At 39.3% G+C, this 70,545-nt stretch overlaps 1 protein-coding gene across 1 annotated transcript; it reads left to right on the forward strand.

The window, feature by feature from the left end:
- The first annotated feature begins 7,479 nt into the window (after positions 1-7,479).
- nr2f5 (nuclear receptor subfamily 2, group F, member 5) lies at positions 7,480-29,525 on the forward strand. Its single transcript, XM_036558269.1, has 4 exons — positions 7,480-8,472; positions 24,065-24,345; positions 24,899-25,145; positions 28,034-29,525. The coding sequence occupies exons 1-4, from the start codon at positions 8,103-8,105 to the stop codon at positions 28,348-28,350; spliced, it is 1,215 nt and encodes a 404-aa protein (XP_036414162.1). The 5' UTR covers positions 7,480-8,102; the 3' UTR covers positions 28,351-29,525.
- The last annotated feature ends 41,020 nt before the right edge of the window (positions 29,526-70,545 follow it).

The raw sequence follows: 70,545 nt of genomic DNA on the forward strand, positions 1-70,545 counted from the left end.
GTGGCCGTAGTGGCCAGTTCCACCCTAACATGAAGCATGGCTACTCTTCTGTCCACCCCAATTATGGAAAGTAAAACAGTTACCCATTATCAGTGAGCAATCATCAGTCATGATTTATTGTTGAAAATCTCCCATCGAGGTAGTTATCAATAAGAATATGATGATACTGCATTTAATAATTAGCCTGTCTTACTGTGATAGGCTCATTTTCTTGGCAAACAGGTGAGTGAATGTTGAATGCTGGGTCCCTTTAGCAGTGCTGCTCTGTGAGCTACATTATAAAGTAGGCTATTCGATGCGAAGATGAGTAACTATCAAAAATTAGTCAGCTATAATCATTTATCATGCTAATGACCTTTTACAAATGAGTACAAGCAGGTGTTGTAGGTTACCTTATACCAAGTGTTGGCAACCCAAATGTTAAGAGGAGCCATTTTGTCCTTTCAACAAAATTCAAATCACCTTGGGAGCCACAACATTTTATATCCATTTTACCATCTTGGCTGTAAATATGACTCAGTATGTGCTGATGTTCTAGTAAAGGCTACAAATATAATACAAACGAAAACACAGACTTACTTTGCTCTGCTTTAAGCTTTAGCTCAGCTACAGCCGCTTTTCTCGCATCTCCAGCAGGAAACTTTTCTTCCAAAGTGGAATAGTTTCTTGTAAAATGTCTCTCCACGTTTGACTTTTTACGAAGCTGAAATCGCTTCTCATTCGCCAGCTTCTCGTTAGAATTTTTTAGTTCCACCTTAAATGGTGCCTGAGGCGCCAGAATGTAACAACTGCACCATTTAAGGTGGAACGGGAAAATTCGAACAAGAAACTGACTTCAGCTTTGCAACTTTTTAGTGTTCAACACTTTCCCGATGCAGATTAAACGTATCAGGAAACCAGCTGGAGTGATTAGAAATGCAAATAAGTCCATTCGTCTCCAAATTATCGCTGTTTGTCTTAAACCTTTTCTTTGCCTTTTTGTTACCTGCTAGCTAGGTGAGTTTGTTGTCATTGCTATGGTGACCAGCAGTCTGTGTGGCAATCTTCAGGGTTAAAGGGTGAATTAACAGTTGTACATTAACTCCAGCATTTGAGACCATTTTTTGTTAAAACCATGTTGAACGATCAGCAGAGCTTTGTTTTACTGTAAAGCAGGATTATTTTATTTTTTCCTATAAATCTAATTCTGCTGTGGAGCTGAAACAGGGCAGTAAAAGAGCCGCATGTTGCTGACCCCTGCCTTAGACAGTGTTGCCTGGCTAGCTTTCCGATCACTAGACTTGTGTACAAGCTGTAGCGAGGGCAGCCTAAATTAATAACTTCTATGGCCTGTCTATATAAAATGTATATGTTTTAATAAAGTTGGTATAATTAACTTTATTCAAATCATTTGGCAATAATTGTACTGATGTACTGTTTTATTCATGTGGAAATGAAGGACAGATTGAATTATGCACTGAGAAAAAACAACACGTTATGTCATTTTAATACAGTAAAGCTATTGTATTTGTTTTTTTCCAAGCAGTGTGCCAAATCTCTGGGTCATACTTAGATTCAGATCATTTTAGCTACACCCACCTTTGAGCGGGTCAAATGAAATATTTCAAATTCCACCCAAAGTTTAATGATTTGACTTATGTACTGCTGTTGTTGGGTAAAACAGCTCATAATCTGATCATATATTAACAATATATACAATTTTTGGGTTTTATCCTTTTTATCTCTAATACTCTATGTACTGCTTTTGGCTTTTAAAAAGTTCCACCCAGCCGGATTACTAAAAATACAAACGTGTTTGTGTGTGCTGCTACAAATGGCACGGGTGCACTGACCAGATGGTAAAAGAAGAATGAGCTGCTAAACAGCTCACCCACAAAACGATTAGCTTGCATTATCAACAACAATAGCAGAGTCAGCGAAGACCCATTTCTTTTTCTTCCTACGCATGTAGTCTTATGTAGTCACACAATGGCCCATTTTACTCAACAGCTAACTAAACTAAAACTTTTGAATGCTACAACAGTTTTGAACGCTAGAACTATTCAGAGGTCCTTGTTGATTTCATCTTATTAACTCTATAGATACCGTAGTTAAGAAAGCTTAGCTTAACCTCCCAGAGCTTGGACCTAAACCTGTCCAACAGGTCCAGAAGGCCATATTTAGCACCACATTCAGGTTACCTTAACCATTCTTTCTGGACTGTGAAGTCTTATGTGCCTGAAGACAGGAGTGACTCATGGGTCATGCAGTGTCAGAGCCTCCATAAATTATCTAGCAAACCAGTGGCCTTTGCTTTTCCTAGGCCATTCTGTGCGTCCGCATTTACTGCTTGACCCCATTCTTAGAGGCAGTGTGCCAGTTGCTGTGGTCGTCCATCACCCTTGCAGGTACTAACTGTTCTTTCCTTTTTTTATTTATCATCGCTCCATGTAATGTAAACTTCCGATCCACCATAAAGGTCTTACTTTATCAGAGAACGCTATTCTTTCTTATACACCTCCATTTCGGTCAAAACACCATTACTGTTATCATAAGTTACTCATTTTTCAGGAGATATTTTTTGAGCAGATTAGATATAAGATAATCCACAGGCATAAGGAAGGAGAAAGTCAAAGCTGGAAACATGTTTCCAAAACTGGAGTTCAAAAAAGACAGAGAAACTGACTCCTAACAACCACCCGCAAGACTTGCTAGACCACTAAAATTGTGCCCTTCAGAAAAAAAGCACTTCAAGCTTTGATCTTTGAGAGAGAGGAGAAAATCAAGCTCCACTCTTGCTTCAGATCTGAAAATATAAACAAGTGTTTCTGTCCATCCTTTCACTGTGAGGAGACAACTCATTACTATGGGCCTCATATACCAACCGTTCTTAAGAAGAAATTTCTTCTTAAAACCCACATACACAGTTTTACAAAGACTGACATTCACCAATGTTTCCTTATTTGGGATTTGTTCTTAGGTAAGAACAGAATCTGCACACACTCAAGAGCACAAAGGTGCGAATAATTCTACGGTTTAAGGACACGTCATGAATCTGATGTAGACTTTTTCTTAGGACCTTCCTCAAGACCACAATTAAGAAGAAACGTAGGAAAATATTGGTGAACGAGGCCCTGTGAGTCTGAAAGGATGTGTAGTGGTCAAGAAACTGTCACTGAAACTGTCAAGAACAATAGATCGGCAACCCCAAAGTCCAGACCTCAACTCCACTCAATGTATTTGATAATTACTTGAATCGTTAGAAGCAGAAGATGTGACCAGCGTCTTATGCTGAACTTTGGAAGTGTGGAAAAATATCCCTGTAAATTTCTTTGAAAAACTGAAAGCACGTCTCCTGAAAAGAATGAATGCTGTAAAAAAGGTGAAGAGTGGACACAGTAAATACTGAAAAATGTGATTATATTTAGTTGTTCAGGCTTCTGTGTAATTTTTCTGTTAAATGTAAGTTTTCTGCTTTTTTCCAGACGCTGAAAAAGTGAACATGTACTTAATGGCCGTTTTAACTGGAAATTAAATTAATGAAAGGTTTCTGACTTTTGCACAGAACTGTACATTATTAAACGCTGTCTTAACAGGTGTTGAGTGGGGAAATTTAACCTAATTTTACAGAGTTTGTGAACTGGCGGTCTGGCATGAGGTATTCATTGTTCAAGGATCAAGCTTGATAAAATGGAAGTGCTGATCTTCTTGGTAAAAAAACAGGCCTGGAGCTTAACTGTTAGAAAATAATCACACTTTTCCCAAAATCGTTCTATCCCAACACTGAGTACATCACGCGTCATGACAAAAGATCATCAGAATTCATTTAGACTTTCTTAAAAGCCTGCACTGTATAGAATTACACTTAATCACTGGCCCCTGCCAAAATAAAGCCCTTAGTCAGTCCAACCACAGCCTGCGGAATGATCTAATAGCAAGTCAAGGGGCTAATTGGACAACAGGTAGGGTTACATGTGACAACAATTAAGCCAAGCTAAAGGCCAACAGTATAGCCTCCGGCATTAGAAGCACTGCACTCAACCAGGGGCAGCAGTGGAGCTTTGTTTCTTTTGCCTGCTCTTTAAATGGGTACTATATGTTCCATGTGCGTAACTCAATCACTTATTTTCCTTCATTTCTAGTCATTTATGCTGCACATAATTTGTAAATTTCAATTTTGTGGTAATCATAATGGGGGAGTGCTGGTAATGTGATATTTTGGGGGATTTATTACATCACTGGTGACTTAAAAACCCAGAGAATGGGCAGCCATAAGTGTTTTACCTGGTTTACAGGTTTGGCTTCCTCTTTTGTCAGCCTTTGGCAGCAGATGAGGGTTTCTGGGAGAGAAATAACACAAAAGAATTAGTTTGGAAGACATAGCGAAGAAAGCTGAGGAGGGTACTTAAGTCAGAGATGGTTCTGTTCTGAAGTTTTGTGAATTAGTTTGCTGCCGAGTTGATTAGAAATTAGAAAACGTGTGTTTAGTAATGCCATAAAAACATACCATTTATATAGCTGTCGTTATCAATGCCGGCTAAAGCTTTTTCATTTAAATCCTTAAAGTATGTTTCTTAAGCTTGCCGTAGTTCTGCACATCCGTTTTTTTTTGTGATCAATATTTTATTAACAAGTAAAACACGAGATGTTCAAAAAGCCCAGGACATGCCCACAGAGCTTCCCACAACAAACATAGTACAGAGACAACAGTTCTGCACATTCTTTTAAAATTTCTGCATAATTCAGTTTCTGGGATATAAACAATGTCATTCTGATTGGTTTGATGTAAAATGGTGCATTGTAGAGAAACTTACCAATTCACACTTCTTTACAGTGGTGGTGATAGGAACCAGGGACCACGATGTCTATTTATTGTCTTATTTACTATGCAAAATGACCAATGAACCTATACGTGTCTTCTGAAATTTTTTGTAATGTTGATAATGGTTAAATAGCGGTAAATAAAAAAAAGGTGGGTACCCTGCACGTACCTCTCCACCATGAATGTATTTTTAGTTTTTTTTTTAAATACCTAAACATTTTAAAATATGCTTTAGGCTGAAACCGTATCTAAAAATGAGCAAAACACAATGACTCAGGCAGCATATTCGTTCTGAGAAAAGTTGCTTTTATAGGCATTAAACTCTTCAGACGTCTGGTTCCTATCAGCACCACTGTGAAATGCTCAGGACGTTTCTCTAAAATGGAGCATTTCAAACAAAAGCACTTTGAATAACACTGCTTACATCTTAACTATTTTACTATGTAGAAATTTTGAAAAATCTGTGGAATTCCCCTTTAACTGTTACCAATTTTACCAGCTCACCTTTTGCAACGTCACTGGTAGAGTTCTGTGGCATAACAATGTTTTCACTGTATCTGTAATAGCTGTTAGTACCACAAAGTCATATACATATACATACTACGCTTTACCACAATTATTGTGTTTTGTCTATCAGTGAACGCAAATTTTCACAGCCGTTTGGATTTAGCTAACTGTCCTAAGTAGTAGGGCTTAGTTTTAAAGAGGAATTCCACTATTTTTTTTTTTTTTTCAAAATTTGCAATAATTAAAGGGTTAAGATGTAAACAAAGTCATTCAGAGTGGTTTGATATGAAATGGTCCATTTGTAGAGAAACATACAGACTCTGATTTCTTTACAGTGGTGGTGATAGGAACCAGGTGTCCTGATGTCTACAACACAAACATAGCCATTTTATTTACTATCCAAAACCACCAGTGAACCTACCCATCTTCTGAGTTCTGATCTGATCTTCTGATGATGGTAAATCAGGAATAAATCTGAAAAAAAAAAAACACATTTTCTGTGGGAACTATTTTGCCTCACAAAACCCTGCATGCTTCCTTCCGCCATGAATGGATTCAAATAACTGGATTAAAATACATTTTAAACCACAACTTAATAATAAAAAAAAAACTATCATGAAACAAAGTGTCAGACACCAAGCAGCACATATCTAACACCTTCATGCAATAATGTTCTCTGAGGGAGTTTTAGAGGTGGACGTCTGGTTCCTATCGCCACCACTATGAACGATTCTGACTGGAAGTTTCTCTAGAAGGGAGCATTTCACACCAAACCACTCTGAATGAGTTTGTTTACATCTTAAGCATTTAATTATGTAAATTTTGTGAAATATCAGTGGAGTTCCCCTTTAAGGCACATCAATGCTAATATCAGGTAAAACATATTTAGACCCAGTGTAGACGAACTGTTCCCCTCAACCGACGTGCAAAAACACTAGACTTGACAGACTAGCTTAGCCTACAAAATAGGTTGGACTGGCCTCACTTCTCAGTTTATGGCTAATTTAAATAACGTTTTTACAACATACTCATCACTATTGAGTTCCATTCGACATATAACTCGTCAGATAAACATCTCTGGTCGCTCTGTTTTGTTTGTGAGGGCAGTATGGTGGTCCACTTTGCGTGAAACTAGTGTGCTTCTGAAGTCCATCATCATTAAGGGTGTTAGCAGCCTGCTAGCCTTTTGTTTGCTGGCGGAGAGAATCAGCAAACTGACAAAACCAACAGAACAGGCTTTAGAGCTCTGTTAGGGTCCATAATGTCCCCCATGGTGAAAACTTACTCACCTCCTTTTGGTCTGAATCACAGCCTGCATTACACAAACAAGCCAGTCAACAGGTGCAGGTCCGATTACAGTAGCACACAGTTAGCAGTGTAAATAAAGCGCTCTGGATCTGAAGAAGCACACTTAAGTGGAGCCTCGTCCTGTTATTAACCTGTTTCTACTGAATCTGCATCTCGCGATGGGAAATCTCGATTAAAATAAGGATAAAAAAGGTATATCAGAATAATGGTTACTGCTGTTAACAATAATTTGAAGCTATGAAAGAAAACAAAACGTGTACACTGACTGGGCAAGAGCACTCAGACCAATTTGAATTTTGATATATTTTACTGTATTTTCCTTTTGTTATTAGACATTATATAAAAAATATATAGTTTATGTATTTATGTAGGTTAAAGTTTATGTAAATACTTTGTTGAACTAATATTACATTTCATACATTTTACCTTTTATAGCTATTCTTTAATTATATTTTTACATTATAATAAATATAATATTTCTATACTTAATATTACTTAAATATATTCTCTGCCATTTTTCTGAGATCAGATATTAAAATTAAATTGAATTAACTTTCAAATTCATGTTTCTGTCAGTGAGATGTTTAATAATTCATATCACTATCACAACAACCGAAATGGGAAAAATCTTCTTTTTTTTTTAACGCCTCCTATTCGCAATGAAATCGTCGCTGCTGTCTGATTGGTCGACTGCTCGCTTAATCCACTCCCTCCGACCAATAGACATCTGAGGTTCGTCCTCGAACGCGGGCAATAAAGTCCTTATATGGCGCGCGTGTCCTTATATGGAGAGCGGAGGGCGGGGCTCCGGTGCCCCCGGCCGTTTAGTGTCACTTTCACCCGATTGTGAACTCGGACCGGGAGAGGCGGACTGACAGCCGGAGGGAGAGTCGCGCTGCGTGGGGAGAAGCTCGTTCCTGCTGTGTTTTCGCATTTCGGATAGTGCTTTTTCAAACTTCGCGAGCTTTTTACACGCTCTGACCTTCCTCTTAACGGAGTGCGCGTGCGAATCGTGTGTAAAGAAGCGCTTTTTGGGCTTTGTTTCGTGTTTAACGCCGACAGATATCGCAGCTGGGGCTTCGTTTGGACAGAAATCTGTGACATTTCCAGCGCTGAACACTTAAACAGGCTTTATTATGAGGCTCTCGTGAGGGGAGCGCGCTGCAAGTCCAATTGTGCGCGAGCGGCGCGCGTGTGTGTTTCGGGGGAATTTCCACGCGAGGCACGAAAACTTGAAAGCTCTTCAGTGGCTGACTGAGTGACCATGCCACCGTCTCGCGCGCACTGCAGACTTCTCAAGAAAGACCCTTAAGGTGAAACGTGTGTTTCTTTCTTTTCTTTCTTTCCTTCTTTCTTTCTCGGGGAGGTATAAAGGGGGGGAAGCCTCGCCTTGTTTTTCCCCAGGACGCCTGATCGGATTGCTAACATAAATCTCAGGACTCCCAGCTCTCACCTGCCTGTTCCACCCAATCTGCACGGGGGTAGCATGGCAATGGTAGTAAACCAGTGGCAGGAGAACATTTCGGCGGATCCTGGGTCGCAGCTCCAGCTGTGCAGCCAGGAGCCCGGCGGCGGGACACCGGGGACGCCGTCTGGCTCCACCCCGGGCAACGACGCGCTCTCCGCGGACAAGATCCCCAACGTGGACTGCATGGTGTGCGGGGACAAATCGAGCGGCAAGCACTACGGCCAGTTCACGTGCGAGGGCTGCAAGAGCTTCTTCAAGCGCTCAGTGCGGCGCAACCTCAGCTACACGTGCAGGGGCAACCGTGACTGTCCCATCGACCAGCACCACCGCAACCAGTGTCAGTACTGCCGCCTGAAGAAGTGCCTGAAGGTCGGCATGAGGCGAGAGGGTGAGTGCGCCTCTGCGCTTAACCTGTGCGTGCGGGCTACAGGCTGAACAGATGGTTCTTTAGTAAAGGCAGTGGTTGTGTTTAGAAGCAAGCATGGTGAAATCACATGGTTCTTCACATTGATGGAGAATGTGTTGGCTCTAGATAGAATCTTTTTTGAAAAAAAGCACCAAAAAGGGTTCTTCTGTTGTTACAAGCTTGACATTTTTGTGCATTTTCAGAAAGGTTCTATATAGAACCAACACCTTCACCATCAGTGAAGAACCATTTCACCATGCAAAGAACCATTTAAGCATGAACTGTTCTAAATAGAACCTTTCCCTTCTCTAAAGAACCCTTGAGGAACCACTTTTTAAAGTGTAGAGTAAGTTAGTCTAAACCTATGATCAAATATTTTTTCCCAAGTAGGCCTGAGCAATATGACAATATTTATCATTATCGTGATAAATTGCTCCACAATATGTCACAATATGCTTTTCTAAGCATATCATGGATATTGTCAGTATTTAAAAAACACTTCCCAACTGCATGTTTTGTTATTAGTCCTGTTAAATTAGACTTAGTGGAGTGTTAAATAAAAATAATTGCATTATAGTAATTATTGCACAACTGAATTTAGTTTTTGATAGTATTAAAAATGTGGCGCTACTTTTTTGTTCCAGCTTATTAGATGTAAGGGAAAAAAGTATCATATCGTGTTTCGTGAAGACTTTTTATAGTATCGCAATATTACATTTTGGCAATTGCGCCCACCTCCAGTACCAAATCAAGAATATTCTTCAGAACTGCAGTGGAACTTGGATCTATCAGCATCGGAGCTGAAGTTTGTTAGCCGCTATTATTCTCTTTCAGATCTACTCATGGTGAAAAAACTGCTAATGCTCCAAAGTGACAGCAAAGCAGTGTTCTGTCATGAACTGAAGTGGCAGAATTTCTGTATAATTCAGATGTTGAGATGTAAACAGAGTCATTCAGAGAGGTTTGATGTGAAGTGGGTTAAACGTACCAATGCAGATCTTCTTTACAGCGGTGGTGATTGTAGGAACCAGGGGTCCCGACGTCTCCAACACATAAAATATAGCCATTTTATTCACCATCCAAAACCACCAGTGAAACCACACCTCTTCTTTATATATGTAATGTTTATGAGGGTAAAATCTCAATATGAAAAAAAGTTTTCTTTGGTGACTATTATGCCTGAGAACATCCTTCATGTATCCCTTCACCAGGAATAGATTTAAATAAAATAACTTTCTGTGAGGGAGCTTTTAGAAGTGGACGTCTGGTTCCTATCACCACCAGTGTGAACAATTCTGAATTGGTAAGTTTCTCCAGAACTGAGCATTTCACTCCAAACCACTCTCAGTAACTTTGTTTACATCTTAACCATTTAATTTGAATGACCAAAAACAGCTAAAATGTGAAGTAAAAAGTAGATTCCTTTAATCACAAACATTCTTGAGTAGAAGCAAAAGTATTATCATTTAAAAATCCTCAGGAAAGCACAAATCCATCAAACATTATCTTGACATACTACCCACTCCTGACACTAACACAGTATAGCCCATACGAGAGCCTGAGAAAGGCTGCTAGGATGAACTGAAATGCAGCTGTAATGAAAGTGGATGGTCATGTCAGAATCTCTGCAAGCCATCAATGCAATAATGAGCGACATGCACAGAGGTGTTATGGCCATTTACAGCTCTGTAGTCTTTCTCAGTATAGTCAGCGAGTTTTTCTTGGAAGAGGAACCCTTTTGTTTTCTCGTTAATGATCGTGTTTGGCTCTTGAAACTTCACTCAGTGCCAGAAGTGTCTCAGTACTTTTACTGCGTTGATTTTTATATCAGTATCTAGGTGTTATGTTATGATTTTATCTCTAAAGTCTTAGAACCTAAACCAAAGTCTCATTTTCAAGTTTTCCTCAAACAAGAAACCCGTTTGTTTTCTCATCAGTGATGGGGTTTGGCTCCTAAACCTCAGAGTGACTTAGCACATTTCACTGTTTTATGAATTAGTGTAAAAAGGCTGGTTTGTGTGGAGGAGACACTATGATGATGAGTGGCTTTGCATCTTCCATCAGTTAAATTCATTGAGTTCAGTTTGTGAATTCAGTAACAGTATGAGTTAACAGGCCATACAACAAAAAGAGGGCCAACGTTAGTTTCAAACACATGACAAACCTGTTGTAGAGCTGGTCAGTATGGCAGTATTAATTGCTAGCATGATAAATCATCATAGTACGTCACAATGTGCTTTTCTGAAATATTGTGAATATCATCAGTACTTAAAAAAAACAGCTTTTTTCATTAATAGAGAGCGTAATTCATCCTGAGTAGTTGATTTTAGTGTCAATTTGGCAATTCTTTGTCTGTTCTAACTTATCAGGTGTAATAAAAATCCTCTTAAAGTATTGCAGTATTACATTTCTCCACCAGTTCTCACCCACGTCTACCCTGTTGTTTAGTTATATTTAAATGTTTCATTGAGGTCTAAGATATATGATGTTGGGCATATGATGAAAAGTGTGAAGCTGTTGCTGCTTTTATAGCGCCTTCGAGTTGGCTTTGTTTTCTTTTCCCGCTTGTGGTTCTGCATGTGGTTATTTTATTCTATTTTTTTTGTAGCCTGATGTCTAAACGTTGGCACAGTGCAGGTTTTTCTGTGGCCACAGGTTGTGGGATTTAAAGATAATGTACATTACAGGCATAGAAGTATAAAATCAAACTTACTCGGTTTAATACTGAAGGGAAACATCACCCTGTCAAGCCTTCAGCCTCAGATTGACCTGGGGAGAAATGATAGCATCTGAGAAGATAGAAAAGATAACCAAAATAAGTTCAGTTCTGAGCTGAGAGTCTCTTCTCAGACTTTGTTTCAGCATATCTGCTGTAAGGATTATTGTGGAAGTACATATAGGACAATCTAATAAATACAGAATTAATTATCCATAGTTTCTAATTGTCCATATTTTGATTCTTCTGCTGTTGTGATCTTTCTCAAATGCAGTTACACAAACATATAAATACATAAAGAATTGAAATTTTTCATGCCAGTTAAGTTCTTTATAGCCTAAAGTTGGGCAATATGGCAAAAATATTGCGGTACTTAAAGAAATTTTCATGATACACGATGTCAATATATATTTTTTCAGGCATCTGATCAGTTGGAATTGAGAAAAACAAATCAGCAGTGCTACATTTTAAAAATACTCTCAAAAAATGTAATTTTTGTTCAATATTTGGCATACTGTGTTGCACTAAATTCAGTGAATCAGGACTACCTTTTCTCTCTTTATAATGAAGCATGCAGTTGGTTCTCCAAGTACTGATGATATCCATGATATGCTCAGAGATGCATATTGTATTGTGGCAATATATCACACTCACAATATATATTGTCATGTTGCCCAGCCGTGCTATAGCTTTATAGAAGTTTTACTGTTTTACTTTAGCATCAGACTTTCCTACCAAAAGCGTATGAAAAATTTAATAACTGAAATCTATCACTATAAAAAGTTATTTTGTGTTTGTAATAACCTGTAATGTCTGTGAACTGAGTGTTCTACAGTCTTGCACATGAGTAGTTGTTCTCTCCCAGTGTCGTAATCTTGAATGTTCTGTGTTACAGTTAACGGAGAACACACACACACGTATACGCATATACCATATCCTTCTCGTTCCGTCTTAGAGTTCATACATAAGTTATGCTACCTCTGAATTATGCAACGTGCTTGCCTGACAAGATACACATAGAGAAGCGCCTTGTTGTGTGATGCGCTTTCGTGCACTTCTAGCTGTTTTGCTCTCTGGGTAATTGCACTGTGGTCACATTCTTGTAGACACTGCGGCTCGTGCCAACTAAACTAACCTTCGCTTAGACTAGTAAATCACAATCTGCCATCCTCAACCTAGTATCAGATGGTCTCTATGATACGGTACATACTATAGTATATTGCTTATTTCTGACATATTGGTGTGCATCGTGTAGGCAACACTGATTCTGGTTATTTATGGTCTAATGGTATGATTCTCATTGTGGCATTGGATATATTGATGTCCCTTTTGTTTGTAAATGCATCAGTTACACCAGAAATAGCTTTAACTAATTCATACCCGTAAGTAGATCATGTTGTCCAAGTCATTTCTGTTTGTCATTTATCATTAAATATGAATGCAATGCTAATGATAACTTTTAATATTGCAAAAAAGTAAAAAAAACAACAATAAAAACAAGTTTTGTTTTTTTAATAATAATAAAATAAAATATGGACATAGCGACAGTTTCTACCTAGATTAGCATAACGGTGAAAAAAAAACACTTCACTTTTCCCGAATACAGTTATTACATCATCAAATATTGTTTTAAAGTATCAGTCAAATCTCAACATCTGTCCATCACTGACAGTTTTATACAGGCAATCATCTGCCAATGCTGATATCATGCATCCCTAAATTGTGTAACAGTCTGTCAGTTACACCTCAAATATCCAGCTCTGAGAGACGAGGAGAACTGAGGCTAGTCTAGTTTTAATGCTAGTTACAAGAGGGTCTTAGTCCCACAGTATATTCATTCATCTCAGAACGACGAAGAAATGACCAAGCCAGAGTTTGACCATACGCTTTGCCGACAGTCATAGAAGCAAAGTAAAGCTCATATATGTTTTGTTTTATGTCCATTATGAAGGTGAACACGCCTGTAATCGACCCAAACATGCTGTAGTACTGCTGCTTTGGCCTGCGTAAAAGATGAAAGGCTTTCGTTGGTGTTGACACTGATTAACAGACAGTGATTTATAGGCATGAAAAAAGAGCTCTTGTTTCACGGAGGAGACAAACAGAGCGGCTGAATCGCTGCGTGGCTTATGACCGCTTCTGAAGAGCGTGAATTCACTGAGCTCTTTGTGATCTGAAGTGTTCTGAAATCCCACTCTCCACTCCTACTGACGCATCACATGTGTTTTGCCGATGAATGGGGCTGAATCATGATGCAGACTCCATTGTGCTTCGTACAGACCATCGGTTTCGAGCCAAAGTCCCAGAGCATTGCTGCTTATTCGCGCGTACTTTGACATTAGAGTTTTTTGGACAGCCGAACATGACCCGAGATGAGAGCGAGCGGGAAAATGGGTCAAAGGGCTGAGCTGTGGGAGCATTTTTTTCTTTCCCCTTCGGCACGCCACATAACCGCAACTGTCTCCTGCCTTCGTTTCTGCTCTCCCCTCCCGATTGCTCTACCTGTTTTCGCACCTCGGGCTCCTCTCGACATGACTGACATTCCAGCCTGACAAAGGATCTCCTGTGACGGAGAAAGAGAAAGAGAGCGAGTGTGACCGGCTGACATCAGCAGCAGCAGATCACTTGCTGGAATGTTCTGCGTGCACTGCCCTGACCTTTATTAAATCCTTAGAAGTGGCAGTGATCACCGGAGAACATGGAGTAATTCCATATTAATTATTTCCCGCTTGTAGATCACTGAGACGAGAAATTCCGTTGAAGATGCGAACTGTAAAAAGCTGCAATGCTCCAATCACAACTGCCGTGTCCATTATTAAGGGGCCCTTATCATAAAATGTATTTTTCTCACATTCTCAGATGTAGCATGTAAACATTGTTAACATTTCAAAATATACTGTTCAGTCCATTCCATATATGGAAACTAAGCTCTTTTGAACTCACTGTTTTTATGATGTCTCAAAACCAGTGCATTTACAGATATACAACTATTCAGCCTACAGCAATTTAGCTCCGCCCATCCATCGTTGAAGTTGTGTTTCAGCCTAGAGGGCTACTTGAATGAGGCAGGGCAGCCAATCAGAACTGAAGTCATTTCAATTACATATAGTCTCAGAGGCACGGTAATGAAAACAGCTTGTTTGATTCTAAGGGCTTAAAAGAGGTTAAAAAATTGGTCAAGCAGAAATTATTTGGACTTTTTTGGTGAATAAGCCACAGAAATAGATCTTTGGGAGAAATAAATCAAGAAAAATAGAGGATATGGGCCCTTCACATAACTAGAAGTTGTTGTTGTTGCTGACAGGCTAAAAAAGCAGGTGTAATTTCATTGCTTTTTGCCTGTAGCTCACCGAAATAAGCGAGAAATTCTGTGGAAAGTGCAGATTCTAAACATTCAATCCATACCACGTTTGTGTTTGTAAGTATTTTATTTTGATTTGAATGTGATGAAAAGTCATTATTGTGCATAAAGGTATTGGAATCATATCGGTATCAGCAGATATTTGTTTAAAAATGCATTGTTTTGATTTGATCGATATTTAGTGACATATTTATATACTCTGACGAGGCTACTGCAATAAATATTATTATAATATTATTAGCATATTATTCACTTTATTTTTAACCAGCTACAAATAAATGTTACCTTACTGAGTAATGGTCATACAGATGGATTTAGTCCCAACTTCTATGTTTTATAAATGTTTATGTATCAGCATCAGCCGACAGTTCATATATTGGCATTTCTCTAGTCATAAAGTCTTATTTTGTGGAAAGGTGGAAAGAAAAAAAACTTAAGTCAAATAAAAAAGGTAGCTTTGGAATTAACTGTATAATTCTATTTAAATTACATTCAGTAAAACAACAGCAATAACTTTAGACCAGGGGTGCCCAAACTTTTTGTCTTGGGAGGCTGAAGTGTAAAGTTTGTGGTAGGCCAAGGGCCCAAAAGACAAACCTGTATATCATCGCTGTCGGGACAACCATGGATCTCTAAAGTGGTCACTTTACAGAAAGAGGAAAAAACATTCCTAACTTATTATGTTAGGTATGGAAGGTAATGCAGAAACGATTTATTCAAAGTAAGTTTGGATCATTTCTATTGATCCACTTATCATGAAATTTTTTAAAATAATGTGAAAAGCTGCTGGTATTTTCAAATTATGTCAAAAACAGAGATTCAAAGATTTGTCTTGATAGCAATGATGTAAAAAAGAAACAGTAACGCTAATGTCTAAGGAGCATGCATAAGCTTGAGTGTGAAGTAGGGGTGGGCATTTTATTGTTATTGTGATAAATTATATTGTGGATATCGTCGGTACTTAAAGAACACTAACTACATTTTTTATTACAAAGTGATCATAACTAGGCCTGTTTAAACGTAATAAAAAATCATTGTAGCTGTGGGTTTATTATTATGTTTATTATTGGGATTATTAATATACTATTTTTATGTTGCCCTACAGGCTCTATTTTGTACATTACAACTTATTAAATCTCAGAAAAACTGAATGTCATAATTCATATTGTGTGTGTGAAAATGTCTTGAAGTATCTCAATATAATATTTTCCCATATCGCCCACTCCTAGAGTAAAGGCTAGCTAGCAACTTGTGAGCAATATTTTTTATTTTGTCACATTACACTGTATGGATTTTTACTTCGCAGATCCTTTGAGGCAGGCCAAGTCATAAGTCCTTGCAGGCCCGTCAAAGGTCAAAAGTCTAAGTTGTTCCCTGGGCTCCACACTGGGCAGCAATGCTCTTGACTTATAGAGATTAAGCTAAGAAGTCAACCAATATAGACAGCACAGGATTCGCACCCATATGCTTTGCCCGTAATCTGTTTTACACTCGCTCTTGCTCTCTCTCTCTCACACAGACAGTCCAAGAAGCTTGTGTCTGTACTCGACAGTAAACAGTGCAGTTCAGCTCTTACAGTAACGAGGGTGTGAAAATTTCTGATCCCTCTGGGACGTCATTCGAACAACACAGTCAGCGTAAGCGCTAAAGCAGGCTAACGGCGCATATACACACCGCCTGCTGCTTCTGGAATCCCAGCACACACACACACACACACACACACTGAGACATCATCCCTCCTGCGACCCGTAACACACACAGGGTGAAATATAGGTCAATGGAAAGTAAACATTAATAATAGACAGGTTTAAAGGCAAAGTCCAAATGTGACAGCTCTCCACAGGGTTTGGGTAAATATCACCTCACTACTCGTGCAGCTGGCTAACCCTTACCCTGCTAATCCGCCTGCATGGGTCCACAAACAAAGGTGGAATGCGTCTCTTTTTTGAGACTAACGTGCAATTTAGCGCAAACCTCACGGATTCTTCACACACATTTCCATTCCAGAAATATGACATAACCTCCAGGCCTGCAGAACTGTTGGAAGACAGTTAGCAAGCAAGGCTAAAGCTCACACTTTGAATGATAACCTATTCGCTAGTTCTCTCTTTGAATGATAACCTACTCTTTAGTTCTCTAATTTTAGTGGTTCTAGTTCTGACTTCTGGCTACGCTAACATCTGACATGCTAGTGGTTAGCAGTGAATTTAAAATTCAGCTGACTTTTTCCCTCAGTTTTCCCTCAGCGTTAGCAGTGTTAGCATTTTGAGGTGAACTAGCTCATTCCTTCAGCTCATTCCCTGCTGTGTTTGATTCTGAAATGGGGCCACAAAATGGGCCTGATACCAATTTTAGGGGTCTAAAATTTATTTAGCTGATAATATTGGTTGATATATTTTTATGGTTATATTTATTATTTTAATAGTTAAGCTAAACAGTGCTTTATTGACTTATTCGATTGTCGGTTCACACTTTTTAAACTGAACTAAACAGTAGAAACTCATAGTCATACATAATATAAATATTGTAGGACTGGGGCAGAGCTACCCATAATTCTTTGAGGTTTGGTTTCTTTTTATTACCTAATATTCCTTATATTTCTTAGTTCTCTTCATTAAAAGAGTTTTGGTCATGTAACGTTGTATTCAAGCTGAAGATTCAGTCTGTATTCACCAGTATTAGCCTGTACTGCAGAAGATTGTGTGTTCGAATCCCAGGAATACAATGACCAAAACAAATCACTAATAATTGGCATGTTATCGATGAAGCCGTGGATCGCCCATATCAGCTGATGTTATCAGCCAAATGATATGTCGCTCAGGCCTTATTCTGAAGTACCTTGACTCAGGGGCACCTTGTCTTCTGATATGTTTGCTTTATGAGCTTAACTCTCCTTATTTCGTCAGTGTTTGCCTGTGATGCCCCTCCCTTTCTCCCTGCCCGTGTGGAGAACCTTCGCAATGTTGATCTGCTAGTGTGGAGAGCAAGAAAAGAGAGAGCGAGAGCAAGACGGGGAAGTCCAGCTGCTGAGACACTTGACCTACAGCAAGACACTTCCTCTCACTCTCCACCGCACGTTTAGCATATTCTCTTATTAATTCATCAGCGCTTCATAAGAGCCCAGTGTCACTGTTGCTATTATGGGATGTGTGGAGAGTTCTGTGCCAAAGTATCCTCACGCAAACTCTCTTAGTGCAGCACAGAGGGAAAGGATAATGGATTTAGTCTCAAAGCCTCTACCGTTCCCCCTCATTTGACTTTTTTGGTTCTAGGTGCTGATCTTGGGGGCTCTATGCACTGCACATGTTGTGTCTCTCTTCAGTTCTCTTCAAAACGGATTGAGAACCTCAGTTTTGATAGCTGGTAGTGTTGCCACCAGGGCTGTTTCTGAACGTTTCTGAAATGACATAGCACCTCAAACACATCGTAGACAGCAAAAAAAAAAAGAATGAATACTTAAGTAGTTTCTGCCGTTTCCATATGAATAAAAAAATAGTAAGAAAGAAAATTAGTAAAGATCCAAAAATTACAGCATGTCTAAAAGGCATTTTGGTTGTCTATTTCTTGATTTTTAGAGGCAATAAAAGGAAAAATAAATTGACAAAACATAAAAGACAAAAAAATAAAAGACTAAAAGACTCTTTCTGACCCTAAGTGACTGTTTATCGCTGCTGTCGGAGGAAAGCCTTGTATCTCCATTTTTGTCATTTTTCAGTTTTTGACATAATTTGAAAGTTCCCTTTACCTTTTACATTGTGTGTGAATTTCATGATGACCAAAGAGAAACGGCCCAATAGACCAAAAGAAACAGCCCAAAATGACTTGGGAAAAAGTCTGGTTCCATTGACTTCCATTAAAAGTAAAATAGGTTTTTTCCGTCTCCTGTAAAGTTATCATTTTAGAGATACAGCCTTGGTTCCTACACATAGGACCACCTTCTCAGACCCAGATTAAGCCTAAGCCTGTCTTTGGCACTGCAGTTTATTCCTAGAGTACACACTTAAAAAATATGGTTTTTAGTAAAGAAATAGGTCTATGTAGAACCATGAACACTCAAAGAACACTGTGCATGATTAGAGTGTTCTTTGCATTGTGAAAAGGCTCTTCAGATTGATGGAAAATGTGCTGAATATGGTTCTATATAGAACCTTTTTTTCAAACAGGTTTTAGATAGCATCAGAAAGAGTTCTTCTATTGTTACAATCTTGTCATTGTAACAATAGAAGAACCCTTTTTGTTGCTGTATAGAACCCTTTTCATATACAGCACATTCTCCAGCAATCTGAACAACCCTTTGACGATGCAAAGGACACTATAATCATGCACAGTGTTCTTTGAGTGTGCATGGTTCTAAATACAACCATTTTCTTTACTAAAGAACCCTTGAAGAATCATCTTTTTATAAGAGTGTGGGCTTGAACTCTGTCCAGAAAACCGGCCCATTGTGTACTGTAATGGATGAGCTGGGGTTATGTTGACCTGTTAAACCCTAAGGGCCCATATATGGATCCACACTTCAGTTCCTCACCGTTGTAATAACATAACATTCATAGACGTTTCACAATAGTCACCGAATTGTTCACAGTAGTTATTGAATAATTGCAATTATTAACTGAATAATATCGATTGACTGTCTGCATGCTGTGTACATCCTTTTCAGTTCATCTAACCTGTAATTAAAGCATGTGGCTATTGATTGGATTACAATGACCTGGATCAGGTGATACTAAAGTGTGCACAGCCATTCTGGCCATGACTCACTGATCTTTGGTCAAAGATTGGTGGAGGGGAATTTGTCTGAAGGGGATTTTGTTAGCAGAGATGACATCATCGTTACAGGAATTTGTCCGGCTTTAGGTCACTCAGAAAGGACGGACAACTATTGGTAAAATAAACAGTTCAGTGAATCATCTGCTGTGTTGTAAACCCCCTGTGCATCTGCATGTGTTTCTGACAGAGCAGAACAGTGGGGTAAGGTCAGGACAAGCCACCCAGGGTGACCCGCTGTACTAGTGCAGTGTGTTGCTGTAGCCTGATAACTGGTTCGTATTATACTCTCAAAATTCCCTTGGGTGCCAACCTTTTGTTAGTTCTTTAAAGCCTAAAAATTGTACTTTACCTTGTACATCTCATTTGTATACATGATTCTTTAGAGAAGCGTTCATTGATGCAACCAAAGGTTCTTGTAAACTTGGAGAAAGGTCACTGTTTAGCTGCTTCACCCATAATCAGGAGCTTCTGTCTATTATTAACCAACTAGAGATGCAGCACTGCTCTGCTGTAGCAAATTGGTTCACCCAGTTGGTCCTTAATAGGCCCATTTATAGTGGAATCGAAAAAAAAGCTTTATATTATTGCAATTAATATTTGCACTATTGCCTAAATTACATTTATTTATTTTGACTTTTAATAGAACTTAATTGAAATATTACAATGTAATGAAAAAAAACATCAATAATTATTCAGAAACAAGTTGCATTAAAATCTTGAATTTTCCCGATCTGGCAACCCTGATCACAAGGAGTCAGGTTTGTTTCCCCATAGAAGTGTGTGGGTTTATAAAAGTAGTAAACGTGATGGATTTTCAAATGGCTCTTCAGTTTTATTGAATTTATCGTATATTACAGAGTATTTGTTGCAGCCCTAATCGCATCAGATCAAATTCAGAATTTTGTGAATTGGCACTCCCTTACTAATTATTGCTGTCTTTTTTTTAAAACACGCAGTTGGTCAGTGTTTCTTTAAAGTACTGATGATGTCCATGAAACGCTCAGAAAAGGGTATTATGATATTTGTCACTTAAATATTAATGTTAAATTGCTTGTGTGAGTGGTAGTGGTGTAAAAATGTATCAGTGCATCTTGATACGTCAGTCTGAATGTAGCTGCATTGATTTATGATCACTATTATCAATTAAAGTAACATTCAACGGAGCATGCACTCACTTGTTAGCCGTTCTCGGACTAGTTTGATATGTTAAAGTCGAAAAAGAGCCTCTGTTCCAGTACTGCGCTGCTCCAGTCATATTTGTTCAGTTTTTCAAAAATAGTTCTGAATCGTACCAAAATAATCGAATCAAATCAAGATTATGTGAACTGATTTTTAAAGAACTGTAATCAAATTGAATTGTGAGGTCAGAGATTTATACCCCTAGTGAGCGGTCATGCTCGGACACCTCGTCCCCTGCTGTAACCAGCCACCCAGAGCAGACTCTGGCACCTGGCCAGGGTTTAACTGGTGAGTGTTGCCTCCCTCGCTCTTTCATTCTATCTCTGTCTATCTCAGTCCCCTTTCTTCATCCTCCCAGCCTTCGACCTTCCACACTCACCACTCCCATCTTCTCTCCGAGTCAAGGTCCCTAAAGCTTTGCTGTCCATGTGCACAAGGTTTAAAGTGCCCTCTTTAAACAGACGAGCTACCTGTGGATTAGACAACTGTGGAACTGTCACGAGTTTGTTAGTGAAGAAAATTGTTCTACATAGAACCATGAACACTCAAAGAACACTTTGCATGATTAAAGGGTTCTTTGCGTAATAAAAAGGGTTCTTCAGACTGATAGAAAATGTGCTGTAGATGATTCTGTATAGAATGTTTTTGAAAATAATTATATTTAGCACCCAAGGGTTCTTATATTGTTACGATTTAAAGCTTGTAACAATAGAAGAACCCTTTTGGGTGCTATAGAGAACCATTTTCAAAAATCTTCTATATAGAATCGTCAATAGCACATTCATGCACATTTTCCATCAATATGAAGAATGTTTTCTTGATGCAAGGAACCCTTTAATCATGTAAAGTGTTCTTTGAGTGTTCATGGTTCTATATAGAACCATTTTCTGTACTAAAGAACCCTTGAAGCACCATCTTTTTTAAAAGTGTTTATTGTGATACCACTGCTGGAGATGGCATGATGCCAGTTTTTCCTCAGCCAGTACCAATCCGATATTGGAGCACTTTACATAAAGGGACATTCCGGCCAAAATTAAATATGTTACCATATTCACATCCTAAAGCTCTGCTGTGGAAGTCTTTAGAGTGAGGTTTTCTGGTTTAAAGACTAGGAAAACTCCCTTGTGATGATTTATCTTGGAGGTGGGAAGAACTACAAGCACTTTGGGGTGGATACTTGACAGCACGCTGCTTGTATGATGTATTTGTGCAATGCATGCTGGGTGTTGTAGTGACAGCTGTCAAAACTGTCGAAACGATTAGGCTGGGGGATGTAATGGTGCCCTGCAGAACATTAGAACATTGCAAAACATAGGAAATAACAAACTAAATGCTAGTTTTAGCCCGGAATCCCCCTTTAAGATGAGCATCTAAAAGTAGGCCTTACTCAGTTTACTACCTACCGGGAGCAGTATTTTCTGCTTCGGTGCTGATGCCTGGATTGGGATGCTATTTATTATCACTATATATCGTGATTATGACCATCCAAAGTTGTTCAGCATACTCGCTTCACAAAATCTGCCCCTTTTCAAGGGCATTTGCATATTACAGTCTTTTGAAATCAGTACTAGGAAAGCCAATTCTACAATATTGATTCAACAAACACAGTGTGGAGCTCTGACACTACAGCCCGTTTTCACCGTTGTTGTCCGAGAGTAAGTCATGATGATTAAGAATAGCCTCCACTTTGATTAAGAAGAAGGTCGTGACCCCTGCCATACCTCAAAGTCTTTGAGTGGCACAGCTGTTCTATTGTGAGAGCAGGAGACGCTAGGGCTTTAAAACATTTTCCATCTCGGGCACCTCCCTCTCTCTCTCTCCCTCTCTGTTCTGTCCTGCTCATGGCCGTTGCGTGTAACAGTAGATGGAGTTATTAGTCGGACTGTGGGATGGCTGAACAGGTGTTTTCCAAATGGCCTTTGAGTGGCATGGCGGCAGAAATGGCCTCTGTTTGGCCTTCGGCCTCTGACTGAGCCATTTGTCGAGTGGAGGTGTGAAAAGTCATTCCGCTTTAGCAGGCTTCGCTCGCTCATTACTCATTGATGGAGAGCAAAGGGGGGTTCATCTCTCGGATGGGGTCCACAGATACTGCACACACTCAGCAAGGGGTCAGTGTCATCACTTCACCACTAACTGATATGATATTCTGATGTGATATAGCCAAAACAACAGAATTCACACTGGTTTTTTGGTCAGCTGTGCCATGTTTCAGTTGTTTATCATTCATTCTGATTGTATGAGAGTGTATTATAATCACATTACGTGACAATATGTGCTTTTTTAAACACGTTTTGGATATTGTCAGCGCTTAAAGAACATTAAACAGCTGTATGTTTTGTTGAAAAGCATATGTAGTCCTAATTAGTCCAAATGGAACTGTTTTGCAGATGCAGATGTTTTGGCATTTTTGCCCAGCGTCACCTAAACATTCTGCTGTGCTGGAGTGCAATAAATATCTAATAATACATATAAACATCTGTCCGATTTTTTTTGTTAAAGCAAATATCTGCCAATACTGATATGATTCCCACAATATTGTACATCCCTAGTATTTTTCTGAAATACTGGCTCTTTTTTGTCTGTTTCAACTCAATCAAACCTCAGAAAAAAACAAATATTGTGTTGTGTATTGTGTATCAAGATAATGTTTTGTTATATCGTGATGTCATATTTCTGCCGCATCGCTGACCCTATTTGTACAACAGCGTGAATGTTTGATCGCGTGAACTGACTTTAAAAGCGGATCACCTTCTCTTCAGCCTGTAATAGCACCCAAAATTACTTCATTAACTTGAAGAAATGATATGATTTGCCAAATATATTAATCCTGAAATAAAGTAAAATATTATGGCTTAAATAATTATTCCGTCAAGGAGAGTAAAACCTTGTTTTCTGTGTGGTTTGGTTATCAGATTGCCTTTCACATTGACATCAGACCTGTTACTCATACCCAAACTGTTATCTTAACTGAGAAAAAAAAAATCTCGCATTAACTTTTTATCTGTGACGACGTTTGGAGAAACACTGATAGCTTTGTATTTGTACAAGGTGTCCTTGGCTGAAAAGGTACTTTTCTCTGATTGGTTTTGTGGCATATTTACTGCATGTAAAACAAACTAATGATGGTTTTTGCTGATTTTGGCATACTGAAAAAATAATAAAACATAAAATGTGGCCTGTGCAAAAGTTATGGCACATTTTATATTGTATGTGTTATTTGTTTCCAGTGTTAAATTCAGCAAAAAAGGTAAATTTGCAGAAAAAAGCTGTGTTTAAGGTTGATGTCTGTGGAGGATTGTGAACTTATTTCTACTCAGAAAAGAACGAAACCTAATAACTAAATTTGACCATAATTTGACTGTAAATACACCACTTGCATTGCCAAAAAGCTTGCATTGCTAGTTTGAATGAAAGTTATGGGTCAGTTAACATGCAGTAAATTCCAAGTTGGGTGAATTATTCCCATAAACTGCCGAGTCAGTTTGGAGCATAATTCTAATTCTAAGGAAGCACCAGTCTCACTCTCTCTTTCTGTTCTTTGCCTATAGCCGTCCAGCGAGGCCGCATGTCCAGCTCTCAGTCCAGTCCCGGCCAGTACCTGACCAATGGCAACGACCCATACAATGGTCAGCCCTACCTGTCTGGCTTTATCTCCCTGCTGCTGAGGGCTGAGCCGTATCCCACGTCCCGTTACGGGGCCCAGTGCATGCAGTCCAACAACCTAATGGGCATCGAAAACATCTGTGAGCTGGCAGCCCGTCTGCTCTTTAGTGCCGTAGAGTGGGCCAAGAACATCCCCTTCTTTCCTGACCTGCAACTCATGGACCAGGTAAAGCCACCAGACACAGCCCCCAGTACTGAAACTTTTCAAATGTGACAAACTACACACAAATCATTCTAATGAACATGAAAAGCATTTAGGACTTTAATCCAGAAATAACAATAGAGCTGAGGTCCTCAAGTCTGGACCTTGAAACCAGTTTCCAGTCTTGGATTTTGTAATCACTGGTAGTTAACTGAACTGTTGACTGGTCACCTACCAATTATTACAAAACCCAGGACCAGAAACTGGATTCAAAGTCCAGATTTGAAGACCTCTGCTCCAGAGGCACTGTATTACACAAAACGCTCCCAGAACAGGCCAGAATGGTATTACTTAGAAAAATGTGATGTGTGCTTTCTGGTGCGCACTTTCTATGCTAATAAAAGAAGACAGGAATTGTATTATGCCAGCAATTCCTCTAGTAAGTGCTACAAAATTTTGATAATATAGTGCACTTTAAGTGCTAGTGACACATACCATGCCACATGCCAGCAATTCCTTCAGCTAGGCTGTTCACCTACGGATCGTCATTAATGAAGTCCTTTTCTTCGGTTCCTAGGTGGCGCTGTTGCGCATGTCGTGGAGTGAGCTGTTCGTGCTGAATGCGGCACAGTGCTCCATGCCGTTGCACGTAGCTCCCCTGCTGGCTGCCGCTGGCTTGCACGCCTCACCCATGTCTGCAGAGCGTGTGGTGGCCTTCATGGACCATATCCGCGTCTTCCAGGAGCAAGTGGAGAAACTGAAGGCCTTGCAGGTGGACACAGCTGAGTACTCCTGCCTCAAGTCCATCGTGCTCTTCACTTCAGGTAAGAAGACTCTGGACAGTCTTATTATATATGTGTTCTTACTGAATGCTGCCAATTAAAAAAACATGGTTGTAATAACCCTGTGATGGACTGATGCCCTGTCCAGGGTGTATCCTGCCTTCTGCCCAATGACCGCTGGGATAGGCTCCAGCACCCCCCTTGACCCAGGGGGATAAATGGTGTAGATAATCCATGTTTGTGTGGTTCTATTAAGAAAAGTTCAAAGCAAATTTAAATGTATACATTAATCTGGCAAGTTTTGTGTTGCTTATTTTGTTTTGCACTGGTGCTACAAGGCTAATGTTGCTAACAAGTAATGGAAGCGATGAAATATTGCCCACCCCTACTACCAACCATCCTGAAGCCTGAATTCCATGCTATTCCATTGATGGTTTATATGTCGCCATAATTACAAAGTTGCATCGTTCTGAAAATCCATTCCTGGTCTTTTATGTTTTGTGCAACTTATTAGGGGTTTAATAATTACCTGATAAGTTGAATCAGGTTGGATAAGCCTATGCAGCTCTGAGAAACTCCAGGACAGGATTTTGAGAAACCTGCTTTAAGCACACCGAGGCTGTAAACTTCATCATAGAGTTTATTTTTCAGTGGTTGGAGAACACATGGAGTTGCTTGGAGTACCATCCATGCGTCAAGTCCAGCAATACTCTATGCTCTTTTATTTGCAAAACCCTAGTTAATGTTGCCTGTGTGTGCAGAGTGATATGTTGCCAGTGTTGGTTGGAGTCAGGCCACTAGTGGCACTTCACATACGTGCATCAGCCAAACACGCAACCTCTGAGGTGTTCCACACACCTCTTTTCGTTTTCTTTTCAGCAGTCCTTGTCGCTTCTCCCAACTCCTGGCTCCTGGCTTTCTAGCACCAAGCTCGGACCTGCGCTCTTCCGAACAGCTCATTTTTTCCATCCCTCTTCGTGCTTCCATCTATTATTGAAACCAGCCAGGCAGACCCTTCCCCCCCATCTCCTTTACTCCCACCAACATGCCTGAATTATGCATGCTGAGTTACAGCAAGAGGGATTCGCCCCATCCCCTGCCCTGACCTACATAACCCCTGTAGCCCAGGGCGTGATCCGTCCTGCAAATCCCGGCCAGACTCACCAACCCCCCACCGCCTGCTGAGACCAGCCCAGAGGCCTCCGCAGCCCGACCCCATCGCTCTACTCAATTGTCCGACGGGGGTCCAATGTCGGCGACTCGCCCCGATCCCTGGACGCTTAGCCTTGGGGGCTCCCCCCACGCGTTCTCTTACTGTGAGACACAAAGGATGAGAGAGCGCCTGCTGCCTGGAATGGGAAAATGCAGCTTGCCAGCATTGACGTTATTCCCAAGACTGATGCGTCATCTGGGCTAGAGCTTCTCAACTCCAGTGCTTGGGATGCTCTACCTTTAACAGTTTCCAGTTGTCCCTGCTCAGGTCATCAGCAAATTATCCAAGACCTTCATGAGCTTGGGGAAGGGAATGGCTGTAGGTCTGCAGGACCACTGATCTAGGCCAAACTGGCTACAGTAATGAAGGATGTCCTCGTCCACACTAGCTTGTGTGATGAGGACAGACATGGCAGTTGTTGTCCATCTCTGTAGCGAGGTGGGGGATTCCTTATCCCGTCAGAAACATGAAGTAATTAATCTTTTGTTCCTACGAACCAGAACTCAGCATGACCACTCTTGCGCTTGGGCTATTAATTGCTAAACCGACAGAGAGAATGAGCAAGAAGGTCACGGGTTGAAATCCTAACACTCAAGTAGAAAAGACTGTTGGTTAGGATGTTTTCTTTTCGTGACATAGCCGAATATGTCTGAAGAAACAGTTCTAAAAGTCAAATGGCTCTCGTCCAGAGGTGGGCAGTATGACAATAATTATATATGTAAGCTTTTCTGAAGATACAGTCGTGTGTAAAGGTGGTCCTGGTCAAATTTTATGTTTTCCTAATTCTCTAAGTGAAAATAAGTTGATACCTCCTCTACACACATAATGTATTGCAGAATTGCTATTTGCTGAATCCCCAATATTGGGCAAAAATGGTTTTGGCACAGTTTATATTTTATGTTTTTTTTTCCAATATGTTCAACAAGAAATTGTGCACTAAAATTTGCCGAAAAGTTTGTTCCCTGTAGAGAATGTGTTAACTCATTTTCACTTAAAAAATCAACAAGATTTTTTTAAACTTTCAAACTTTTGCATACGTAAATATTGTGGATATTGTCAGTACTTGAAGAAAACTGACCAACTACATGCTCCATTCTGGAGAGTTCATAGCAACCACCCCTACTGTTGTCCAAAACAAGAGTGCTTCTAATGTCAAGTCAACATATCTGTTTGAATTGCATCTGAATTCTGGTCTTACACTTGTTCAAATTCCTTGTGCTTAATTTTTAATGAGGGAATTGTGCTTTATTAGGGATGTCCAGATCAGGTTTTTTAAGGGGCTAAACATGATAACTGATTCATTTTGCTGATATATTTTAAGATTTATGTATTAGATTTGAATGTTTTATTCCAGTAGTTAAACAGTGCTTTACTGACACATATGATTGTCAGTTCTCAGTAGTAACACTTTCAACTGTAGTTCACAGCAGAGCTAAATTATACAAACATTGTAGCACTGGGTGTGAAGTTACCCGGAATTCTTTGTAGTATCAGTTTCTGTTTATTACCTTTCATTTTTCAGTTTTGTATACAAACTCATACTGCAACCAGAAAATGTTGGCTTATCATCAATACTGCACTACAGCATTGTGCATCGGCCAACTAACCAATCGGTTGGGCCCTAATTAAGACATCCTTAGCCTTTTTGCCTGTTCTGTAAAATGACACAGTAAAGTGTTGCCAGCTAACAACCCTCATCTCTCTCTGCCTCCTCTAGATGCCATGGGTCTGTCAGATGTGGCCCATGTGGAGAGCATCCAGGAGAAGTCACAGTGTGCCCTAGAGGAGTACGTACGGAACCAGTACCCCAACCAGCCCAATCGGTTCGGCCGTTTGTTGCTGCGGCTACCCTCGCTGCGCATTGTATCCTCACCTGTCATCGAGCAGCTCTTCTTTGTGCGTCTGGTGGGCAAGACCCCCATCGAGACCCTTCTGAGGGACATGCTGCTATCCGGCTCCAGCTACAACTGGCCCTACATGCCCGTCCAGAGGGACCGCCCCATCTCCATCCACTACAACGAGAACGGACCCTGATCCTGCCTCCTTGGTGGGGTCACGGCCAATAGTTAGACTCTGTCTGTTGGCCACGCCCCCTCCAGTACCCAATCAGCCCCACTTGCTTTTCTGACGCTCCAGGCGTCCGTTCCGTGGTCAGGAATGGAACTCGCTGTACTTAGGCCGGCCTTTCAGAGCCTTCGCCTACTTTCTGAATTGCGATGTTTACGATCTCCGTGACTTGAGGACTCTCCTGCAGCACTGACTCAAAAGGGCTGAGTCCATTCCTGATTTTCAAACAAACCAGAAGCCATTAAAGCCGATGCCAAAATGTGTTGCTTTTTTTTTGTTGTTGTTGTTTTTGACATTTTAAGAAAAGCTATTGTCTGTACTGGGGTGGGGGCTTGAAGACTGAAGCCAGGTTTAAAGAAACTCAAGACTGTGTCCGTATGGGAGTGGAGAAAATAGGGTGCAGGAACAACTGCAGCAGCTGAATTTGCGAGAAGGTTTGATAGAGGTTAACAGTAAACCCCGCCCCCCCCCCGGCGAAACAGAGGGGTCAGCGAGACTCTGAATACGCTGAAGCCATTGCCAAAGCAGAAACGGCATATGAACTGTGTGGAACCTTTTGCCTGTATTGGCCACAAAAGTCTATTTCGGTTTGTCTCGACGTTGACACTTGTGTTTTAAATCTCTGAAGGAGTTCGAAGATGTGAAAGAGGCACTTGATATTCGAAACCAGCCAGGCACCCCCCTCTCTCTCTATGCTCTTTTCAGCTACCACCAAAAATTCAGCACGGCTAGATAGACACACTGTAGTTGCCATGTAAGGTCTGTCTGTAGTGCTTACTGTAAGTTTCCGATTTCTTGTTCCTTTTTATCAAGGAAAACACTGAAACGTATATCAGAACCTCAGCGAAATGTATAGTCGGCTCTTGAGGCCAAGGTGCCTCTGCTGTATGTAGCAATAGATATATCTCAAGTATTTTGTTATCCTTCTAGCAGTTCGTTTGACTATGTCGAAATCCAGTCGTCACGGTTTTTAACATGGCACTACAGCTTTTCGAAGGCAACGTTTGGATCTTTAAGCCATAGGGGCCTTGGAAAGCAGGACCTGTTGTATTAGTTCACAGAATATTTCTATAAGAGTTTTTTTCCTGTATTTTAGGTTTGAAAAAAATGAATCCATGGAATAAAAGCTGTTGTTCACAAAACTCTGTCGTCTTGTCATAGTCTGCATGAAGCTTTATAGATGAAGGCTGTGTACGATACTAAAGGCAGCTGCCTTGATGCCTTGCCTTGCTGCAGCAATACACAATACACCAACAAAGCTAGTGATTAGCTGTGTTAGATGTCAGGGTTCTTTCACCCAGAAAAACTGTATTTTACAAATACATTTTGGTATTTAACATAAATGTAACATTTGTGTCACAGAAAGAAGCTCTGATGCTGAAAAATCACCATTTCACAAAGGTTGTGGTACATAAACAGTAGTTTATGATGAACGTTAGCTCACATTAGCTAAACTGGTCATGAAAACAGTTATCAGTTATTAAAAATGAAAATGTGAATGAATCACGTGCGTCACGTGCATCATCAGCAAACAAACTAACGAGCAGAACGAGCTTCACTGAGAAGATAATTAACTGATCATCAGCCGTTCATTATTAGAGCAAGACGAAGGTGAAAAAGGTGAAATGTGTTGCTTTTCCACCGTTTACAGGCTTTAACTTCTGTTAAAGCTGCCATGGTAACGCTGAATGATGGCACATGTGCCGTGGAAAAAAAGCACGTGAATTCCGATCTGAGCGTCACATTAAGGTCACATGGCCACGAATCGGATACGTATCCGATCTAGGACCACATATGAAAGTGGCTCAGGTCGGATTTGTGCGTCCACACAGCCCTGAAAACATCAGAGCTGAGTCAAATTAGAAAATCAGATTTGTGCCACTTCAAAATGGTAATGTGAACATAGCCATAATTGTATTCAGAGTACTTTATGGGTCATTCCTTCCAAGTACAATCTCAGTCTGTTATGTAATTGAAGGGAAGGTGAGTGTCAATGATGTTTTGTTTTGTATTTCCACCCAATGATTTTAAGGTCTTATAAAGCCTGCAATATATCATTGGACCGTTTTTTTTTGTGTGTCCACTGTGGTTGTTTGTCATGACACAAATGTTCATGCTCATAATTTGAAAGTGATAAGATTTAGATGCTTATATGGTGATTATTATTCAATTTAATTAAGTTCAAAATTGACCTTGATAGTTCAGGTTCTTAGTGGTATTAAGGATAATTGATCATATCATCATTTTAGACAAATCTCTATTCTCTAATCTTGCATTAACACATAATGACGTTTGCTCCGTCCCGAAACATCTAAATTTTGATTACTTCACTGTGCGGGGAACATTAATATTAACCCATAATATGAGAGAAAAAGCTCAGCTAGCCCCAAGAGCACATTTCACCCGAATATACATCACGAGAAGAAGTAGAAGCAAAATACATTATGATTTTCCATTTACACTGACTAAAGATGTACATCAGTTCTTTTGGTATCTATATTTATATTATATGAAGGCTTTTATGTTGATTGACCTATCAGTCGGAATACCGAACGATTATTGGGTTTCATGCAAACGCTGCCATTGTTGGTACAGGCCCCCACTGTAGAGTTCTGTTCCTCTCCTTCCCCCACTGTCCTCTTCTGGTGGCCTTGAGTCTTCTGGCCCCTCCCAGGCCATAGAGCAGCTCATATGAGGATGACTTATGCCTTCATTTCAAAGTTGTCAGTCGCAGGCTGACACAGTGACCTAGCCAGTTCTGCCCCACAATATGTTTCAGCCTCATAAATATAAAACACATGTGTTACAGAGCCCATAGCAGGGTGTTGGAGACTGTGCCTATAGTTGAACTGCATACTGAAGTGGAACCTGATAGCCAAGCATTTCATTGAAATATATATAAAAGGTCTATTCTGTCCTCTCATTTTCTGTCAGTTTTTATGGGAAACCCTTAGAGGGTGTAGAGTTATTGCTGTCAGTCTTGCTATACATTCCATTCGCCCTGCAGAACTGTATGCAATTGTAATTACATAACTGGCATACAGTACCTTGCAAAAGTTTAGTTCTTTCAATTTTTAATTTTCTGGAGTTTCACAAATGATTAAAAGATACAGAGAAAACGGGACTCCTACACTCCCGGAAAAAAAGGTACTAAACTGTCACTGGGGCAGTACCTCTCTTGTCACTGGGGTGGTACCTCAAGTGTACATCTCAGTACTGTTAGTCAGGGAACATAATTATACCATAATCCATTGAAATGATATATATTTTCTAAGTTGTATTGACTCTACACACCCCGTCTCGTCTCCAGGCTTTTTATTTTATTGTTCTGTTTTAAAACAGTAGATTATGAAAAGGTACAAATACATACTTTTCACCTGGAAAACTTATTTAAGGTACACAGTTGGACCTTAAAACCACTGTTGTACCTTGGAGGGAACATTTACATTGTTTGTACCTTGATGAATGATGAAAAAGTACCTGCACAGAACCTTTATTTCTAACAGTGTAACGACCACCTGGAAGGCCAGTCATAAAAGCTGTCCCCGTCAGATAAACAGCACTTAAAGCTTTCTAAATCCACAGGTGTTTCTGTCCATCCTTCCACTGTGAGAGGACAACTCAGTGCTATGACTTTTAAAGAATGTAAAGAAGGCGTAGCTGTCAAGAAGCCCTCACTGAGAAAGGAAAAGACAAGAAAAAAATTCAACCAACTTTTAAGACTGAACTTTGAAGACATGCAACAATATTCCTGCAGGAACTGAAACTGAAAGCTAGTCTACTGAAAAGAATAGAAGCTGTGATAAAGATAAAGAGTGGACACATTAAATACTGAAACATTTGATATTAAATTGTTGAGGCATCTGTGTAATCATCTGCAAAATATGTCATCCCAGTCCAAAAAATAGCAAATATCCATTTTTTTCATTTTTGTTAATTTGCATGATGAATGGACCAATAGAATTGCTCCAAAATTGTTTGGAATAAAATCTCTTTACATTAACTTACATTAAATGTAAAGAAGGTTTTTTGCACCTTCTCTACTAATTTGGGGTAGTAACAATGATAACGTTCCCACTTTTTGGACAACGAGGTAAATTTTTCCAGATTTTTTTTTCCAGATTTTTTTTCCAAAAAAACTTGTACTCACTGGCTGTTTTGACCGGAAATTAAAAAAAAAAAACTTTTGCTCTGTATTCTAGTTAGTCACACAAATAAATTACATCTACAATCCGTTTACATCCTTTACCATTTTTTTTCCACTTGTTTTGATGTCAAACAATAATAAAGACATAACAATAACTTTTTAAACTTTTTTAAATTTAAAGTGCCTATTTTATGAAAAAAATTCCTTACTTTTTTTTCTAAATGAAAGCATTTAATATAGTACGTAAACATTCCTAAAGTTTTAAAAACCTTCACTCTCCATCCATATAGTCCATAAATGGGAACATATTTACATATATCCACCTATTCAGCCTACAGCAGTTTAGCCTCACGCTGAAGTTATAAGGAGTGTTTTAGCCTGGACTGCTTTCTGAATGAGACACAATGCAGGGCAGTCAGAACAGACTTCATTTAAATATGTCAGTCTTAAAGGCACAGAGACAAAAAGGAAAACGGATTCTATGGAAACAGAAAGTTTGAAAAAATGGACGTAAAAGTTTTTGGTGCAGTCATAACGCATTTTTGGTGTAAAAGTGTCTAAAAGGTGGGCCTCCTCCTACTTACATAAACAAAAGTTTAGAATACATGGAAACTTTTTGCCAGAATTTCTCGCTTTTATCAATGAAATACAACTGAGACATAACAAAACAAGCATGAAGATCGTTTTATAGCAAATCCGACACACGAGTCATTAATTGAGGTACACTCAAATGGTTATAGTGGAGAACACCGAGCGCCAGCCAATGGCCAGAATGTCAAATCCAGTGTCCCTGGATATAAATCACTCATGGTTGACATTAATTGTCCCAGACCCCACCATCCCAAACAAACAGCGCCTGTGTCTGCCAGCAATGGGGACGCAGTCTCTCACGTTTAACCCCGACACCTCGATCTGTTATGACACGATTTCAATTTAGCCAGAGATGTGGGTGGACCTAAACGATTGTGAGTCTGGGAGGGCACGGCTCCAACAGGGATCCATCCCGCATGCTAAGTGGATGAATGAAGATGCCCTGCGGCTATCGCTTTTAAACATGAACGCTAGCCACAAGGGCGAGCCGCCCCCGTCTCTGGGGGATTGACCAGCCCCGCGGTGTCCAGATCAATAGGCAAATTGAATTGAGGTCACTGTTTGTCCATAAGGGGTCCTGCTTTTCTGGCTGACTGTCAAAAAGGCAGCTGGGACGATTGGAGGGGGGGTCAGAGTATTCCTCCGATGAGCACTCTCTTCTTTAATCTTGAGATAGACAGATGGAGATAGAGAAAGACACAAGGAGGACACGTCCCTGGAAAGCGTCTGGGAGATCCTATGAGGAATCTCTTTCAGGACATAAGTGAACAATGTATTGTCATGCTTTTTTTCAAGATACTTACATTATGGACCAATAGAAATGGCCGATTAAATCTTACAACATTTGCCAACATTGAAGGAGTGGTTTCACAAAAAATCGAATTTACACAATTTTCCACTTAGCCCAGATGTAGAGGGTCAGCCAAGATATGTTTGGTGTCCAAATTTTGCTTCTTTAGTTTAGCACTGGAGCTACTAAGATAATGTGGCTAACAAACACTAGGAGTCAATGGTCATCCAAATCTTCTCTCCAAGGCCCATATACCATTTCGCCCCTTGCCTCTACCTCTCAGCCCTTAGCCCTCTGTTTTGCATGTTCATGCCTAGAGGTAGGGTGTCCTAATTCTTGTTGAGATAGAGGGGTAGGGTGAAGTGTTTGGGCTACATGGCCCTCCAAATGGAGGTTTTTCAGAGACTCACTCCAAACAGAGTGTCATGAGAAAAAAAGAAAAACTGGCAACTGTTAAAAAAATATTTTCTTAGTTTAATGTTCTTTCAATGTATTATGGTCCTTTTCTTCATAAGAAGCATAAAAAAATGCTAGTAGTATGGTAATGTCTTGGCAGCTAGCTAGCTAAACTTCCTGTTCCACCTTAAATGGTCATATTCTGGTGCTTCAGGTGTCAGAACTGCTGCTCCATTGAAGTAGGAAAAAGAAAATTAGAACAAGAAGCTGCCGAATAACTGACTTCAGGTTCACATCACCGAAGAATTAGGGGTAGGCAATAATAATAATTGTCCCCCCTCTTTGAAGGCATACAATGCTGTAAATGTAACTAAAAACAAACTGTAACTATAAACAAGGGGTAGGGGTAAAAATAAGAAATGGGATTGGGTCCAAGTACAGCCCCAAAACATCTCTCAACCCGCTTAAAACACACCCAGGTCTTCATTAATGTCATGCAAACTTGTCAGTGTGGTTTGGGACACAGTATGACTTACTGTAAACTATAAAAATGAACAGTACCTCACTGTGTAGCTGAACGCTGCAGTAAGCCATTTTAGACAGCAGATGTTTTGCCAAATTTCACTCTCCTTTGCAGACATATGGACGGTACAGATAATTTTTCACAATTTCTGTTGTTTTTATTTATAAATAATTATTAATCTTAGATTTTCAAACTGAAGAAATATGCTTATAAGTAGAAACAACTAAAATTGTGGGAAAAATCTGCATGAGAAGCTGAATTCAGCACAAGATCTGTTGCCAAAAATGTCTTTGTTCAGCTATACAGTGAAGTTTTGTTCATTCTTATAGTTTACCGTAAGCAAGGTGCGAAATGCAGGGGGGTCCAGGACCTCCTAATTAATCTCTTGGACCCCCTTAATGTCTCAAGATCAAACTTCTAGGGGGGTCCCTGAAAATAAACCTATTATGATGTTATGCTGTCTGTTAGGTTAAATAGACACTCAAATACAAACCTAAGGAAATGTCATTGTTTATCTGTTTCACCCACAAAATGTTGAGCTTCTGTCTTTGGTATTATTAACACTCTAGAGCTGCAGCACTGATCTGCCTCAGGCTGGCGCTGTAGCAAATCAGTTCACCCAATTGGTCATTCTTAGCCTAGCAACTGTAACTATGCCCGGAACACATCTGAAAAACTTAACAATATGGATATTAATAAATGTGAAAAAATTCCCAAGAGGTCGGTGGAAAGAGCAAATTGTTATATACTTGTCTAACCGAAGACAACTGCCTTACCAATCTGCTTTTTGCTACTACTGAAGCATCAGCGCTGCCATGGTGAGTGAGTTAGCAGCCAGCCAACATGGGACCCCCTGAGTGCCAGGGGGCATTTCGCACTTTGATAGTAACTCATACTGGGCCAGATTCATAAAAGCACTGCTGGATTTACTGTGTCATTAAGAGCAAATAGCTTGGCGGTAACACGTTTGCTTAGTCATAAACAAGGATTACAGCAAGTTTAACCGCATGCAAGATGTGAGGCGCAGTTGTGCTGTTATCTCATATAAATATGGCAATATTGATTAAGAACATGACACAGTTCGGCAAAAATAACACCTGATCCACTCTGTGATGATAATTTACCTGGTAAGAAGCCCAAGTGGATTAAATGATACTTTCTGCAATTTTTCCAAACACGTTTGATCAAATACACACATACATACACACACACACACACACACACACACACACACACACACACACACACACTTACACATGTTTGTCTTGCTATATATATATATATATATATATATATATATGAGTCGTCCATAGGTTTCTATTGATTTTTGTGTTACTGTAGCTAAATAATACTACACCTAAACCTAAACCTAACCTTAACCTCAGTATCCAAAAGGCACATTTTCTGCTATTTTAGTTTTCAAATAAAAAATGAATTGTGGTAAAAACAACACATGCTCAAGTGAGCACCAGCAAAATGTCCTCACTTGAGCAAAAATTTCATATAGTCCTATCATAGTGAGGACATGGGGTCCTCACAAGTATAGCGATACATGAACACACACACACACACACACACACACACTCGGCTGATTAACCAATATATTCAAACAACACGCTTTGACCTGTTTGGACTGAACATCACGGAAAACCTAACTGCAGACTTGCTTGAGATGAATTTCAGATCAGCAGATTTAACTGGCACAGTATTTTAAACAGCCTCTTCCTCCTGCATCATATTCCATGTCTGGCGAATCCTCCTCCTGTGTGTGAAATCTAGGTGTAGCTTGTAATCTAAATAAGTGAAGCATAATTTAACATTTTAAGATTTTAATTATGTTTGAATTGACTTAATTGCAAGCAGTTTTTAATCATACTTTTCAATTTACAATGGATTTTTACAAAGAAATGTACACACATTTACACACATTTACACATTAAAAAAAACATTTCTTACAAGTAAACACAGAATTTTTAAGAAGTTAATTTTCACATGATATCAAATGTGAAGTTTACTAGCTGAAATTTTATTACCACACGTATAAATTGAATTTCTGAGGTCAAGAAAAAAAGGAAATAAAAGCTCAAACAGCTGCCATAGTAATTAAACTTTGAGCGTCAATTTAATTTTAAATTGTCATTACAAAAATATAAAATGTTAAAATTTAATTTATCATAGTAAAAGTTATTACTGTAATTATAATGAATTGAATTATAAAAAGGCTTGAATTATTATTATTATTATTATTATTATTATTATTATTATTTGATTGAGAAAAGTGAATCATACATGCTAAAATATAAGTCTTACAATTGAAAGTTGAGTTTTGGTTTTCTTGGTTTCTTTGTTTTTGTTTCTTTTGGCAGCCAATCTGATGTTTGCCATGCTTGCAATGGCTCTTTAACACATATGACCTCATTTATATGTGGGTTTTGATTGGCTCTTGCCTAGCACCCAAGTGAAAATACCAAAGTGTTAAGAGACACCGCAACGGCGACTTTATGAATAGCACCTATTTACCCCCTTGCACATTTTGAGAGGCGTAGCACTGTTACTGCTGAGTTTTAGGAACCTGACCCACTGTGTCCTATACAGCAATGACTGCATCTGCATGACCTTAATGTAGACCTGGATGTGGTTTGAGCAGATTAAGACAAGTTTAGAGGATGTTTTTACCTAAAAAGTTTTGGGTGACTATTGACTTCTAGTGATGTTAGCAGCATTAGCCTCCAGTGCTAAATTAAAGAAGCGAAATTTGGATGCTATCTTGGCTGATCGACTACATCTATGGTAAGCGAAACGGTGTGTAAATTAGATTTTTTTGCCATTCCTTTAAAGCTCAGAACGTTCGTTGCTTGTGCTGATACATTATCATTTCGGAGATTCAATGCTTTGTCGCGACAGTAACGATATGTCTGAATTTGATTTTCGCTTGGATGCACATGGCAGCAAAATAAATGAACAAACCAAAAGATCGATTTGTTTCAGAGTTCCTGAAAGCCAGAAAATCTGGCTTGCATGAAAGGATGTTCTTCTGCTTCTTTATATATATATATATATAGGGTTGGATAGTGTCGAATTCAGGCCCTTTATTCAGTGAATGTCCTCGTTCATGGCAAACAGTAGCTCAGCTCACGCCAGCGTCCATCATCTTAGTAGCGTACATAGAAGCTTCTGGAACTGTTGTAGATCATCCGTGTTGATTGTGGAAAAGCCTCCTGGCTCTTTTCCTCTCGACAACGGCCTGACCACATTCCAGGACACTTGAGACATGGCAGTCCAAGCTGACTGTTCAAGTTAAGGAAGGGGTTTTTGCCTTTCTTCTTCGTAGCTTTCCTCAAGGGAATTCCAAGCCTTGGAGAAATCGTGGAGAGGGAGAGTGAAAGAAATTCCCCTGCCATGAACATAAAGACCAAAAGGCATTCCATTGCATTTTAATAAAAACACACGCTCCTGCTTTTCCTGGTATAAATCCTCACGGCCTCCAATATGTGGCAACAACATCAATATTAACGTGGGAGAAAGTTCCTCCAAAGCCTTGTTAAGCCACACAGCATCAATATTGATGGGCTTGTGCTACATCCCTGCCACCTACTGGAACTCTACGATGGTAATTATTGGAGGGCGCCTGGTTCAGGACCAGTGGAAACAGACTCAGCCTGCCTTCTTCATTCAGTGCATTCCGAATTACGCATTTAGATCGTATAGAAATCGGGATGCTAGAATTGACGTTCATAAACAAATGGTACTAGAGGTTACATTTTATAAATGCATTTGGCAAACATACATTTTTTAAGAAGTTTCAAGCAATTATTAGGCTGAAAATGTAAACAATGTAAACAATTACAACCTTACTCCAGTGGTCACCAGCCCTGGTCCTGGAGATCTACCATCCTGCAGAGTGTAGCTCCAACCGCAGTCTTCAACACCTGCTTCAGCTAATGAACATCTCCAGAAGTCCCTGATTGGCTGGACTGGACACATTAGTGTCAGCTTTTTGGATGCAGCTCTGAACTAAACTGCAGGAAAGTAGATCTCCAGGAAGATGGTTGGCGCCCACTGCCTTACTCCATACAAATTTTAGCCTGTTTTTAGCTGTGCAATGTACTTCTACCCATGTTTTTAGACAGCAGCGTGTCATAAAGTGTTAGAAGGTGCAAGCAAGTCTGTTTGAACTTCACGTTTCAACTCACATTATCACTGGCCCAATCTCATTTCTTATTTTCACCCCTACCCCTTGTTTTCACCCCTTGGAACTGAGTTATAAAGGGTAGTGGTTGAAATCTTCCCCTATGAAATGGGAACCTCAAATAAAGAAGAACATTACTTCATTAACAGGCTACTAGAGGACAGTCTGCAGTGAGAGCAGAGGACTGTACAGTTCAGCAAACTCATTGCTGGGCTTTAGTTACTTTTGGGGCCTTCAAAGAAGGGATGAGACAGTTATTCATTACCCCCCTATTCTTCAGTGATATGAAGCTGAAGTCAGCTTCTCGTTCAAATTTTCCCCTCGCACCTTAAATGGAGCAGCAGTTCTGACACCTGAAGCACCAGAATGTAACTGCTGCACCATTTAAGGTGGATCGGGAAGTTTAGCTAGCTAGTGATACATCAGTATACTACTATTGATTTTTTATGCTTGTTTTGAAGAAAAGGACCATAGTACACTGAAACATCATTTAACTAAGATAATACAAATGTTACAGTAATTTTTTAAAGGAGAAAATTCTCACATTTGTGGGTTTCTTTGGTCGCCTCTGAAAAACCTCCGTTTGGAGGGCCATGCAGCCCTACCACTTCGCCCTACCCCTCTATCTCAACAAATATCGGGACACCCTACCCCTAGACATGAACGCCTAAAACAAAGGGCTAAGGTTTAAGTGGTAGGGGCAAGGGGTGAAATAAGATTGGGCCACTATGTTTGCTTCTGCGGTTGCTTCAGTGTTAGGGACCGTCTCAAAATTACTAAAAAAGTGTTGCTGTTTTTTGTTATTTTGTTTTTTGATGTTGCTATTGTGATTATTATTATTATTATTATTATTATTATTATTATTATTAGTGTTGTTGTTGTTGGGGTTATCATCATTACTATTGCTATGCATGTAAAGTAACCCTTGTGGAAAGACTGACCTCAACCCGATTTAACCATTTACACCATTTATAGCTGTTATTTTCCAAATAAGAGGACTCAGGTCTAGCTTGAGGCAAGTGTGACATTGTTTAGGCATGCAGTTTGCACAGTAATTACTGCTTTACATGAGCTTTCACTACTTGTTAGCTACATTATATTGAAACTACCTTGTAGTTTCAGTATACAACTAAACAAATGAACAGCACACGTCTTGACCAATGGATTACATGTGAGGTAAGGGAAAAATGGTGTAAATTTATATATTTAAATATACACATATAGCAGCCCAGGCATAAAATATGTAGGCCTAAGTGTTTCCAAGGCCACTTTGGAACTATGTCACATCATTCATTTATGTTTCATTAGTTCATTTGATTCTGTAGAGTGGACTGAGCAGTGAAATATGCCTGATTTGTATGATTTTGCTGTAGCTGTGCGCATTTTCCCCTGGGTGGGCTTTTTTTTCTTGCCGTTTCATTACAACCTCCATTATCCAACACTAATCATATCATGGTCTTCCAGTATCGTCTCCTCTGCTGGAGCGCTGATGCGATTTACACTGTGGAGGTTTCTGGGCCAGTAAGTTAAATATTTCAGATGGTGTATTTTTAGACACGTCTGTTTCCACTTTGTGTATATTCTACACAACTCTCTCTCGCTCTCTCTCTCTCTGTCTCGCTGGGCTGTCATGTCCTACAGCACCATTTGACCCACTAAGTCATGGCTGCATGGCCTGAAGGGGTGTCAATGCTACACTGAGGGAGAGATGAACCATCAGTGTTGTAACTTCAGCTACTCTGAGGAAATTATCATTTTATTAGAGCAACATACTGTACATATACGCATACATATATGGCCATGTGTATTCTGGCATACATTTCATCACCATATTGTTTTTATTGCAGAGTTACCATGAGCGGTAGCCTACATTGATTCTTTCACACCAGTGCCCTAAACCCGGCGCTGATGGACCGGCCACATTAGATCACAGCCGTGCTCTATTGAGCTCCGGGGGTGCGCTGAGGCCAGTGTAATTGATGTAGAGATGAGATTCCACAAACACAGATTTCCAAATACTCAGAATCTTTTCTGACGGTCTACAGGCCAAAGGGCTGTCATGCCCAGCTAAGCAAACACATTTTGATTGATTCTGCTTCTGTTTTCTATGAAACCTCAGTCGATACGTCAAAAAAAGCATACATTTATGTCGAATGTATCTATTTTACATAGATTCTGTCTTAAACTGATTTTGAGGTACTTCTGAAGAGTCACTGTGTACCAAAGAAACATCAACCGTCATCATCATAAAAAAAAGGTTTTTCTACTTTCTACTTTATAGGAATAATCCATCATCTGTAGCATCCATATAGGTGATTATAATGGACAAACATTTCCCTGTACTAAAAAAAAAGAACCAAAAACCTTAACACCACTTAACACCACTTTGAATAGAGGTCAATGGCCAATTGCTGATTTCTGCAAACATTTGTGCAAAACATCTATTTTCGTAGGGCACTTTCATGAATTCTTCAAAGATAGTTCTAAATGAACCCTATTTGAACAATAGCCATAAATTCAATTTCTGTCTATTTGGGAGGTCCCTTAGTTAACTAGCACTGTGGCCTCACAGCAAGAATGGCCTGGGTTCAGTTTCCCGGTCAGGCGACCAGGGTCCTTTCTGTGAGTTTGCATGTTCTCCCCGTGTCTGTGTGGGTTTCCTCCCACAGTCCAAAGACATGCAGTCAGGCCATGATAAATTGCCTCTAGGTGTGAATGTGTATGTATGTGTCTGCCCTGTGACAGACTGGCAACCTGTCCAGGGTCTTTCCTGCCCTCCACCCAATGATTGCTGGGATAGGCTCCAGCTCCATCCGTGACCCATAAGGATAAGTGGCTTAGAAGATGGATGGATGGGTGTAGGATTTACAGAACTGGAAGCGAATGTACAAATGTTTTTGTTGTGTTTAAAGCAGCATTATGCAAGAATTAGTATTTTTTTGCTCTTGGGCTCCCCCTACAGTTGCAGACAGGGACAGCCGTACACATGCATTTGTTGACTAGCTGAAGGATACAGAATCAGACTCCTCTTTGAGTGCACGCACGTCGTGATGCGTGTGCATGTGAAGGGGAGTCAGATTCTGCTGGAACATCGGAATTTGGCACAACACCGGCAAAGACGACATCAGAAGATAAAGAACCATGTCACCTTACAAGGTAGAGTAATATGACAAGATTTTACCACAAACTTTCAAGGCTTTTTTGGTGTGAAATTGACAAAGACTGACCAAACATTTTGGCGTCAGATTAATTTATTACTTTGCATGCCAGCCTGAAATGAGACCGAGGTTAGATGACTTTTGGCATCTGGACTACAAAACAAATAGGGTTACAGCTGATGTCACAATCGAATACTGAGCTAGCTTCTTCTAGTTGTTGGTGATGCCATTGAGCTTTATGCAGCTCTCATGAGAGGTCTCATGCCTGCTCCTCCAAAGTTACATAGCACTATAGCAAGCATTCGGTTCCGGATGGGCAATTATAGCATTCTCCGTATTATAAGTCAGCGTACTATCACAATGATTTTGAAGCTGTTATTTTAAGGTAAAATTGTTGATTTATGTTGCTTTAAATGCTAATTTTTATTTTGGACAATATCAAGTAAGCTGCAGTTTGCTGTCTGTTTCATCCCTGTTCAATTTGCTGTCTGTTTCATCCCTGGTCAACCCTCATTGCTTGCTAGCAGCTCAACACAGTCACACAATTTCACACACACACACACACAGACAACATTGTCCTAGTTAAAATGGTAACAGTTATGGGTAAAATGTTTGATTTGTTTACATTGATTGAACAAAAAATCTCAATCAATTTTCATTCTGTCAGCAGAAAGTTTAAGGGGCCTGCAGACAGAGGCTACATCTGTATTATTCACTTAGAGATGGGCCTAGTTTTCCAGAGTGAAGCATTTCTGGTAATATGTTATATGGTCATATGTTATATGGCCTGTTTGTTCATGGAATTCAGTATCTGCCCACTGGCTCCTATTAGAAGCGAGGTTTGAATCAGCAGCTTTCTGTTTTTTTTAAGGTCTGGGAAATACATCGTAGATACGTGGTAATCAGTGACATGACACAGGCGTAGCAAACAGACATTAGACCGAAAAATCCTAGAGTATTCTTTTAATGTGAGAGTCAATCTAATAGCTTGTCAGATAAATTACTTGAACTCATACACACACAGAAAGAGCAACGTCCTCCTGTAGTTTGTGGGCCGTAACGACAATAACAATTCCTACATGGTTGAATTGTTGATTATTTTTTGTCCCAGACGCGAGGCCTTTCCAGGCTAAGCTATAGAGGTCCATTGTGTGTGTGCCAGGCCGTAACCGAAGGCCCTGTCCAACTTCTCACCTGCAGCATTGTGGCCCACGCAGCTCACTGAAGAGTAATTGGGAACTCACATTCTGGGACCAGCTTTGTCTTTGTTGTGCCGGCTGAATTCACTGACCCGGATGTGTGAGGTCAGAGCCATGTTAATTGGCGCAGGGTGTTGCAGCTGCATGATTCTCAGTGTTTTTTTTCTGTCCTTTGTCTGTGTGTTTGTGTGGGTAGATGCATTCCTGCTCAAGGGTTTGGAATCATTTATTATATGAATACTTTTTGATATTTTAATTAATAATTGCTTACTATTATTTAATTAATAACAGCTTAATACAGTATACATAGAAATGATACATAATATAATTCAGGGTCATCATTTTCATTTATTTCATTATACAAAAAAGTAAAAAATGGAGATACAAGGTTTTTGTGCATATATATATATATATATATATATATATATATATATATATATATATATATATATATATATCTGCAGGGATATTTTTCCACAAGTGCAGTCTTAGAAGTTGCATTTTCTGCTTTTCATGATCCAAGTAATCAGAACACATTCAGTGATGTTGAGTTTTGGATGGTCAGTTTTGTCCAGTTGTGAGAAGACCAGCAGCTTCTTGGTTTTATTTGCAAATGTAATGCCTTCTTGGCAGCTACACATTCTTTCAGATGCATTGTGCTGAGTTGTCTTCTCACAGTGGAAGGATGGACAGAACCTGTGGATGTCAGATCTGAAGCAGCTGGATTTTCTCCTCTCTCTCAAAGATGAATGTGCTGTTTATCTGAAGGGGACAGTTCTGGTGGTCTATCAGGTCTTGCACGGTTGTTAGGAGTCCCATTTTGTAAAGATCTTCTCTCCTACTCTGCCTTCCTTATGCAAGATAATTACTTATATCTAATCTCCTCACAAATATCTCCTGAAAAATAACTTGCACTTAATCATCATATTACTGATACCTGTCACTGAAAACTTTGGGTTATCTCAGGTGCTTTTTGCACAGTATTGTAAGTAACCAGTTAAATACTTCCTCACTTTCAATAGAAAGGCTCATTTATTATCAATCGTTTGTGTCTTTGTACAAATCTATAAATTATTTTTCTGTCCCAAAGTGAGCGTCTCTGGCCCCTCAGGTCCTGAAACCTGATGATGGACCCTGCAGAGTTTGATGGCCTCTCCACCTGTCCCACCACCATTACCCACACAGCTGTGTCCCTCCACACCTGTTCCAGTCTCAGAGCCACTCAGGCTCCAGTTGGTGCTCCTCTTGTTTTGGCCATGTGCGGGACACTCACAGCTGCTTCGGTATGCAGTGAGAACATAATGATTTAAAGCACTTTGTCCAGTACTGGATAGGTTATTTTCAAAGCCTATACAGGTTCCTGACTGCAAGTGACCACAACTAGCAACTAAATCTAAAGGATATAATGAACTGTAAAACCTTTTTTTTTTACATATACAGTCCAGTTTACATAATCTAAATTCAAGTGCAAAGTAATGTTTTCGCTATTTCTTCTGTATATTGATATTCTGCCTATGAGACAATGCTTAACATCAATTTAAAGTCAGCTTAAAGTCAAGTCCATTTCTTGAAAATTATATTTTATGTTGTTTATATACATTTTTACATACATCTGATGAATGTATGAAAGCAGGCAGTGTTTGTTTTTTTTTAAATATTCAATCCCACTAGATGTATGTTTCCATTTTTCTTAATATCTAGTTTGTCTTAAAACAGAGAAAACTAAGTGAAAGAAGTAAAGAATATGAAGTTTCTGAAGAAGTAGCTTAATTGCTTGTTTGATTTGTTTTGCCTTTGAAATTCTTTATTTCTATTGCTGACTTGCCTTTGAGGCTCATTTTTACATGCAAATATCCAACAGACAAATTCAGATTTTCAAGTGATAACTGTACAGTGTTCATAATGACAGTATTGCTTATCTGATTTAACGGAACGGCCATGCAAAGCGGCCAAGCGAAGAGGCTCTTAAGAAGCGCCGCTCCTTTGGCAGGAGAGTCATTTATGGTGTCAGAAGTGGGATAGCGCTCCCTAGTGGCCTGGAGAGGAATGGCCATGAACTCAAAGGCAACTGGCAGAGAAAACCAAGTCTGGTTAAAGTCTGTGGAAGAAGAAACAGAGCGGCAAGGACCGGCAGCATAGATGGCGGAAAAAGGAGCTCGGTAAGGACCGCCGGCAAGGATGGCAAAAGAGGCAGTGAGGCGAGGCTCAGCAGTGGAGCCTGGCAGGCGGATGCTTAGATGGCGCCTGACATACCTGCCCATCGAGCAGCATGGTGGCCTGGTGACATTGGCCACGACCCTCCAGCGACACTTCGAGTGGGTGCCGGCACCATGGGTAGCCAGGTGGCTGCTTCCTGAGGATCATATGGGCAAACTGGTTTGGAGCTGGGTGTGATGATTAAGCAGGCATGTCCGGCCCTCAAGAAGGCAACGCTTAGTCTATTGTCTTATTTGTGTCATTCTGTGCTGGGCTATGGGTTGGTCAGTGTGGTGTCAGTGTCTGCCATGAAAGAGAAGTGACCTGCCTGCTTCCCAAACGTTTCAGCTAGCCCTGAGCGTCAGTTCTCCCTTGATGGCTGTTCAATAAAAGAGCATTCACATTTAAAGAACAATGTTTCCTGTATCATCTTCTTCCCTGACACCACACTATGTATATATGTGTATACACACTGACCCTGAAGTTTTTAAACACTGTGTCCACTCACTGTCCACTCTATTAGACACTCCTACCTTGTTAGTCCACCTTGTGGATGTAAAGTCAGAGACAGTAACTCATCTGTTGCTGCACAGTTTGTGTTGGTCATCCTCTAGTCCTTCATCAGTGGTCACAGGACGCTGCCCTTTTATTTCTCTTTCAATGCGCTTGCAATCATCAGATTCATCCACTCGGGGAAGGGGTCTGGAGCACGACCAACGTTACCTAGTGTTCTTCTACATGTTGTGTGCAATTACACATTTCCACCAGAGAGGTCTCCAAATCCCCAAATCTTCTATAACACAGCTTCATTTTCAAATAGCCATTGAAAATAGTTCCGTATAGCATTAAAAAGGATCCACTGTTGTTAGAAGTCAGATAATCTTTTGTGGTACAATATAGAACATTTATTCTGTACATAATGATGAGGGTTTTTATTCTGAAAGAGAGTTAGCTAACATTTATCAGCATGTTAAAATCTTTGAATAGTCTTAAATTCAAGCAATTCATTAATCCAAAAACTGGGGCATCTAAACCCCAAGGTGTGATATGATAGTAGGATTTTCCCTTTCACAATGGAAGAACAGTGCAAGGCTTTGATCATTATACCGGCAGCACCATGTGGGCTTTAATGGTCCAAAAAGCTTGCATTCCTGTATGGGAACAACACCAGCACCCTGGGCCTCCAGCATGAACCCTTGACTCGTGCGTCGAGAGCTTCTTTGGAAGGAGGGATGGGACGACCCGGCCAGGACAACAGAGAGAGCGCAGCGGCTGATATTGTCCCCCCTGTCCCAAATAACTTTCAGGCTATTTGTTTTGGCAGAAACGGCTCACGATGTGGGAACACTCTGTCCGAAAGCTTTGGACAAGAAAGCTCTGGCTCTTCACGTCTCTCTGGCGGTAACCAAAGTGCGAAAGAGGCATCAGGGGGATCAGTCTGATGTGTTTTCATGTTGCCCTTTAAAAAACGAAAAAGTAGCTCACATGAACCTTACTTGACTTTACACCGAGATAACAAGTAGAATACAGTGCAAACAGGGCACAGTGCTCTATTCTGTAGTTTTCAAAGTCTTTTCCAGCTGCTCTCTGTCATTGGTCATGACATTCTGCCAAGATCAATCCATCATGATAAAAACAACAGAATTCCCCATAAATGTTGCTCCTTGGAAGCTACTTAAAGGGAGAATCACAGTTGTTTAATACTGCACGTGTTCAGTTACAGTCTTGATCCATAAACTTTACCAATGACTTCGCATAAGCAGTAATAGGAGTTTTATCAGATTCTGAAAGCAGGCAGATTTGTGCTGGTTCAGGACATCAAAATCTTCCTCCAGAAACTCTCCTCGTCCCATTTTCCCCGGTGGATTTTAATAAAATATCACAGAAAATGCTGAGACATTCACTCAGAGAAGTGAGTGTTAAACAAAGATACTCAGATATTCATCTGAATCGTGAAATAAGCAGAACCATAAAAATAGCCCCCAGGTTCACTCTGCTTGACCCAAATGTGAGTAATATACAAATCAAAGCAGCTTTTGTACTATTCTCTCTTTTACTCACCTTAAGGCCTTCATGGTATATGACTGACATAAAGGCAAAGACAATTAAGACGCTGTTATGCAGCTCAATCATAAAACAGTGTTAAAGGGGAGATTTCACACATTTTTATGTCATGAAGATGTAAACAAAGTCATTCAGATGGTTTTGATTGAAATGGTGCATTGTAGAGAAATTTACTGATTCTGATTTCTTCACAGTGGTGGTGATAGGAACCAGGGGTCATGATGTGTACACTGCAAATATAGCCATTCAAAATCACCAGTGAACCTACCTGGGTTTTTATATGTAATGTTGATGATGGTTTTCCTTGGCGACTATTTTGCTTTAGGACACCCTGCATGTGCCTCTCCGCCATGATTGGGTTTAAAAATGCCTTTTAGGCTAAAATCCTAATGTCATCAAGCAGCACATTCATAACTACTTCATTCAACTCTTTGGACGTCTGGTTCACTGTGATTGGTGAGTTTTTCTAAAATTGAACATTTCACAGCAAACCACTCTGACTTTGTTTACATCGTAACAATTTATTTATGCAGAAATTTTGAAACATTTGTGAAATTCCTCTTTAAGTTAGTTTACATCTTATTCATTTGGTACAACATAATAAATGTATACAAGAAAGTGCTTTGTGTAAAATGCACCGTGATAGTGACAGAATGGGACTTGATTTCTTTTCTTGGAATCCATTAAACTTCTTATGTTTTTCTCTTGCAGGTCCCGTGTGCCAGGCTACCCAAGCTTTTGGAATGGGGAATGTGGGAATGGCTCATTCTAAAGATCTTTGTACCACTAAGGTTGGTTTATGTGACCCACTGTGTTTCTATAATTATTTACAGCTTCTCTTAAAAGACTTCATATCTCTTCTAGGTTGCAACACCAATTCTGGGTGGCTGTTGAATAACTACAGCCGCTTTGGGGTAGATTTCTTGGAAAGGAGCTGTGTGGATATCTTTAGCGCTAGCTGGCTTACTAGCCAATGCCATTTTTTTTAGTTGATTTTAATCATTTTACTATTTTATCATTATTATTATTATTTTATTACTGTTTTCTTTTTTAATCTTTTTGTCCTTTCGCTACTCAGTTTTATTTGTTTGATAATGCCATCAGGCAAATACAGAAGGAAGCCAGAAAGCTAATGCTAGGAAGCTGAATATTGTGTACAAACAATTTTTTAGCAAATTGTCTTCATATCATTGTTACAGTGAACAACATGGATTACTTAAGTGACAATTCATCAGATGAGGAGGGCAACAAGCAAAAATGTAAAGCTTGTAAGTTAGCTACTTAGCTAGCCAAACATTTTACCTCAGTTTGGCTCCTTTTCTCTGGCTGAGGGGGCGAGGAATTGTCTCATGTGTTGGTTTTGTGTTAAATAAAGACTGAATTGTCATTTTCTGTGTGATCTGCATGGTAATTATACCAGTAATTTGACTTAAAATCTCTGAAGACTTTCCTTCTGTTTGGAGTACTGGCTGTGTACTTTTTCTGCAGTGTGTTAGCGTCTTTTTCTACAGCCTTCAGCTACTTAAAAAATCATCTATTTCAGGGAAATGGTCAAAAACAACAACTTTAGCTTTCACTCCTTTGTAGGTTCCACATCGGGTATGTTGTACTCTGTAGACGTTCTTCAACTGAATTATGTCAGTGATGAAGAAAATTATCCACTGAGTAATTGAGGTAAACACTATAGGCTATACATTACAATCAACGCTAGCAGCATCAGTGTTTTTCTTAGCGTACAGAACAGTGGCTGGGTTAGCAGTCAGGTTATCATGAGTGCTGTATGGATTTACAGTGATTGTATTAGTATGCATGCTGACCACTGATGGATGAAACATGACCATAATACTAATTTGTGATTAGACCTCTAGTATCATCATTCTGTAGTTGGTATCATGCTCATATTAGCAATTTCAAGTCTTTTTTTTCTAGTGAGAAAAATGAATGTCGATTTCGCAAATCGCCGCTGTGGTAAACAAAAATGTTCCAAACCTGATATGTTTTTTGTTTTTTACATTCTCACTCTGAATGTCACTGGATCCTCGAAAAATTAGGTCCCTAGTCGAAATGTGAATATCACTACATGCAAGCTAACACTGCTGAACACCGAACTGACATCATAAGATTGGCAACCTCACCATAATACCCCACACAAACCGGCAAGCTGTGCCAAATTTGGTGGTTTAGTTGCTTTGTTGGTAGTATCGTACAGTTTGGGTAGCTAGTATTGATATATAACAGTGTTGAAGTTGAATAGTGATGTCATTTCAGTGCTAGGAATGTGAGCTTATGCAGCGACCTCGTAATTCATAACAAAAAAAGTCATTTATTTTACCCATAGAGAAAAACTGCTTGGACCAGGAGTTCCTACTATGGGCATAACACTGACTATAGACTGACACAAAACTGCTGCAGTTTTGCGTAACAATGAACTAAATGCTAGTTTATGCTAAAATGCTGCTTTAAGGCTTATTACAGTGCCCTTCACAAATATTGGCTGGTAAACAAGAGCAAAACAGGCTGTGAAAAATTATAAACAATATATAAATGTACTCAATGTGGACTCTTCCCTTCAGCTCATTTCACATGTTTTCTATGGGGTTTAGATCAGGGGACTGGTATAGGTATGGCAAACCCCTGATTCTGTGCATTTTTGGGTTGATTTTAAGGTGTGTTTTGGATCATTGTCCTGCTGAAAGATCCAGCCATGCCCCAGTTTAAGCTTTCTGGCTGAGGCAGTCAGGGTTTGATTTAATATCTGCTGGTAGTTGGAGTCCATGATACCATGTATCTAAACAAGTTGTCCAGGGCCAGGGCGTTTTTTAATTGTTCAGCTATTTTCTTGTGGTCATTTCCTGATTTGTGCAGCTCAAAAAACTTTTGTTCATTCTCTGGTCTATCTACTAGTGATGGATGACTGAGGGAATTTGGCCTGTGTTTCACTTCATATTTATAGCCCAGTGAAACAGGAAGTCATGGCTCACCAATTAAGTGTTCCTAGTCGCTCAGGTGAACTTTAAAACATTAAATACACACATTTATTTCATACTAATTTCATGATATGATTTAGTTTTTTTTCGTTAAATCATTGTATTTCAAATAAAGGTTATATTTTCATAGATTTTCATAGATTTTAATATTTTGATTGAAAGATTGGAAGAACAAGCAATGAAAGTTTTTTACAGCCCCTTTTGCTCAGGTTTACCATTGGAGTCAATTTGTCTAGGACACTGTATTCAGTAGGTACTATGAATTATTCAGTATCTAATGTGAAACTAATATGTACATTATGTAGCTGTGAGCGTAAGGAATTTAAGTGTTTATGGCTGTTAACAGATGAATACATTGAAAATTGTGTGTTACTGGTGTGTGTGCGAGTGTGTGTTTTGTATCTAGCGCATTATCAGAGGCCTGCATTGAGCTTTGCTCCGCTCTGTAGGGCAAGAATCCCATTCCTGCTCTCCTTTCTCACCCCGGGGCTCATATTTGCCCCACTTCACATGGCCAGCACCGGTGCCTGATGGAACCCTCAGCTTTTCATGTGAGAACGGCCCACTCTCCTCCCCGCTGACATTTTGCAGCTGAATGCCAAACGGAGCCGAGGATGGTATGTTCGACACTGACCTGTCCATGACCCCTCAGCTGCACTTTACACTCCCCCATTGGGCGTGTCAGAGTGGGCCAGTTTAAAGGCTGCTATGTATGTGTGATTGGTGAAGTGTTACTCTTGTATGTGTGTGTATATGTGCGTGTGTATGTGTGTGAAACAGAATGTGTGCTTTTGTGTATGTATGTCTGCACTGTGCTTCGGTTTATGGGTGCTGAGGGGGTGGGTGGGAGTGTGTGTGTTTTCTGGACAAAATGTTCTGACTGCAGGAGAACCAGAGAAATTTCATTTTAATAAAACTGAAAGGACAAAACATTTCTTTTTGGTTTTAGATTTAGGATAAGTTTAAAATTGTTATTATTTATAGCTACTGTGAATACATACGCATAGCAGACATGGTACATGTAGGTTCTTGCATGTATAATACATATGGGACAGTATTATTACATGCTGGTACTTACATACTCTACAATGCAAAGGTCAGAAACCACCCTATTTAATTTTCAGGCAAAATTCATTTCAGCCGCTTTAAAACTAAATCTAATATCATTTTTTCAGTATTTATTGTGTCCACACTTTATCTTCATTACAGCTTCCATTCTTTTTGGGTGACTCACTTTCAAGTTTTTCGGAGAAATCTGCAAGGATATTTTTCCGCATTTCCAAAGTTCAGTCTTAGTACTTAGATATTTCAGGTAAAATATCCTTACAGTGTAAATATTTTTTTGCTTTTTTATTTATAATGTTTATATTGTTTATATATATTGTTCTTTACATTGTGTGTAAATTTCATGACGAACGGATCAAAAGAAATGGCCCAAAACGACTTTAAAAAAGATTCTGGTTCCATTGACAAGGTTTTCTTCTGACAGCAGCAATATATCGTCCATACAGTAATAAGTAACAAACTGTAACCTTGTTAAGATATTACTTATTACTAAAGTTAATTACTTTGTTGATTCTCCTCTTGATACTTCTTTGTCTTGAGTGCCTTGGTATCCCTTTGCTGCACTGTGAATTTCCCTGTTGTGGGACTAATAAAGGATCTTATCTTATTTATTTCAAACTCATAACACTGAGTCTTCTTCTCACAGCAGAAGGATGGAAGATACACCTATAGATTTTATCAGATCTGAAGCAAGAGTGGAGCTTCACTTTCTCCTCTCTCTCAAATTTAAAAGCTTTCAGTGCTGTTTATCTAATGGGGACTGTTTTGGTTGTCTAGCAGGTCCTTCTGGTGGTTGATAGAAGCCCCATTGTATCTTTTAATATTTCTTTTGAACTCCAGGTTTGGAAATTCTTGTTTTTTTTCCACTTATTTTCCTTTGACTGTCTCCTTCCTTATGCAAGTGTATTATCTCATGTCTGTTTTTTTCAGAAAAATGAATACTTAATGGCTGGTTTGCATGGAAATGAAATCAATAATTAAGTAAAAGGGTGGTCTCTGACATTTGCACAGTGCTGTATGTATGCATATATGCACAGAAAACATTTGCACATCATAAATGTATTTCTGGGTGAAGAGAATGCGCATGCTTCTGTGTCTGTACAGCGCTGTGAAAAATTAGAGACCACTCTTTTTTAGGCAGGGTCGACCTTCATGCCTTCAGATGACTACCCTTGTGTGTGTACGTGTTTGCGTCTTTGTTTGTGCGGAAGTGTGAGAGTGTGTGTGTGTGTGTGTTCGTGTGTGTGTACAGTGTGTGTGAGTGCGTATTGCATGTCTGTGTGTTGGTCCCAGCGTCAGGCTCTGAGGGAGATGTGTGACCGGCCATCCTCAAGTTGAGGGTTCATCCTCAGTTCAGAGGGAGTTCAAACACCGGTCAGCAGGATACTCTCTCTCTCTCTATCTCTCTCTCTCTCACTCACTCTTTTTTTTCCCTCCACTGTTAAGCAATCAGGCTGCACTAATACACTGATGTATTAAAATCTACAGCTAGCTTATTTTTACAGCCCCTGCCAGTATGATGGTCAGATCGTTATAGTTATCCTCCTTACGGGACACAGGAGCAGAGCGAAGCACACTGTACATTTAAAAATCTAATTTACATGGATTATTTTCCCCTCACCTCAAATGTAGTCACTGAATAGTGATGTTTTGCACTGGAGCTTTGGGGCTAATAGCTAACGAGCAATGAAAGCTTATACCTTTTAGATGAAAAATGGACAAAAGCACAGAATAGAAAGGAATTCTACAAGTAAAAAAGCTATATACTTTTGTTTGTAGCTATGCAAACATGATTTATCTATGCATACAGTGTCAGAAACCTCATAAGTACATCTGTTTACCTACAATTCGACATGTAAAGGCTGCAGTTTGTATGATGCTAATTCATAGCTAAGAGCTTCCATTACTTGTTAGCTACATTAGCCTCCTAGCTCATAGCAAAACAGTACATTTTGGACACCAAATGTTTGGTCTGATTGACTCTATTTGGGGTAAGGAGGACATTAAAAAGGGTAGTATTAACTAGTATTAAGGGTAGTATTAACTACTAAGTGAAAACTGTATTTGCTAACTGTAATAATTTTCAAAAACATCAAAAACTAAATCAAAACTACAATGTCCACTGCAAAATGAACAAAAACAAACTAGTTTTATGCAGAAAAAGACGTTATTTTTTTATATTTTCACTGAAGAATAGTTTAGAAGTGGATTCTTGTCTTTATGAAAACCTAGGAGAGCAAAGTCTGCTGTTATGCTAATGGCTAAATCAGCAAAATGACACTACAGCCCAGTTTGGGATTACGAGTATGAGGCGGTTTCTGACTGAAGCAGATATGTACCTGTTGGCAGTGATGGTAAAAGGGAATAGAGCACTTCTAAAAGTAATGCTAAAAGGGAAGAATACTAACCGTACTAAGAGATGCGCTGCCGCTCCTTGGAATACAGACACAGCAAACCACCAAGGAGCTTTCAATGACTCGCTCAAGATTGACATTGGGATACCGATATTTTGTGACCCAAGTGATATACTATCCCTAGTGTGCAGAAGTGTTGGGTCTTCATAGTGAAAAACGTATGTGGATGTCAGCAGGACTGCGTGAGACTGAGACATTAAGTTAATATTACCCAGATAACAGGATGATAGTGGGCCACAGGGAGCAAGGCAAAGCTCTTAGCGTGGCAAAGCTGGCGGCCCACTGGCTTTCTGCTCAGCATTTTCTGAGTAGCCCACTGGCGGTTAAGCAGAGTGTTAGACACAATGCCACTTTTTATTGCGTTTTTCCAATTGACTACATTTTCAACAAAATCATTTTATATTAAGCCTAGTCATTATTTTTTCCTCTCAGTTGTAATTATTGCATTCGTTTATTTTCCAAAATAAAAGGCTGTGCATATTTCAAATCTGTTTGAGGAGATTAAAAACTAGTCCTGACCTTATAAAGCCAGCGGACTGATATGCTTGCTATCTGAGTAGTATATACAGTGTATAAGAATGGTGTTGTGGAGATGTAAGAAAACTCACTAACAGTGTATAGCTTTGTATAAAATGCATGATTTATATAGAAATCATGCATTTTGAAAGGTTTATCCTACTCTTGTACAGCTTTTAGAATAATATTAAAAACTAAAATTAAAGCTGAAACTAATTAAAAATGTAAACATTTGCTGTTTAGAAAATAATAATAATAATTAAAAATCAAATTTCAACTTATTTTGCAGTTTTGTTCTGCATCGAAATCACAGAGAAGCAATTAGTTAGTGACATCATTCCGCTGTCATGTGGATGGTTGTGTACATGTACACATTACTGATGTGGTTCTCAACAAAAGCATGTGCTCAATTCTGCCACTCCAGTTTTTCCACCAATTTTGACAGGGCACATTAGAAAGGTTGAGGTGCAATTTAACAGATATGTCCTTCTGCTATTCAGTGTTTTATAAGCCCATTTGAAGTCTTGACTAAAAGCAAAGAGTAGATCTTCATTCAAAGATGAAAAGACCAAAAAATGCCCCAAATTGTCCCCAAAGAAGAATAGCACAAAATTCTTCAGGGACCTAAAGTGGGAGCTGCACACAATCAGCAATTTACTTTCCTCTTTCTAGCAGATGAGTGGTTGGCTTTGTTTTTTGGTTGTTGTTCAATAGCTGCTATATTCCTCATGCATTTGTGTCCCCCTTACAGTGTCTGTGGTTACATGCAAAGATTTTTGCCAATCTGATTGAACACATTCCGATTATAGATCAAGACTAATGTGTTTATATACTCACTCTACTTAACAATCTGATGGAAAATCTAAGTTTACATGCTCACCACAAGTAATCTGATCCAAAATGACGCGCATGCGTAGAGAACCACTTAGTGTAGACGTTACCATGACAATGAGCATCACGCGAGTCCAGTCAAAGTGAGACAGGTTTTCAGTTGGCGAGTTTGTGTTTTTAATTACTTTAAAATGATGTCAGACTCAGGAAAACGTGCTTCACATGTGACGCGACGCACATGCACAGAACGTACTTAGACTTTCCGATTGGGAATGTAATAGGATACAGGCGTTTACACGGTTATTATTCTTCTATTTAACAGATTATTTACAGGATTACCCACCTCGTTCAATCGGACCGAAATTGTATTCTGAATGGCCTCAATACAATTTCTGTTTACATGGACGTATTCTGTTCTGACTGAGCTATTAGTCGGATTATTAACAGATCAATAGGCCGCGTGGCTAATGTGCTACATTACTGTGAATAAAGCTAGTTCAGTTCAGGGTTATCACTGATAAACTGTTAAGTGTCGCCTTGATTTGGCCAAAAAGGCATAGCCAAAGTAAAAGAAGTGCTGTTCTCACATACGTTTAGTTACAGTCATGATCTTGGTCTCATTTAAAAGATATCACTCTCAAGTTTTTCCCAACACTCAGAATAAATGTATGAATTACTGACATGGAGTAACAGAGGCTAGAATGGTAGAGTTTATTACCACCTGACTCACAGATCTCTGAACTGATCTCTGACTCTTGCCAAGTTATGAAGGCCACATGCTTTGGATCATGAAGTCTCTGTGGAGGCTTTGAACATAAGTACCCACAGATTTGCTAGCGTTTGCTCATTCGGTGCTTATGTTGCCAAAGAGATAATTGTTACTGCTGTGTATAACAGATCATAAAATGCGGGAATCAGATCTTGAGATTTCAAGCTTTCTAATGGTATATTGCATCATCATATTGCTGGACGATTTAAGCATAAAAAACAGTGTTTAAAAAACAGAAGTAAATGCTTCAATGGAAGTGTGCTGGTACCGGTACGGTGATCTAGATGAGGTTAATTAAAATGAAAACCAGCAGTGAAATATGAATTTCAATACATTATAATAATCCTGGCTCAGTTTAGCATTGATAGCAATAATCACTATGTTGGATAAATTCAGCTGACTTCTCCAGGCTCCGCCCACAAATGTGTTCGTAGGTACTGTTGCCAAGTTCAACAAGCTTAATAGAACATTGACACAAATCTCATTGAACCTAATGAAGATTTGTAGCATGCAACTACGATTTTGTAAAAATATGGAAATTTGGAGTGTGTTGTTAATTTAAAATGATATTTGTGTTGCTTAGTAAAAGGTTCCGCTGTAGAACAGAGTATAGTTTATTTTGTTGTGTAACTGAGCTAATGTTAGCATAATTCACTGCCGTTTCCAACCTGCTTAGTTGGATCAGCTACAATAGCACAGTCCAGCTCAATAGAGTAGCAGTTTAAATTGGAAAGTCACTGTTATCTAGCAAATACAAACAGCCTAATTTCATTGAGATGAATGAAATTTTTGCTAACATTCTATCAAGCAGTTTCAATTTGTGGGCGGAAGTCAATTCAGTCAATAAAGGAGAATTCCACTGATTTTTCAACCTTTCTGCATATTTAATAGTGATGTAAACAGTGTAAACCAGTGGTGCATTCTAGACAAACTTGCCATCTCAGACTTCTTTTCAATGGTAAGAACCAGTGGTGACCAGTGATGTCTACAACACAAATATAGCCATTTTATTTACAATACAAAACTACCAGTCAACCTACGCATGCCTTCTGAGTTTTCTATGTATTGTTGATGATGGTAAAATAGTGGTAAATCCAAGCGAATATTTTTTCGTTGGGTACTATTTTGCCTTAAAACACCCTGCAGAAATCTTTCTGCCATGAATGTATTTTAAAGAATATGTTTTAGGCCAAGACCTTATTTCAAAACTGTCGTTAAACTATGTCTCAGGCATCAGGCTGTGTATTTGTAACCATTTTGTATAACAGATGTTCGTAATTCAGCTTTTAGAGGCGTTAAACTATTCAGACGTCTGGTTCCTATCACCACCACTGTGAGCAATTCTCACTCGACAAGTTTCTCTACAGTTGAGCATTTTATATCACACTATTCAGAATGACTATTTACATCTCAGTGATTTAATTATGCAATGTTCTAGAAAAGTCGGTGTTCCCCTTTAATATGGAACTGTTCTAATGACTCTCTTAATGAACACTGCTCCATAGATCATAACCTAAAAAAGATGGTTCTCCAAGGGTTCTTCGGTAAAGAAAACGGTTTTGTACAAAACCACAAACACTCAAAGAACCATTGGCATGATTGAAGGGTTCTTTGCATCATGAAAGGGTTCTTCAGATTGATAGAGAATGTGCTGATGATGGTTCTATATATATCTTTTTGAAAAGGCTTCTATATAGCACCAAAAAGGGTTCGTTCACCTTTTTCTACATCTTGTTATGATGTCAAGCTTGTCACAATAGCAGAACCCTTTTCGATGCCTTTTCAAAAAGGTTCTAAAGGCTCTAGGAACTATTTAATTATGCAAACAGGTCTTTGAGCATTTGTGGTTCTGTACAGAACCATTTTCTTTACCAAAGAACCCTTGAAGAACCATCTTTTTTAACAGCGTACTCAACTGATACTTTGTCTTTAAATTAATAATTCACAATAAAACACATTTTACTCAAACTACTGTACCTTGATATTGTTCAAAAAACAGATTTAAGATGGCCTTTTGATGAAATGCCACAAAATGCAGGCACATATCTAGTACTTTTGTAAATGCATGTTTGATTTTTAACCTTTAGAATTCATTTTACTATAATATTTAAATATCATCACATAAACACTTAATGAATAATGCAGTTAGAGAATGAAATACATCAACATTCTGAATCACATTTAGATTCTGTAATGACAGGTTTGAGTCTGCACTTCATTCATCATCAAGAAATAAAAATACAGTGTAAAAATGTGAAGGATGGAAAACTAACCTGTACACACCACAATAACAAATGTGCTATGAAATTGTACTGAAAGGTCAGAGTCTGCACTAAATTTCTCTGCTCGTTTCAATGAGCCAGGAGTGAAAAATAACTAAACAAAATGTAAGAAGAAGCATTTTGAGGCATATATGGAGGACCCTGGATGGTTAGTGGACTGTTCTGACAAAATTGCTCTCAATTAAGCAAAGCTGGCTGTCCACTTTTGCAGTAATGTGCTTGTATGAAAAGTACCCAAGCCAGCACACAATTACCTGTACCACAGCAGTATACAAATGTTAGCACTGCAAGATTAGCTAGTGGTTGATTGCGATGTACCCGACGCATCGTATTTGAATAAGAGCTTGCAAACCTGGCTCTTTGCCTGCCTGCCTTCGGTGTGTATTGCTGAGTTTCTTTTTGCATGACAGATCGAAGCTGTTCTTTATGGTCTGAGTGCGACCTTTGTCAACCCGGCGAATTAGCTAGAAGCATATCAGCTGCGCTGGCCCTTTTCTGCACTGTCCTATTAGCTGAGTAAAGCAAAGCGAGGGTCCCCCTTAAGTAACCTTATCTTGTAATTGGGTTCAAGGTTAAGTGACCCGGGAGCAGCGAGGTGCAGGGTTAAGGTCGGGGTGACACAGGACGGGGCAGCATTTAATCACGGAAATCAAGGCCCAAAGCTTCGGCTGTCTGGGGTAGGCCAGGGTCCGGTCTGAAGGGGCTGTTGCCGGGCAACCTGTGCTCCAGACAGGGTCTGCTAGGCTTTTAACCTCGGCCCAAATCGATACAAACAGCACCGCGGCTAATATTCATCTTACAAATGGGAAAATTAAGCGAGGGCAGGTCCCAGGCTTTCCCCTCACTTGCCCGAGACTTTCACCCAAGCCGTCTAATTGAAACGTATGCGGGGTAAAAAAGGGGGACGATGAATGGAACGTGGCCCTGACAGCTTTTCACTTGAGCGACTCCACCACATTAGCTGCCCACTGAGAGATGAATGGCTAGCGGTGACTTGGGTTCAGCCAGAGTGACCCGAGGGCTGCTCCATGGCCAAGGGCGAGGAAATAGAACAAGAATAAAGTGGTGGAGAATAATGGATCATAAACATCTGCCTCGTAGGCCAATCCATCCCGCTATGGCTCCATCTGTTGCTCTGCATCTGGATCGTACAAAGTAGTTTAAAAAGAAAGAATAGGGCAAAAGAATAGTATTAAACTATTCTACAAAATTCAGTAGACTTGTACCAGATATAAGACAAACTTTTCAGTGCAGTCATGGCTCTAGTATGCTTAGAATGCTGTGGACAACTACATGGGTCATACTTGGTCAATTATATTCCATAACAAAAGCACGCTCAGCTCCTGAATATAGCTCAGTGCAAATGAAGGCGAAGTAGCTTTTCTGCTACCTATGGTCTTTGGCAGCAACATATATAATGTATTTAACCAACCACATATTTAAATAACACAATAAACTGTTGATTATTCCAAAAACGTCTTAAACCTCTATGTAAATTAACATTTCAATGGTCTGCAAGTATGTGCATAGGGGCACTTTGGTGCACACAACTTATGCTTAACACTGGTCCTATTATTGGGAGATCATGGGTTCAACTCTTGGCAATGCCACAGCCATCCATGACATAACAAAATTGGCAGTTAGCGCTCTCCTCTAAGCAAGCTGAGCTGTCTAAGAGGGGTGGACATAGCTACCAGGTGGAATAGGCAATGACTGAATTGGTGATAAAATTGGGTAAAAACTTTTGTCAGAACAAAACCTTGTATCTCTGAAATGATAACTTTACAGAAGAAGGAAAAAACAGACTTTACTTTTAATGTAAGTCAATGGAACCAGAAATTTTTCCAAGTCATTTTTAGCTTCTTTAGTTTCTTGTGGTCCATTTATCTTTACATTTACACACAATGTAAAGGGCAATAGGCATTTTTAAATTATGTTAAAAACCAATAGCTGATAGTGCTAAATATAAGCTACATTGAGCCAACCACAATAGATCGATATCAGATTAAAAAAAAGGTAACATTGTTAGCAACATAATGTTAGCTTTAACATGTAGGCTAATATAAACACTTAATGATTATGAGAACCCAAAGCAAACAGTCATGACAAACAATGTGCTGTTAGGTAAAACTGCTAAACATTAAACGATTATGCTGTAATAAAGACAATATCAGTTAATGATAAGAAGCCTTTTGCCTGTATGTGATTGAAGTTGTGCCCTTTTTAAAACTTTAACACACTGTCAGTAATAACTGAAATTCTGGCTGGAACAGAGGGGGGAAAATACAGAAAACAACATAGGATGATCCCTCTCTATCCCTCGTTTTGGGGATTTTAGAAGCAAATTCTGGTGACTGCCAATTGCCAGCAGGCCTTCGCCTGCGCGTTAATTAGTGATTAACCCTTATTAATGGTGAGCTGCTGACATCTGGTCTGTGTTCCAGCCAGTTAACTTACATCTACTGTTATCCTCCCATGATGACAATCCACAGTCTGCATTGCTGCGAATCATGTGAATGTGTTATCAGTTGGTCCATTTGTGCAAAGCTACAGAAAGCAAGTCCTTGATAACAGAAAATCCTGGCTAAAATCTTGTAATAATAAAAATAATAATAATGATAATAATAAATTCAATTTACATAGCACATTTCACAAACCTAAGGACACTTTACAAAGTGGAGGACGAAAAAAGGCCTAACACTTTGAAGAAGCGTAGTGAGCAGTAAAGAGGAAGGTTTTAAGCTGAACTTTAAAAGAAGAGATTGAGGTAGAGAGATCCAAAGTTTGGGAGCAGTAGCAACCTCCAAAGTGCCTTGACCTTCAGAAGTCTGAGAGTTTTTGTGAGTGCTTTCCAAGAAAGGCTCAGTAGGCCTCCCTGAAGACAGTCCATGTGAAGCTGAAAACCAATAACATGCTTACCTTGTGAAAATGTAGAGAGCCAAATCAGGTGCAACGCATGCAAAACCTGCAAACTGCAATCGAGCCGTGTGAGGTTTTAAAATAAGGTATTGATTTCATTGAAGTTCACATTATCCTAATGAATGATGTTCAAACAACATTTATATATCAGCATGTACAACAGTTACACAGTGTCATACAGGGACAGATTACTGAATGTTCAATTTATCTTGAAAATCTTACGGATGGTCTACATAAACTAGAAGGTTATCGTATAAAGCAGTTAATTATATAGCTGTATGCAGAACACCCCTGGTCAAATTACACACTTGGTTGCTTAATGGGGTGGGGTACACACTTAAATAAAGCATTTTTCTGCAAATTAAAATTTTATGTACAAGTACAGTTTATTTTCTGAGTTTAACATATTAGAAAAATATATGTAAAATGTGCCATAACTTTTGCACACGGCACACTCTCTCATCTCATTCCTCATCTAAACTGCTTATCTTCCTGGGTTGTGGAGCCTATTACAGCATGGAAGGCAGGAAATATTCTGGACAGGCTGCCTGTCCATCACAAGGCACAGACACATACACACATACACACACAGACAGACACCTAGGAGCAATTTAGTATCTCCATGTCTTTGGATTGTGGGAGAAAACCCATGCAGACATGGGAAGAACATGCAAACTCCACACAGAGAGGACCCCGGTCGCTCAGCCAGGGAATCAAACCCAGGCCCTTCGTGCTATGAGGCAACAGCACTACCCACAAATCAACAAAACATGTAATTTGACCATGGGCACCCAAACATTTGTACACAACTATATCATAAAAATGTTTTTTTAGAATTTAGATCAGCAGATCTCCAGAATCTCCCAGTCTCAGGAAGGTTTTACAGTGTTAGATTAAGCATTGCCTAGAGCTTAAACATTTTACCATTATAAGTGGCAATTTAGTCCAACACTAGCCATGACCTTGTTTGTAATGTATACTAAGGTGAAATCCTGACCTCTATATTTTCCCTCCCAGTTTACTGGCTACCATCTTTGGCCAAAAGACTGACCCCTACCTTAAATACACTTCACTGGAGCTGACAAATTTATTTCACATAAATCACAATAAATCTCCCAAATTCCTGCTGCCAGGAGAAGGTCAATGTCAGAGAGTAAAAAACAAATTATGAACATAGGTTAACACAGCAGGTGCCACACTAGTCTCAGTACATCACACTTTTCTAGGAGGCCTCAGAAAACAGCTGCAAACACAGAACCCTCTAATGAACATGCAGGGTCAAATCTCGAAGATCTCTGGAGGATATATTATTGGTGGATTCGTGGGCTAGAAAGCTACCTGGTTCAGTTTAAGGTAGTTTTGCCCTGTTCCTTAATGCTAACCATCCACTAGAACTTTAAAAAGACTGAAAAGACTTGTAAAAGACTAAAGTCTGATGCCCTCTCACATCTAAAGACAGTTAGTTTTTAGTCACGAACGATGATTTTGCAAAGACTGGGGATATTGCAGAGTCACTGTATGAGCCAAGACTAAACATAGCTTGATTTTGACCTTACATTAAACGATTGAGGTTTTTATTTATTTATTTATTTTTTATTATGCACAACAGAATGAACATATTGAGGATTAGGATACCAAAAACAAAAAATAAACAATAAACAAAAGTGTACGAAAAAAGCCCAAACGGCTTATACTAGGTACTTTACCAATTTAATAAATAGAGATGTTATTTTTGCTCAAACAGAAAGAAAGAAATGTGAAGCGATAAAGAAAGAAGAGATGACACAAGCATGCCACAACTCTAGCAAAACTCTTAGAAATTTGTTTGCAATCACTTGAAAAATCGCCTAGTGTAAGGCCGAAGTAAGTTTCCCTGTTCTGTAGAATTTTATGCCTCAGCTTCATCAGTTTGACAGACACAGTTTGACAGTATACACATTTTATATGTTTTTTTCTTGTTTATCAGTGTTCTCTCACTACAGCACCCAGCATGCATTAGGCAAATATAGCATGCAACCTTTGGGAATCCCTATGGTGTCAACTAATCCGAGTCTAGCCACTGATCTATAGGCTAATATATATGTCCAAGCTAGCATTAGTTGGCTGCAACTCTTACGGACCAACCAAATCAACCAAAATCATAAGGAAAACAGCAATTCTGTCTTTATTCTGCATAAAATGGACACCAGAGCCGGCTACCTTTCCAGCAAGAGAAAAAAACTGAGGTATGGCGCCTAGTCTGCAAGATCCCTTGCACACTTTAGCTTATAGTTTGTTGTCTTCCTCATTTGAAAGTTAATTTCTGTTGTTTTAATAAGCTGTAGCCTTTTTTCAAGATACATCAGTCTTTAAACTCTGCAGACTACTGCTGCCACACGGTACGATGCAAGTGAACATGTTTACAACGGATAAAGCAATAGTTTTGTTTTTCATTTTGACCAATCAGATCAAATCAGTCCTGTCATGAGTTAAAATAGAAGCTTAGTGTCCTAAAATACCCTCCAAAACTTCAGAACAATGAAAGACTGCTCTTTATGATCTATGCATACTACATGTACATTAGATCACAAGCAATCTAAGATTTCCCACTTCTCCTTCTTCTGGTAATAGTTGATAGGCTAGTTCAGTTAAAGCAGGTGGACAGCAAGTCGTTCATTTGATTTGTGCAAGCAGTCATCCAATGGGACAGATTTTCCATGACCTCTGAACTCAAAGGTTTCCAGTTGGCTGGTTGGGGATGCCACCTTCACTTGACCCCTTAAACTCTGTATGGTAATTCCACAGTCGCGAGGCAGGACAGGGGCCACACAGAGCGCTTTAAAGGCCAGTGCTTAATCACAGTTCCATTTACCTTCATGACCGCCTTTACATTTCTCTGTTCTTCAGTATAGCACATCTCTGTTCTATACCTCATCTAATATCTGATAGTGAGCAATGCCCCCAGACGATGTACATGTATGTAAATGTAGTTGATCCGCCAGGTTTAATTCTTCACAGTTAGCTTCATTAGCTTTGCACTGGAGCTCTATGAGGCTAATGTAGCTAGCAAGGAATTTGAAACTCATGAACTATCAATTAGCTTTGTAAAAACTAAAAGCCTAAATCATCAAACCCTTCAAACTGCATTGAGTATTTAATTAATCTCAAACAGACTTGCTTCTGACAATGTATGACACTATTATCAAAAAATTGAACAAACATACTCTGTCTAGCTAAAAACAGTGAGAGTAGCCATCTGTACACCTGAGTTTTGACGCTACTTGTCCATGTGTGTGTTATATAATGCGAGAAACCACATGGCTTGAGGCAAATGTGCTGGTGCTAATTGGTGTGGTGCACTCCGTTATAGTTAGCTATATTAGCCTCTTAGCAAACTTCAGACACTAAAAATGTCTTAGCTGATATTATGTACATTGGATAGTTTAACCAAATTTGCTTTAAGAGGGTCATTCCTGTTCCATCTATCCCCCTAAGCAGGCTTTAAAAGGTTCAAAGACGTTAAAGATGAGAAACTGATGATGTGATGAGACACAGTGGTCAGCTACCGTTTGGCGGAAACAGATCGGACTGGGGTTAAATCCGCCTTAGTTTTCAGCTGGATGGATTAAAGGGGCTTCCTGTCCCGTGGCTGACCTTCAAAGCCAGGCCAGATGTCCTGCACCCCTCGAAACCAAGTCTTCAGGTGACGCTTCTTAACTGGATGACCTCTTGGTATCCCATCTGAAGAAGAATCTTTTTTGAGCATCATCTTTCAGGGCATATGTGATGTATTTTTACCTCACATACTCAAGTCATTTGGTCATACAGCTAAAATTCTAAGAACAAATGCTGGTTACTCTTACTCTGGGCTACTTCAGAGCATTCCTAAAGGAATAGTTTGGTGTAAAATTTTCTTGCTACGCCACATGATGTGTTCAGTCAGCCAAGACATGTTTGGTGAAGCTGTAGCTACAAAGCTAATGTAGCTAACAAGTCACTGGAAGCTTCGACCCCAGCCAGTAGCCTCAAACTGCACTGTATTGCTAAGTACTCTCAAAAAGAATGGCTTACATGGTTTCCTACACATCAGTTGTCTATAAGAATGGTATGTTGCACAGCTAAAAGCAGTAGTAGCTTGAAGGCTGAAGTTTGTCTTCACTACTTTTGTCCTTTTCATAGATAACAGTATGTAAAGTGCTAGAAAGCAGATCAGCAAGTCCGCTAAAGATTACTTAACAACTTAATTTACGATTTAAGGCAAGTTTGTGACGATTTTGTAATGAAGCTTGCATTACTTGTCAGCTACATTACCTTTGTAGCTCCAGTGCTAAACTAAAGAAGCAAATTTCAGACACCAAACATGTCATACATTAGATTTTTTCTTTCGCTATTACCATTGCTTTAAGACTTTGAGATGTTTTCACATGTCTAATTACTCAACAGTGGACAGGCCACCCAAATAGGTCCCCATTGATCAGTGGAACCACATGAGGAGATGCAGGGATTAGGTGCTATTCAGGGTCAGATTTAGTACTTAGCTGGTTTTGTACTCTCAAGCACATGCAAAGTCCCGAACACCTAACAAAGGACAAACATCATTGTATATAAGATAAATTCACCACACAATGTAGAACTGGAACTTTGCTTTAGTGGCTTTAAATATGTGAGAATGCCCAGTTTGTACAAGATGACCACCGGACCCTTCATCGTTTCTGTACGTGGTCATTCTCTCTCTAATGATGCAACACAATTCAAAAATACCCAGCTTTAATTTCTTAAATTGCTTTGACACGTTTAATCCGCTCATCTCCGAGCATTCTTCAGACCTTCAGCTGTTTGCGCTTCGCCCACTCGCACCATCTTTTTATCCATCCCCTCATTCTCCCTCCTTCTTTCTCTCTCTCCCTGTCTCTCAGTAGAAGGCTGTCAGAGTTTTTTAGAAGGCAGCGAGCTGTGAAATCGCACAAATTGCTGTTGCTTTACGTCTGGCCCCGGCGAACAGAGGGAGAGAAAGAAGAACGGAGGGAGAGAAAGAGGAGAGAGAGAGGGGAGATTTTCTGCTCCAACACTTCTGAACCTTTCCTGCCTCCCCCTTCTTAATCACACACACGCACAGCTGCAACATGGCAACCCCCCCCCGCCCCAAAACACCCTCCCCTGTTCCATCCACTCTTAACATACAAGCCCCCCCACAACCCCCAACACACGCACACATCGACACACACCCCCTGTTCCCACTCCACAACACCTCCACCACTTTGCTTTACAATTCGGGTCACTTCACAGAACAACTTGGCAAAGCAGCCTCAAGAGTGATAAAGCCCTCAGAGCTGCGAGTGCATCTGATAAAAACCAACACTTCCACCAGCTACTACACAAAGGCCACACAACCCTCACTGGGAACTGTGCACTGAATTCTGCCCTCTTCAGTATAATCATTAAGAATTTCACATATTTATTTTGCATTTAATGGTTTCATAATCAAAAACGTCCATTAGATGTAAGGACATTCTGTTAAATAACATAACAATTAAAACACTGTTTAAGGGTCTAAATATTAAATCCATGCACTAATTAGTAATTTTGATTGCAGCGTCTGCTCTAAAACATTTCTTCCGAGCTTACATCACTCCGTAGGCCGAGTCCTTTTCCGCCCTGAGTTTAGTGGACACTACACAAAATATTCTTCCAGTAACACACACTGTTTAACAGCGTGAAAAGGACCGTTATCACTATAAAATGCAACCAAATGAACAGTTGCCAATTAAAAATCATTGGTTGCTGATGCAGGATCAATTTAACCGGTTCACACTTCATATTCTCTGGAACCGAACCACATTCTGCCCTCACTACACACTTAAGATGGTTATTCAAAGGCTGCTTAGTAAAGGCAATGATTCTGTTTAGAGCCATGTGTTCTAAGTAGAACTATTTCATGCTTAAATGGTTCTTTGCATGGTGAAATAGTTCTTTAGATTGATGGAGAACGTGCTGTAGTTGGTTCTATATATAACCTTTTTGAAAATAGTTCTATATAGCACCAAAAAGGGTTTTTCAATTGTTCTGGTGTCAATAGAAGAACTCTTTGGTGCTATAATGATTCAAAGAACATTTAAAGCAGGTAAGTATATAGAACCACTGCCTTTACTAAGCAACCCTTGAATAGCCATCTTAAGGGTGTAGTGAGAGCAGAATGTGGTTCGGGTACAGACAATATGAAGTGTAAACCAGTTAAATTGATCCTGCAGCAACAACCAATGATGTTCAACTGGCAGCTGTTTGTTTGGTTGCATTTTATGGTGATAACGGTCCTTTTCATGCTGTGAAACAGTGTGTGTTACTGGAGGAATATTTTGTGCAGCGTCCACTAAACACTAAGTGGAAAAGGACTCAGCGTACGGAGTGACGTAAGCTCAGAAAAAATGCTTTAGAGCAGACGCTACGAATTTACTAATTTACTAATAAGTGCATGAATTTAATATTTAGACCCTTAAACAATGTTTTACATCAATACGTCATCTAACAGAATGTCATTACATCTAATAGATGATTTTGAAAAAGTGAGTAAAGTTCAGTTTTTCAATGATATGGAACCTTTAAATTCAAAAACCAAAAACATATGTGAAATTCTTAATGATTATAATGAAGAGGGAAGAATTTAGTCGCGGGTGTACAGTTCCCACTTTTTTTAAATGTGTAAATGAGGTCAGCAGGTAGCTAACAGGCCAAAAGATTCCTTCAATAACATTTAGAAACAGATCAGCATAGAACTGGCATTAAATGTGACTAAACCAAACCACTGCTCCCCCCGTTATGACTTCATCTTATTAATTTGTTTTAACCTGTTAATCTTTTGCAAATGTTAAAAACTTGAAAAACTCATTGTGCTTTTTTAAAATGTGGCGCGCCTGTTTTGCTGGTATATGCTGTCTGTTCCAATTTGTTTGCAAACCTGAGAAAAACACAAAGAATGAAGTATTGTAGTGTTTTTTTTTTATTTAATTGACACTTTTTATATAGATGTAAAATTACATGGTAAAGAAAACATTTTGGAAGATCTTTAATGCAAATTATAAATGAAGACTAAACATTTCAACCATCAAGCGTCCCTAGAGTTAAAGTTCCATCACATTTGGGTGGCCAAAGGATCAACAGACTGCTAGTTTACCTGTCAGACGGCGCCCTCTGAAGGACAAATAGAGATGGTGCAAATTAATTTACAGAAAATACATCACCATAACTAGACTATGACTTTTGAATCATTCCACAAGATCTGTGCCACAAGGACATGCTAATATGATTTTGTCAACATTTCCCTGCTAGAAAAACCAACATAGACTAGCATGGCTGATCACCACCAAAACCAGCATATCGCTGCTGTGGGAAGAAAACCTTGTATGTCCATTTTGTTGTTTTTCAGTTTTTGACATCATTTGAAAATACCTGTTGCTCTTTACATTTCATGAAGAATGGACCAAAAGAAACAGCCCAAAATGACTTGGAAAAAAGTCTGGTTCCACTGATTTACATTAAAAGTAAAGTAGGTTTTTTCCTTCTCCTGTAAAGTTACCATTTTGGAGATACAAGGTTTTCTTCCGACAGCAGCGAAATGTTGTGTTTTGAAGCTGGTATGCTGGTCAACCGGCATCATCATGCTAGGGTGACTAGCTAAACCAGCACCAGACCAGAATAAACCAGCATAGACCAGCATGAAATGCTTGCTGCTCAAAATCATTTTTGTTAGTTTTATTATATATTTCTTTTATCAATATCAACCATGTGAGAGAAAACAGACCCTAAAGTGCCATTGAGTTAAAAATGCAGGGAACACAAAATTATTAAGGTCCCACATTACCTTTTGTCTTTCTGTAAGAGAGACTGATTGATTTCAGCCTTCTCGATTTGAATGGTGTTACATTCTCAGTTTTTTTACAACCATTTGGTCACTAATTAAGCCTCAGTCAGTAATATTATCTCTCTCACTTGTTCAGTCAGATAGATTTCTGAGATTAAATGTCTAATTGAAGTGCTGGTCATTCAATAAAAGCCAATGACTTATGGACACCAGCACTAACCAAGTCCTGCTCCTTAACGTAGCATAAAATTTATGTTATCAAGAAAGCACATATAAATACAGAAGACCCGAGAGGCCATTAGGTAGATATCATTTTCAGGTATTGTTATCTTGAGATAACGAGTTAATTATCTTGTGATCTCAAAATAGCAAAGTTGTTATCCTGAGATAATGAGTTAAGTGTCTTGTGATCTCAAGATAACAAAGTTGTTATCCTGAGATGAGTTAAGTATCTTGTGATCTCAAGATAACAAAGTTGTTATCCCGAGATAACGAGTTAAGTATCTTGTGATTTCAAGATAACAAAGTTGTTATCCTGAGATAAAAAGTTAAGTAACTTGTGATCTCCAAATAACAAAGTTGTTATCCTGAAATAACAAATTAAGTATCTTGTGATCTCAAGGGAACAAAGTTGTTAACCTGGGATCACAAGATAATTATCTTGTTATCTCAAGATAACAATCCATAAAATTATAGCAACGGCTCATGGCCTCTCTGGACTTCCGTACATATCTTAGTAAGCCCTGTGGTTTATTGGCAGCTAACATAGCGACCAACTTCTCAGCCAAACTGAGCTGCATGGCAGATAACGCAGAACATCTTTTGTACATGCTAGCGTAGCCCTCAATTCTGAGCTTTACTTGCTGCTTGGTCTGGTTGTGAAGGATTCAAAGCTATGAACGGTCATGCTGGCTGGCCGTATACCAGTGTATGCTGGTCTATCTTGGTTTTCATACCAGTCATTAATTATATCAGTGTTATCCAGAAACAGTGATGGGACATTGTGCTATGACGTACTATGACCTTTAAACAAGCATTAACTCTTGTCAGATATTGATCCAAAAACAATTAAGTATTCTTTGTCTGAAATCTGGCAATCGAATCTGATCTAAAGCTCATCAATACTTGAAAGGGAATTCCAACATTTTTTTTTTAATTTTGGAATAATTCAAAGGTTGTAAAAAGAATCAGAGTGGTTTGATGTGTACAGAAACTTACTTACTTACTGATTTCTTTACAGTGGTGGTGATAGGAACCAGGGGTCATGAATATACAGCACAAATATAGCCTTT

This window comes from Colossoma macropomum, unplaced genomic scaffold (assembly GCF_904425465.1).
Source record: "Colossoma macropomum unplaced genomic scaffold, Colossoma_macropomum, whole genome shotgun sequence".
NCBI lineage: Eukaryota > Metazoa > Chordata > Actinopteri > Characiformes > Serrasalmidae > Colossoma > Colossoma macropomum.

Bases quoted from the DNA above. Each gene is read 5' to 3' on its own strand.
- nr2f5 (XM_036558269.1), top strand. From the start codon at position 8,103: ATGGCAATGGTAGTAAACCAGTGGCAGGAGAACATTTCGGCGGATCCT. The intron at 8,473-24,064 runs GTGAGTGCGCCT...CTTTGCCTATAG, and splicing joins GGTCGGCATGAGGCGAGAGG to CCGTCCAGCGAGGCCGCATG. The intron at 25,146-28,033 runs GTAAGAAGACTC...TGCCTCCTCTAG, and splicing joins CATCGTGCTCTTCACTTCAG to ATGCCATGGGTCTGTCAGAT.